The sequence below is a fragment of the Carassius auratus genome, chromosome 2 (genome assembly GCF_003368295.1).
Source record: "Carassius auratus strain Wakin chromosome 2, ASM336829v1, whole genome shotgun sequence".
In the NCBI taxonomy this organism is placed as follows: Eukaryota; Metazoa; Chordata; class Actinopteri; order Cypriniformes; family Cyprinidae; genus Carassius; species Carassius auratus.
In genome coordinates this window covers 5,441,412-5,501,400 of record NC_039244.1, presented here as the reverse complement: position 1 = coordinate 5,501,400, position 59,989 = coordinate 5,441,412, and the positions used below count along the sequence as shown (strand labels likewise).

Sequence of the window (59,989 nt, the reverse complement as noted above, 5' to 3'; positions counted from 1 at the left end):
GCAAACTCATAACTTTCAAGTAAAAACCCCAAAGCTGCACAGCACAGAGGTATTTATTGTATGCATGTGGACAGTAGAGTCTCTCTGCAGAATGAAAGGAGCAGCTTGCGGGGGTCTCAGCAGGGAATGACGCCGAGACTGCCGTAAAAGCTGTCTGTGGAGACGAATACAATTGTGAAGAAGCGTTATTTATAACGCAGAGACATTCAGTATAGTCATCCATCCCACTCATTCTCTTGCATTACTCCGCATTTCTCTCTCACACACACACTCTCTCTCCATCTCACATTCAGATGCTCCTCCTCTGTTCCCCGCAGTCACTGAAGTTCCTTTTCTTCGCAGGAGCTCATTGAGAAACTCACGTCAGTCAAACGGCCCCCGTTCATTCAGAGAGAACCCTGATCAATCAAACAGAAAAACTATCACACTTTCAACTGTTCTACAAGAAGAACCCACTCTGAACATATAAAATGAGTTCAAATTCATTTTAAAATCCTTCAAATCTGTTGCTAAAACAGACTAGAAACTGACATGCCCTGTCCGTCTGATTTCCAGCAGGTTAATCTGTCAAATACGCTGGCTGTCATTTTAGAGCTATCAATTCAGAGACGTCGACAGTTCAATAGGGGGTAAAATGGCCCTCTCCTCTGGGATGTGCATGGGCATTATCGCATTGCTGTGTGCGTGTTTCGCGGCAGCGACGAATAAGCGCGTGTTATTGCCGTCCGCCGTCCCAAGTGCTCCATAAACGGATTAGCGCAGGGGCGTGGAGAGCGGAGCCCGCGCGCCACAGGCCAGGCGGCCCTCAGAACAGAGAAGCGCCACAGCCGCCCATCCTGACTTTAATTGACATCTGACCGCTTCTGCCGGATTGGCCTGGGGGACAAAACATCAAAAGTGATATGATTGCAATTATTAGAAATTTCCCACGTGAGATTCATGCCAGATCGATCTATCTATCTATCTATCTATCTATCTATCTATCTATCTATCTATCTATCTATCTATCTATCTATCTAAAACCACATAAACATCTATAATAAACATTCTTAACTCCATATTCCTATGAAAATCTTTTTTTTTTTTTTTTGGATTTTTGGATTATATTTTTTATTATGTATTTTATTTATTATTTAAACGTTACAACAACATGATAGCGTTGATTTAGACATTGAGTTAACAGTATGCATTCATTTGTACAATAAACAATAAATTGAAAAACACCATCAAATGATTCCAATCTTTGTTGTTTTTTACATTTTCTAAAACAAATTGAGCCTCGGCAGCAGCAGCAGCAATAACAATTATTATAAATCAAAGAACACTTACTTTTTCCTCAGTAGACCACTAATTCAAAGCAAAATTGTATATTTCTCTAATTCTACAACTAAGTTTAAGGGTGAACACATCTTAAAAGCGAAAACGTCACATCTGTTATTTAATATGCATTGAATACACGCACAAATCTAGAAGTGATAACGTGAAGGTGCTACCTAATAAAGAATTTCAAAAACTGAAATAATTTCTAAGTGACTGGAAACCATCAAACTATTTCACTGATGTAGCCTAAAGAAGTTTTAAATCATAATCATGATTTGAATAAAAAAACAGCTCCTTTAAAATTTACCATATACTCTTAAAAATAAAGGTGCTTCACGATGCCATAGAAGAACCTTTTTGTCTAAATGGTTACGGAAAGAATTATTTGACATCTGAAGAATCTTTCTGTTTCACATAATGTTATTTGTGGCGAAAGAAGGTTCTTCAAGTTACATAAAGGTAAGACAGTGATGGTTCTTTAATTTAAGAACTTTTGACTGAATGTTTTTTTTTTTTTTTTTTGTGGAACCAAATGTGCTTCTTAATTCTTTGACATCGCTTGAAGAACCTTTTGAACCACATTTATTTTTAAGAGTGTAAAGCATATTGTCGGATTCCTGAAAAAACAGTGTTGCCTGTTTGTATTAATAATACAACCTGCTTTGCGTAATGATCCCAGCGTGTGCTGAAAAAAAGAAGTATTTGTGGCTGTTTTAAGAGAGGGGGGTGATGCATCTTATAGCACTGGCACAATAAACTTTAATTAATTCATTGCATTACATATCTCAGAAACCCCTGCTATATGAACAAATGTTTCGGGCGAACATGAGCTCTTTTCCCTCGCTTACAGTGCAATAAACACTATAATAATGTTTTCAGATTGAAGAATGTCTATTACTCACAACAGGCTCGTGGTAACTCGATATGGTCATAAAGTGAGTGGGGATATATGCGGAATGAGGGGAGACTCAGTTTGATTAACTTTAAAGGGATACTGGATATCCGTGTCAAATCAATTTCGGAGTGAAAGATCCAAGTCAGAAATTTTCTACATCGGTGGAAGAAAAGACATCATAAATAAAGAGGCAAACGCCACACTGGAGAAATGTAAGCGCCCCTGGTTTAGTTTAGACTCTAAAACCAAATAACCCTGGGATGTGTTCCAGAACTCTGGGGAAAAAATGCCATTATGATTAAACTCAAGAACAATGTTTTAGCTCTGAGGAAAGACTGCGAAACAGATTTAAACAGAAGCGAAGTGACTGAAGATATGGTTTGATGGTCACTCTCAGCAGTAGGTCGTTTTTACTCATAATTTACAATTTTATAATTTATAAACCCTTTTCTCATTTTCAAACTTCACATGTAAAGGGCCTCTTTGCTCCAACCTGGATAGGGGTCACACTCGAATATATTTGTAAAATTGAAGCCTACACTGATGCATTATATTTAAAAAAATCTGCCCACTAAAACTAAAGTTATATTAAACAAAGGTGGTGCAAATTAAAAGTTAGTTGTACTCTTTTCATTGCAACTTTTTGAAAAACATCATAATTATATTAAACGGATAAAAGATAAGAGGTGTACAGTCACAATGATACAGCAGGCGGGTGAACATGACACAGTGCGACACTAATCCAAAACTTTCTTACATTTTTATTTAATTATTATTGAGAGACAGGGAAAATTCGATCTTTTATTTAAATGCAATTTATATATATATATATATATATATATATATATATATATATATATATATATATATATATATATATACATCGCTAGGTAACATTTTAATATAAAATATAATATTAGTTAAATATTAACTACATCTAAATCTTCAAAAGTCAGCTTGTAGGGGTTCCTAACAAATCTTTTTTGCGTGTGTGTGTGACATGAAATAACAAACAGTTTATGGAAACAGCGCGAACTATGTATTTAACTCATGTAAAACCTCCCACCTCAATGTCTAATGCTTAAGTAAATATTTACAGCTCGAGCTGCTGTGGGAAACACATCGTTCTTACAGTAAAGTGACAAACTACTCAATAATACTTCTCTTCACAATGGAGTCTTGCTGTTGTGATGACTTTATTTACTTCCCAGGCTCATTAGAATAACTATAAAGGGATGGCTGTTAGCAGTTTCCTTCTCATGTTAAACGCGTTTAGAGTTCAGCTCACAGCAATACTTACAAGTACAGCCAACCATTTTGAGATGAGATACCGGTAGGTTGGTTTGTTTGTCTGTTTGTATGACTTATTATTCATTTATTCAGGCATTTATTTATTAATGTTATTTTAGAGAGGGAAAATTATCACTGAAGAATTTGTTTTAAAAGAAAACCAGAAAAAGTCATTAATTAAAATAATAATAGTAATAATAATAATAGCTAATAATAATAATAGTGTTAATGTTTAATTAAAGTGTATTATTATTATTATTATTATTACTCTTTGTGGGCCTATTAACTTACTTCTGACAGATGAAAATGCCAACTATCCCACCTTTAACCCTCATCAGTATTTGCTAATGAGTTTAACAGTCTCGACTAATGTCACACTGAGCCACTGTAAACCGTGAAGTGTTTGATGGTACTAATTAAATGGTGGCAATGAATGTAGTTAACTCAAGGCAATACAGTAGTGCTGGGATTCAAAGAAAATTAAGAGTTTTGCATGACACAGGGTAAATAAAGTGACCCAGTAAGAGGCAGAGTGCCTTTGGAAATGAAGCGTTTGTAGTGAGGTAATGTCTTCACATGATGGCAGGGGGACAGGGAGTTTATTGCCCCCGCGGTGAACCTTGGCCCTGGGGCCAGTGCTCCGGTATTATCTCTCTCAGGTGATCACGGCAACCAGTAGCGCTTCTCTCAGCAGGTGGTAAGCCTGAGAGATATGAAGATTCAAGCGCTATTAAAGACTCTTAAAGTTTAATATACTTTTGTCCACCAGAGGGCGCATGAAACAAATAAGAATCAGTGGCCAAAAAAATAAAAATAAAGCATTCCTCTGTATAGATGTCAGTGTAGTCAGTCAGTGACAAAATATCAAGAGGAATTATGCTCACTAAGGCTGCATTCATTTGTGTATTTTCATTGTGTTGAACTCTGGTTCTAATGCAATGACATCTCTGGCTATATAATGTAATTATATGCCATAGCAGGCTTATACTTTCTTTTCTTTAGTTCTTCATAATATTCTCTCGACAAACAAATTCGTCACCAACAAAGAATGAAAAGTTGAACCACCCAACACTTACCTAAGATGAACAGAACAGAACTGACGACTCATGCTGTCACCTTAATACACACACAAATGCAAGTTTTTAAGAAGAAAAAGAAGAGCACTGAAACTAGCTCGTTATAATTATTTATTTATTGCATGCATGCAGCAGCTATGTTAAGGTTAGCTGTAGTGTTTTGGGATCTGTGAGTGGGAATAATTAGTGACCTGTGTGTGATTTCAGCACTTCTGCTTTTCGGACAGCTCCTGCGCGCTCAACACGGGAGATTCACACCTCTGCACGTGACCGCGAGATACTTCTCTGCCTGTCCTTTCATTTAATCAGAATACAGGATAGTCTTAAAAGTTCAAAAGATGTAATATAATCACGGTACATTTATACGGAATTATATAACAGTAACAATTTAATGAACTACTACATCATAACGGCTGTCATACTCGCAAGCGGTTTTTTCTACAACTGTCCTCGTTAACAGCACATACAAAGTCAACATCGCCACCTTGAGGTGTAAAATTTTTTAGCAATGTTCATGCTTCACAAATTGTCAAGTAGGACCAAGACCTTAATAATAAAAGTAAAATGAAATCAAATATTAAATAAAACTATAAAATGAAATGTAATAAATGTTATTTACTTCTGTCATACAAAGCTGAATTTTCAGCATCATTAGTGCAGTCTTCAGTGTCACAAGATCCTTCAGACATTATACAGTATAATATGACGCTCATGAAACATTTCTTATTATTATCAATATTGAAAACAGTAATGCTGCTTAATATTTTTGTGTGAACAGTGATGCATTCTTTCCCCAAAATGTGTTTGATGAATAGAGAGATATAAAGAACTTCTCTTTTTGTAACAATGTAAATGTCTTGATTGTCACTTTATTTTCCTCAGTTTAATACGTTGTTCCTGATTTAAACTTTGATGTATTGATTGACTAAAAATATCTACTAAAATTAAGCGGAATCTAAATCTTGATAAGAGCCATATACATTTTTTCAATAAAATAATAATATATATATATATATATATATCAGCTTTTCCCCTACTTGTATAACCTATTGTTTGTGTGTGAAAGTGTGTTATCTGTTCATTTCAGTGTAACTGGCCAATAAAACTTCATGCTAAGTCTTAATTTAATTTCCAAATGACACCACAAAGAAAAAAAAAAAAGGTCTTTTCCAGACCAAAATATTCCACTCAACATTCCACTCAATTGCACAAAGGACCAAACACATCCGTTTAGTACCTTAATGTCTGTATCATATTAGATTGTGAATCTCAGTGTCCTGTGTTTTACCTCTGCAACGCTCCTTCATGAGGGCAAAGAAAGGCGTTGTTGGAGACTATCTGTGTTTTATTGAGAGCCTCGGACTGGGATGATCTCTCACTGCAAACACACATCCAGCTAAACAATGCTTGTCTTTCCACATCTAGATATATTGCGGAAATACAATTAATTGTAAACTGAACTGAGGTTACTGTGCCATACATCTCCATATGCCAGAGGTTAACATACGATTTTCATCCTGAAACTGCAGCTTAAACATTATACAGAATAAAATGCATGACCAGTTTGTGTTCTTCTGCCAGTAATCATCAAATTTGATATACATATTACAAAATAAAGGAGTTAATCTATGCGGTCTTTATTGCACATTCTGTCAGATGGTGGTTTTCTTACACACACACACAGAGAGAGAGAGAGAGAGAGAGAGAGAGTCCATTAAGAAGCTACTGAGGTCCTCACAAGATCAATGACAGGATAGAAGTTCCTGTCATTATCACAAGTTGTGGTGTGTTTTTCAAATGTCGAATGGATTATATTGATTTAAGCTCAAGTTTTGCATGGGGATTTACAGCACTTAGTTTTTAGTGATAATGCATGCACATTATTTCTGTATCAGCCATCATAAAGGGATAGTTCACCCAAAAATGTAAATTACTCAGTCTTGTGTCTTTCCAAACCTGTATGACTTTCTTTTTTCCGCAGAACACAAAAGAAGATATTTTGTAAAATGTTGGAAAACACATAGTTTTGGTTCCCATTTTGAAGAAAGTTGGTAACCAAACAGTTTTGGGTCCCATTGAATTCCAATGTACAGACAAAAAATTGGAAAGTCAATGGAAAATTTAACTATTTTATGTTCATCCAAGAAAAAAAAAATATGACTGGAATGATATAAGGGTGAGTAATGACAGAATTTTACTTTTGTGTGAACTCTTTAAGAACAGCATGTGCTTGATAGGGAAATACACAAGATGACAAAAAGAGGTTTCCTTTGTACTGTACACCTCAAAAAGTACAAAAATGTTAAAGCAAGTAGTCACTTATCAGAAGCTTTTCTTCAAAGCAGATCAGTAATATATAGACACAATCCCCATGGAGCAAACTGAGGTTAATTGCCTTGCTCAAAGGCACAGTGTTGATGGCCCGTGACCAGCAACCATTCTGCTACAAGACCTGAGTGTCATCTGCAATGCCACAACATCTGTTTCATAATGGCATATTCTGAAAATGGTTGTTTTTATCACATGGCAAACAAAAACTGATAACAGCTTATGTGTGTTTCTATCACGTCAGGCAAAATACAGTGCATTAGAAGTCTGGACATAGTGTGAAATTCCACACCATCAGCTTTAACATGCAAAGACACAAAACTTCAGGTGAAGGATTTGATGAGAAAAATGTGCTTCAAACTAAAACTAATTTCTAAAGGGAGAAAGACATGAATAAAAGAGGTTTTTACTTTGTTATTAGCAAATTAGTAATTCATTCAACTGGACTGTTTTATTTTAACAGATGACAATTAATATGCATACTTAAAAGTTATTACATACTTTAAACGTTTAGGGTCAGTAAGTTTGTGTGTGTGTGTGTGTGTGTGTGTGTGTTTAAGCAATTCTAAATTGTATTTACTAAGGTTATTTTAACTTGAAGTCTCAAAAGCCACAGCAAAGGCTTTTATAATGTTAATAAAAATGTTTCTTGAGCAGCAAATCACCATATCAGAATGATTTCTGAAGGATCATGTGACACTGAAGACTGGAGCAATGATGCTGAAAATACAGCTTTGTATCACAGGAATACATTTTAAAATATATATATATTAAAAAAAAACTTTTTTTAATTGTAATAATATTTCACAACATTACTGTTTTTTGTTGAAATTAATGTAGCCTTAGTGAGCATTTAAGAAACAGTAATGTATTAATCAAAAAGCATCTTTATGTATATTCCCTGGGAATCAAACCTATAAGCCTGGTGTTGGTACTAGTTGATCTGTACTGTAAGCTACATTGTTAGTGTCCTTTTAAATACATAAGCAAATGTCTATACATGTATAAACAGAAAGCAGAAAGAGCATAAAAGAGAAGCTGTTTGGTCCAGCACAGATCACTGAATCAATAAAAAAATATGCTATTCTCACGTATGTGCTAAACTAAACAAAACCATAAAACTCTTAGTAATGCCTCTGAATCTTTCACAAAATCTAATGATCAACGTGTCATTAAACAGGAGTTTAATCAAACAAAGTGTGCTCCTTATGTGTAGACTTATGTGTAGAAGGTCATCACAAACGCCAACACAAGCCATATCAGTTTTGAGATCATGTTGGTTGACCACAGTGGACGCTCTCTCCTGGACGGCCCTCTTTTTGTGTTAATAGCCTGCCCGCCGCAGCCCTGAAAGAGATGCCAGAACAAAGCAGGTATTTGTTTCAAGGCAGTGTTGTTTTAGGAAGAGACTTAGAGGTCTCTAGTTAAAGTCACCCCCTTTTTAGATCACGCAGAATCCTCCTCTCTCCTCGGCTCGGCCTGGCCATGAATACAGCCACTTCAGTGCCCTCGGAACAAAAGGGCAGGAAGAATGCTGGCGACTGGGAGAGCGGCGAACCCACTGGGAGGGATGGACACCATGCTGGCTCAGACTGGGAGGAGGGAGTCTGTTTCAGCCAGTCTGCCAGGGTTAGAGTTAAAGATTACCTTTGAAATCTGCACCCCTCCTCTCTCCCTATAACTCTGCTCCTCTCTCGCGCCTTCGCTCACACCTGCGGGCAGGCATGGAGAGCGCTTAGATGAGTCCCGGAGAAGATCCTCTTTGATGACAGAGAAGGATCTTTTTGTTCTCTAATCCTTCTCTGCTCTTAAACATTTTAAGCCCAACTGGGCCTCAAAGAGAGGCTGTGCTGAAGCTCGGGGTCTCAATGGAGGCATTCTTCCCCACCCGCGCTTGTCCCGAACACAGAGGAATCTGCCCTTGTGCGTCTCAAACCGCTTGTTCAATTACAAAGTTCAGAGTTCCTCACAAGTTGGAAGTCAGTACGCTTGACTTTCACTGCAGGCTTCTCCAACAATAAAGAATGTTTTATTAAGGCAAAACACCACAGGTGAACAGACTGAAATTTGAATAGATATCACCTCACCCCCCTTATTGATTAATCATATTACATTAAGAAAATTGTTCTGTTTCACGAGTTTTCTCAAATGTTTAATACGCAAATGAAGCGTTGTCTTATTAAATATGCACACATTTGCATACAGAAATGTACACCCTAGCATCATGATGGCAGGCTTTACATATATCACAGCTCATACTGTATCTCTTCAAAAATTTCAAAAAATCTAGCCATTTGCATGATCACCTGAATAAAGCTTGTAGATGAATTTCTAAGTGTTAGGATTAGAATGGGATTCTGCCGTGGACAAGCTTACACAATCTTACCAGTGTGAACCAACCTCCAGGCTGCTGGTGGAGAACAGAAGGTTTGTTCCCTTGTGTCGTCCAGCCAGTAATAAGCAAATCTGACACACATGACATGACAAAAAAGATGAAAGAGTTTTCAAAAAGATTTCATCTGCCCTCTAGCATCACACACACTGACCGTCTCACACGATGACCTCAAAGAGAACTCAGAGAAAGATGATGAACTAAATGTGTTGCACTCATATACACTGACTTTTGAAAGTTTGGGGCCACAAAGACTTTGTACGCTTTTTTAAAAGAAGTATCTTCAGAGAATTTGATCAAAAATATAGTAAAACAGTAATATTGAGAAATATTATTACAATTTAAAATAACTGTTTTTTATTGTAATATATTTTAAAATGTAATGTGTTGCTGTGATGCAAAGCTGAATTTTCAGCATCATTATTCCAGTCTTCAATGTCACATGATCCTTCAGATACTTCATTTTGATTTACTTCTCAAGAAACATTTCTGATTATCAATGTTGAGAACAGTTGTACATTTAACATTTTAAATGTACAATACTAATATTTAATGTACTTAATTGAACTTTTTTTTCACACACACAAAACTGACCCAAACTATTAAACTGTAGAATCACATATGACATTTAAAATTACTGTACTGAAGTTTTTTTTTTTTTTTTACTTTTTACAGCCTCATAAATATCCTGAGGCATCCTAGTGGGCATCATTTACAATCATACTAAGCTGACAATCATATGGAGCCACAGGCAGACACAAAAATGTACAAATCTGAAAGGTCACCTACATGTGTTCAAGTTTGAGTGTGTGTAAACAGACACCACTGAACATACGGAAAGAGCACTGAAGGTTAAGTGGCCATGAGAGGTGAAGTGGCTCAGAACAAACACACACACACACACACACACACACCTAGTAGTATGTCCTCCCATAGTCGTCTGTTGTTCTTAAATGAAACAAATCATCTATAACACCTACCTCTCTCTCTATAGTCTTGAGTTTGTGCTTTCACTACTCATACTGTTGCTAAATTGTTTAAATATTTAATTGAATCCAATAGTAAAGCTGGACACTAGTGCATATAAGGATATAAATATCAACAGCATAAAAAGCCACATCACATCTCACACAACATACGTTTTCTGCTCCTCTTATTCACAAAGCAAATACTTTTTCTGATCTTATGTGGATTCTGATAATTAAATAATCTAACTACACTGTGTGTTTGTTTTTTCGCATCTAACTCGCAAGGACAAATGAACAGAAAGACATGTTTTCCCGCCATCATTTTGCTTTTTTTATCTCCTCATATTGAATTCAGACTGCAAACGCACTTGCAGGAGTAAAATATACACGTTTTATGGCCTTTCCACAGAAAGTGACATAGTGTCACCGGTGAAGTAAACATATGTCTTTATAATGGCATATAGCTCCCAGTTGTATTACAATATGCAGTATTTATAAATAAATCTAAACATACCTTTGGTTCGGGGATCATGTGCAGCAGGTGCATTTCCTAATTACATGACCATAAAGAGAGCGACCTCTGCTGGCCTCAATCCTTACATCCTACAGCAGCGAGGCCTTGCATCTAAAGACATGTCCAAATGATGGTGCTGTGTGCCACCTAATATGAAGACAAGACATCATATTACTTCTGTATACGTTACCAAAAATAAAAACAAATATATAAAAAAAACTATTTCACATTTTACAGTCAGCGGTGATCCTTGGCATAATTATAAGAGTGTGGGGAATATATATATATATATATATATATTGTGGGGACCAAACGTAAAAAGTTGTGATTTAAAATCCTTTTTAAACCTAGAATAAAAACAAAATATGTTTTATAATTTTAAGACTGAAAAAGAAATAGAAAAAAACTTCGGGACCCCATTGTACAAGTGTTTACTGTGCATTGTGTCAATATTTTTATTTGTAATTAATTTATATTTTTTATTTTACATTTCTTTTTTAATTCAGTGTATGTTGCATGGTTTTGGTTTGTTTGTTTCTGACAGCCAGAGCACCTTATAATTCCACACACCATTTAATAAGTGTATAAATTATATGCATGTCAACTGTCAACAGTATTGTCGTTTGTTTGTTTTTGCATATTTAAAAAAAAAAAAGTTGAACTTTGACTATAATTCTGATTCTGCATGAACATTTAGTAACTGATGTGAAATATTCTTTATTGACATGACATATTTTTTGGTGTAATGTACTAGAGGCTACTCCCATCTAAAACCAACTAAAATTAAAAAATTAAAATTATTATGAAGGTTTTATGACTTTCAGGTAATCAAGACATGGTATCATGGGGGTTGTATTATAAATTAATTTAATTAATTTCATGCATCACAGCCGGTTTGCGTTAATGCAATCCACATATAAACTACTGAGCAGAATTGTTTTTTAATTTTTTGTTATATAATTTCCTATGTAATTTGTCAATTGCTCTATTTTAAAAAGCAGTGCGCCGCCCGGGAATCGAACCCGGGTCGCAAGAATGGGAATCTTGCATTATACCACTACACCAGCGGCGCCTGTATAACAAACTGGGAGAAATCACATCCTTCCCAAGTTACCTGAAATCACATCCTTCCATTCAAATTTTAACACCTTTGTAATATTATTTAGACTACATTTTCAGTTTACATGAGGGAATATTTGAACCTCATATTCACAGAACCGAAGAATAGGAATCGGCTTTAGCGACATCGCTTTTATGAATGACTCATTCTTCTAAACCAGATATTTTCAATCGTGGATCGAACCGATACACAAATCCAGTCTGGAAAATGTGTCAGCCCCTAGTGAACAACTCACTGATTCATTAAACTTTCGGCCACGTCCGGTGAGAAGAAAACGATATATTATGCACCCATGAAATATAAATACATTTTAGTAGTAAAACGTTTTTAGAGCACGCCACGCTAGGGTGTCAGTTATCGTGGTGATGTAACGAATATCTGAATCGCTTTTTTGAACCAGTTCTTTGAAATGAACTGTTCGAAAGAATAAACTCGCGAAATGACTCGAACTTCTCCTGCCAGCTGTTCGGGGCGCTGCAGCGCTGCTCTCATCGAGTCAACAAAAGAACCAATGACGCTGTCCATTCTTACACATCACCATTTCCCTCTACCGCTACAATTTGCTTCACAGGGTCTCAGTGGTCCGAAAAATATAAATACATAAAACAAATATCAGTGTAATTTTATAAAAATCTAATAAATCAGCCAAATCGATATTGACCGATGGTAACCCAGGTGTGATGTCACGCCAGCATTCAACACGCGCCACCCGGCGTCAGCCAATGGGAGCGCGGAGAAACCGGTCCCTGCCATGACAACGCTTCCATCACTTCCGGGCTGAGAGCGACGGCCGGCGCGAGTCAGTAACCGCAGTATACACCGACCCAGAAAAAATAACAATCAACGCTCTGTATTACCTCATCAAGCTGTTCTATAATACATTTTACCATTTACAAAGGATGTTGTGGGTCTAACTGAATCAGTGGCGTCATCTTGGAAGAATAAGGTGAGTGTTTATTGTCTGTTCGGTCTCGTGTGGTGCAGATGCGCGCGGAAAGCGTTGATTTACATGTGAAAGAGACAAACGCGCATAGCAAAGCATCGTGCTTGTTATTAACTTACTCCGGTGTGAAGACGGTTTGCATGCTCTGACACCTCACAAACGGAGGAATGTAGGATATGTATGACATGGCATTAATCTCTTGATACTTATCATCTCTCAGGCCTCTTCTGCTCCCAGCCTGCAATGACACGCGCATTCATATACAAAATATCTTGCGCTTTTTAGCTATGATCATACACCTCTCTCTTTCTCCATACACCTGCATGCACACTAAACACACAGTCTCACATAAACAAACATGACGTTCACATTTCACACCCCATCAGCTAAGATTCTTTGTGCGATGGAAAGGCAGATGCGCATATTTTGCCATGAAGAAGATGTTTTGCTTGAATGAGGACGCAAATGAGTGTGCTGGTGGCATGGGAGTGCAGTTTGTTCTGGGTGATATGGAAGATAGTGGGTTGACAAGCTTTGAGATAATCCTGGGGATGATTATGTGCTATCAGTTGATGGCCAGCACTAAGAATAAGTGTCTGCGAATGGTGACCATGCAGGTTAGGCAGTAGATGACTGGAATTTAACTTAAAAGTGAATGATGATGAGAAGGTTTTCTATGTTAAGGCTTTAGCAGGCTAGATTTATGCATGTATGTTAAAGGAACACTGCATTAAAAAATACATTTACTGACATTTTTCATCCACATGCATAGCATATTTATGTCAAACACACCAATCATTGTAATTTCTTTAAGAGTAGCCTCTATGTATTCTTTTAGGCACATCAAATCTTTATTTCACTTAGTGTAAACATGTTTAACCGTGTTCTTCTGTGTCTGGACATTCTAATGAAGTCCAAAACGCACTGGTGCTTAATAATGGAGGCTTCTTTCCCTCAGTGGAAAGCAAGATATTAAGCAAGATGCATATTTAATGGCATTTATTTCAGAAACACATTGCAAGCAGGAAAAGATGCATCAAGCATGAAAACAGTAGAGATGTCAGTGTGATCGTCAGGTTTGTAGAGTGCACAGTGATGGTTTATACTGTACCGCCACTGGAAACATGATTTACACACTTAAGATGCATCATAGATTGTGAGTGTTCGAGCATTTAGCAGTTCTTAAGTGTTAATTGATTTGCTTTCTTCATGAATGTCCCAGTACAGAAGTGCATGACTAATGACTTCCATTCTCACACCATGAGCACGAGGTGATGGACCAGCCGAACAGGTACGATCACACCCTTGTTCCTCAAGTGGTGTATAAAGGGGATTATGGGTAATGAATGGTGGGGCTCTGATTAGAAATCCTGGTAGGTGTGTCCTGAAGATATTCCTGTTCCTTCACTTCTGCAACCGTTGTCTGCGTTTATGTGCGGGGGAGTTTGATCACAAGAGGAAAAGGGAAGAGAACACTTTCCAAGAACCCATTGCTTTCAGTTGAAGCCTCTGTTGTTAGTAATTACTCAACCAAGCCCCCTTTACCGGTTCCTCCTCTCCGTGTTAAAGCGGACACATTTGTCACTAGCCTTTAGTGTGCTCAGTTATTCACACACAAACATGTTGGTTCTTGCCCGTGCAAAACTCAACATCACAATGCTAGGTTGTTGTTGAGTGATCACCAGGGTGATGCTGTTTGGTAGCGAAGGTGTCCTGAATGGTTATTTGGACTATGCTATGCAGTCTCTAACATGTCCTGGCTGGTTGATTATTTCTCTGTGTAAGTCAGTGGGCTTTTTTCACTCATAAAGTTGAATAAAGCAAGCATGATTCATTTTAGATTTTAAAGCATTACATTTACAGGTATTACATTAATGCAGGTGATCTGTTTGCAGTGTGCCCTTGAGCAACACACACTCTTTCTTTCAGTTCTGTGTTGTGGCAGACAATGCAGGTGAGTATGGATCCGGTTTGCTCAGGAGAGATGATATTTAATACCTGAGTTTGACTGACCGCTTCTCACATGAGCATCTAATAACTACCTACTGTGCCTCATTCAAGATTTCACAGTATTACCGGTTGTTACAGTATTTTTGATTAAATAAATGCAACCTTGGTGAACAGCTTCTTTCAGAAACATTAAAAAATATCTTATTGATAAGATAACTTTTGAACAGTAGTGTATCTTAAAATAATTTTTAAACCAATGTATTCCTGTTGGAAATAAGATGGATACTTTTTATGATTGACAAACCTCATAATGTATATTTCATACTGTTGTCCATCAGAATATTTGTTGATAAGTGATTAGGCCTTTACATAGGGGTAAAAGCCCTCATATGTTAATGTGCTAATGGTTATGACATAACTGATTTCTGAACGACCTAGTTTTTGCAGCTTAGTTTCTATAAATGGTCCGTGTGGAAAAGGGAGAGAGTTGTGAACGTTAGAGTCATGTCTTCGTAATACACGTCTCTTTAGTCTGTGACATTCCTCTGGCCGGAAATGGTTTTCACGTCCATATGCAACTGGTCTCCAGGCGAATATGTCTGGGATTTCTTGGGAGTCAGGGAATGTGGTATCCGTTATTGCTGCTCCATACTCAGCCCTTTCAAACAGCTTGAGGCCAATGGCTTTACCATATGATGTTTATCACAGCAACATTCTGTAGTTTAAAAAGTCTATTTCCTCCTGTTGCAATATTGGAATTTCAGTCAGATTAGTAAGAAAAATCATTTACTCACCCTCATGTTGTTGGAAACCTTTGACTTTTCTAGTGGTCGACCGATATGTGTTTTTTGACAGCTGATGCCGATATCTTGGAAAGCAGAGGGGCCGATATAAAGCCGATATGATTTAAAAAATATATATATTATTATTAATATTCAGGAAATTTGAAATCATTTGACAATTAATTTAAAAATAAATGTGTAAAAGAAACATGCTAATACTTTAGAGGACAGTATTTTTCACACAATCATGCTGGATACACTTCACAGGATCTCACAGCTGGATTCGACTAAGTTTGCAAGGTTTGTGAAATGAAATGTCCATTAGTCATTCAAAGATTTGTTTAAATTATATAAATGCATATTTGCTTAATGCTTACGGCAAATGAGAAAGTATTATAGTGTTTGCCTTTCTTTTAGTAATATGCCTATTGCCTAATATAAAAGCAATCATTATAATACTTTCTGTATACCTTAATTCCTTTGTGATTACTGATGCACTGCCGCTCTCAGCGCCATCAATGTAGAAGTCCCGCCTCTAACTCATCGGCCAAGCAGAAAGACTTATCGGCCAATGCCGATTTGTGAAAAATGTCAAATATTGGCCAATATATCAGCCTTGGCAATATATCGGTTGACCATTAGACTTTTCTTCTGTGTAACATAAAAGATGATGATTTGAGAAATGTGAACAATTACAATACAATAGAAGTCAATGGGCTCAAATCTTGATTGGTTCCCAACAGTTTTCACAATAACTTCTTTTGAACTCTTTTTTTTTCAAAACCCCATAGTTGACTCTTGATGAAATGTTCTTTAAAATATTAATGTTATCATTTCAGGGTCTCATTTGCTATCATTAAGTTGTATTCTATATCATATGTTGGCATTTTATGGGCCACCCTGATTTTTAGAAGTTAGGGTTACTGCCTCTGAACCTCTGTTGTGATGGAGTCTACAACTGCAGCTTCAAGGAGAGCAGGTTTCTGCAGAGTAGATGATGATATTTGAGAACGTCTATATCCTGGATTTTCATTTTGATCTTCCTCCAAAGAAATAAAAAGTCTGCAGCTTGTATTTTTCCCAGCAAGAAAATAGGAAAGAGCTTGTTTGTTTCCTTTGCTTTTTCTTGTACAAGAGTGCTGTGTTTGTCTGTAAAGCGTGCATCTTCCCAGAGAGGTTTAAGGGGGTTGCACTTGAGAATTATTGACCCATTTCGAACATAATTTTTAAGTTCAACACTGCTTATTCTGTCATATTGGCTACTAGTATATCAGATCAGTCTTTATTTGGGGATTTCAGAAATTGGGCAAATATCTCTGTTTGTATTTCATGTTCTGGATCTGCTGGTCCGCCCCCCATCTCTCCCCTCAACACACACATGCATTCATAAGCACATCCTCCTCTCAAACAGAACACTGTTTAAGTGTGAGATTCATCCTTCCAGAGTGACAAAGCCTGTCTTGTTTGTCTTCTGAGCTCACGCGTTCACTGTCTGCCAGCCATGCCCAGTTAAATCACATTGACCCTGTCAGAGCCGTGACATAGTGGTTAACACACATGCTTATATGGGTAGCATAAGTTTGAGTCTAGATAACATAATTTCCTAAATTGGCCTAAACTAAATTACTGTTAAAAACTACATTACCCATGATTCTGCAAAAATGTTCCACCGATGAGGGAACTGAAATTCGCAAATCGCACCAAAGAACTCTTAGCGCCCACTCACTCCCATGAAGCACTGTGAATGGCGTGAACACTCTTTGCTGCTTGTATTCCCCCACAGGGAAAGCTCATCCTTATTCCCAAGAGGCTTTGCACACCATCAGAGCAGGAAGCAAGAGTGGAAAAAGAAATGGAACAGGAAGTTGGCCTCTTAGCCAGCACGTTTGACAAAAGGCAGTAGTACAGCCTACAAGTACCATCTCTAAACACTTCAAGAACGCAGAAGAACTCAGTACGAAGAGGAATACTATCACATACTTGGAGGAACGTAAAGAACAGCACAAAGTGAGTGGAGGACAATAATCCAAGCTAAAGCTAGTGTGGTTCTGAGGCCGGTAAATCACAGTCTTCTCTTATTTTCTCATCCTCCGATCTCTCGTTCCTCTTTTAGGATGAAGTTGAAGGAGGATATGTCTCCTCTCCTGCTGCAGCTCTTTCGATCGGTGGTCTGGGTTTATTCCGTCATCACGTTCCTGCCCTGGTACCTGCTCACCGGAGCCAGTGAGAGGCAGGCCCGTGCTAAACGGGTCAAAGCACGCTCGGTGAGTACAACAGTAGGAGTAATAGATTGATAAGAATAAATATTGTGAAATATTACAATTTTAAAAAACTGTTTTCTATTGTAATAGGTTTTAAAATGTATTTTCTTTCTGTGATGCAAAGCTAAATTTTCAGCATCATTACTCCAGTCTTCAATGTCACATTTTACAAGAATTACAGCAAAAACCAGTTTGAACCAAGAATATTTATTTTTATGAATATTTGAGAAATTGTACTTGAACATTACCAGTGTGAACTCCATTGACTTCAGTGGATTGAATGAAATCCCTTTGAACACAACTGCTCAAAATGGTCTAAATTTATGAACCGTACTCATTCAAAACCTCATTACTCTGAAATTTGTATTGTAAATGTTAAGTGTAAGTGAAAGTACTGTTAGAGGTCTTTCATGACGCTACAAATGATGGAGTGTGAATCTGAGAGGTGCTTGAAATAAAATAAATGGTGCTTTAAAAAGTCCTTGACCCTGGTGTTCATGAAAGAGTGGGAAACCTGATTAATATTTCAATTGTAAAAATGTTTTAACTGACCCCTCACTTTGAACAGTAGCGTACCTCAACACATAATACATACAAAGACGATAATTCAACTGAGATTATCATGGATTTGAGTCACTTTCATTAGTGATCAACATCACTCAATAAAATTGCTGGTTAAAAAAATGATTGAGAGAAACAAATGTGATAAATCAGGTCACAAACATGTTTGGATTTGGACTTTTTCCCCCTCTTGCAATTGTGAATAGTGTCACACATGTCCAGATCTTTCCCCATGACCTCATTTTGATCTTCTGTCCCGTCAGATAAGCGGGAATCCGGCAGGTTCGTACCGGGCTGTGAACAGCCAGCAGAAGTTGGTGTCCCTGCTGCATGAGGGTGTGGATACTTTAGATAAAGTATTTGAATACGCTGTAGTACACTTCCCTCAAAGAGACTGCCTCGGCACTAGAGAGGTGCTGAGTGAGGAGGATGAGATGCAGCCTAACGGCAAGGTCTTTAAAAAGGTGAGAGAGACACACACGGACTCGTATCGTCACATACTCTCAAGGGCTTTGGTGATTCTGATTTATTGAATCCAGTCCGCAAATCTAAAAGCTTATTCAAATTGCAGTATATCCACATTAGTTGCTATTTTATGATGTAACCATCAGCACAATGTCAAGATGCTTTCTTCTTAAATTACATAAAAGAGCAAGCTGTCAGGGGCATGTGACATGCACAATTTTTGATTTGATTTTGTTCCGATTGATGAATCTGAACGCTACATGAACGCTAAATAAAGTGTTTTAGTTGAAGTGCGTGTCACAAGTTTCAGATCGGAATAGATTTTTTTGTGCACACTGCACATATATATAATTTACCACTGTTTGCACATAACAACCATTCTCCTTCACAGTTTCTTTATTTGTTTTAAACAGCAGAATTAATATTTGTAATTTGATGACAGTGAGCATGTAAACTGCTGTGCTGCTTATATATATATCATGCAGTAAGAACACCCTCCCTGCACCTAAACCATGTGTCTGGATGAGAATCTGAATCGAGGACTGGTGGGATGTTGTCCTGCTCACACTGAGTGAAAGGAGCTTTATTTTTTTTTCAGGGTTCTGAATTCTGGTCCAGATCCAGAAAGAACTCGCTCAAACTCTCTTGAACTTTCTTGGAAGTTCAGTGGCCGTCTCTCTCTAAAAACTGTTTTTATCTCTGGCCTGTTGTTGTCCAGAGCTGTTTACGTGAATCTAAAAAGAAGTCACATGCTGCTGTGAAAGCTGCTAGGAATTTTAATACAATGCAGCTCTGCCTCTGTCTCTCTCTCTCTCTCTAGGTGATTCTGGGCGATTATAACTGGCTGTCGTATGAAGACACTTTCCATCTGTCTCAAAGGTTTGGTAGCGGGTTGGCTGCACTGGGCCAGAAGCCTCTTTGTAACATCGCCATTTTCTGCGAGACTCGTGCAGAGTGGATCATAGCGGCGCAGGCTTGCTTCATGTACAACTTCCCCTGTGAGCAATTAAATCACAAACACAGAGTATTGTTTGCTGCATTATGCTGACTAGGAGAAAATGCCAGGCCAAAAATAGCAGCACTACTAGCAACTGTAGTACTAGATGAAAGACCACAACACTGTTTTTCACCATTCAAGCACACACACATGCATACTGCAGGAAACCTGATTCACACGGGCTCTGGTTTCATCACAGTTCACGTTGAATTAGTGCATCTCAAATCATAGATGCACTATGATGTTTATCTATAATTTAAAAGATGAATATAGTACATCAAAGCTATCAGGATTGTTTTTTTTTGTTTGTTTTTTTTTACTGTCCGTCTGGCATGCTTTTTTAGTCTGATATTACCCTGTTGGGAATTAGAGAAGAGAAGATTAATAACAGTCATTTTACTGTTAAGGAAATTAAAGTGTTTATTATAGTTATAATCAAAAACTTGGCTTTTTATTTTGCAATACAATTTGACTGAATTTGTAATTTATTTTATATGAATTTTAACATTTAAAAACTTATTTACTATTACTGAATTATGATTGAATTATTTTACAGTACTATTTAAAGAAATAGCATATTTTATTGATATGTTTTATATTGCTATAATAATAATGTATTATTATTATCATTATTAAAAGAATTTGGGGTTTCTTGATGTTATTTTGAAATACTCCGCTTTTTATTTTACAGTTACATTTTATTGAAAGAGTAATTGTTTATTGATTTGTTTAGGTTTTAACATTCAAACGAAATAATATATTAATATTATAAATTATTGTATTTATTATTCTATCCCCTACTTTATTTTACAGTACAATTTAATTGAAATAGTACTATTTTTATTGATTTGTTTTCGTTTAAATTACAAGTATTTTTGTACTGTTATTCATTATATGAATACTGTCTTATGTAGAAATATGAACATTTGTGTGTGGCCTCTTTCTCTCTCTGTCACTCTTTTATATTTAACGGCAGAGTTCTAAATCAAAATCGAACTGATTTTCTTTCTCTTGGTCTCAGTGGTGACTCTATACTCTACACTGGGAGGAGCAGCTATAGCTCATGGTCTAAATGAGACTGAGGTTACACACATTATCACCAGCAAAGACCTGCTGCAGAGCCGCCTCAAGGTGAAACTCCACACACGCTATATATAAGACTCACGAGACGCCAGAGGGCCATCCACGATCAAGAGCTGCTGTCACACATGCTCTGAATCATTTGCTCTCTCTCTGTCTCTCTCTCTCTCAGGCCATTCTGATGGATGTGCCCAGACTCAAGCACATTATAGTGGTTGATAAGAAGCCAAAGATTTTGCCTGATCTACCCAGAGGCATCCTGGTACACAACATGGCTGCTGTGCAAGAACTGGGAGCCAAACCTGAAAATAGTAAGTCTAAAGTGGCATACTGCTTTGTTTGAAATTGTTACATGCATACTGTCATATTTGCATATGATTTCACATACTACTTTTAGTTTTTAGCATTTACCAGACATTCCAAACATAGTCTCAGGTTCCCAAAAACAGACAGGCTCTGGCTTGTTGGCGATAAAAACAGCATCTTTTGTTATGTTTTGAAGGGTACTAACACAATAAGGACCGAAAGAGATGTAAACACAGTTTGTTGGGAAAGAACGACAGCGGGATCTTCCTGTCAGATGAAAAGAAGAGTTTTGAGGGCATGTTGAGAGCCTACACGCACAGCCTTTGTGTCAGATTAGAGCAAGTGTTTAGAAAAGCCCTCTGGAGATACGAGAGGGAGATGCTATCACTATTAGAGCAGGTTTTCTCTGTTCAAAAAGACGTTAGACATTTCTCCGGAGAATTAGACCTTTTATGTGTTGCCCGTCTAGCGCTCACACATTTGAGACAGCGGGATGAATGAAAAAAAAAAAGATAAATGGTGTTCTTTTGAACTTAATATTCATCAGAAAATCCAGAAAGAAAATTAGCACAGTTTCCTCAAAAATATTAAGTAGCACAACTGTTTTCAACATTGGTAATAATAAGAAAAGTTTCATATTGGAATGATTTCTGAAAGATAATGTGACATGACAAAAAATTGCTTAAATTTATATTACATTTTAAAATATAAACATAATAATCGGTTACTTCAAATTCTAATAACATTTCACAGTAATGCAGTTTTTAACTGTTTAGATTGATTTTTTTTATTTTTGACTGAATAAACGTAGCCTTGGTGAACATATATTTATATAAATAAATAAAAATACAAATGTATAGTTGACTTAAATATTAATTGTTAATATTAATATTAGGTTAAATATGAATTCATATTAAGTGATTTTAAACAAAGTTTTTTAATGTTTAATTTTTTTTTCTGTTTATTAGACTAGAGCACATTCACATTAGCCTGGGCAGATGTCTGACATTTATTTAGGACTGAAAGGATAATGCAATGCAAAAAATCTTGGCAGCTAAGTTTTCTATAAAAAAAAAAGTTAGTTTATCAAAGTACTGTATTTTTCGGACTATAAGTCGCACCTGAGTATAAGTCGCATCAGTCCAAAAATACGTCATGATGAGGAAAAAAACATATATAAGCCGCACTGGACTATAAGTCGCATTTATTTAGAACCAAGAACCAAGAGAAAACATTACCGTCTACAGCCGCGAGAGGGCGCTCTATGGCTCTATTGGTTCATGTCAAATTAATTTTGATAAGTCGTACCTGACTATAAGTCGCAGGACCAGCCAAACTATGAAAAAAAGTGTGAAATAGTCCGGAAAATACGATAGTTATTTTAGAGCACTTCTGTCTGGAACGACACAAAAGCATGGCTGCCTGCCCCTGACGAAGGGCTGTAAACGTGTGATTCTCTGTGTACAGTAATGGTGTCCCGCAGACAGCCTGTCCCAACTGACATCGCAGTGATCATGTACACCAGCGGCTCTACAGGCATTCCTAAAGGAGTCATGATCTCCCATAGCAACATCATCGCTGGCATCACCGGCATGGCTGAACGCATTCCTAACCTGAAGTGAGTTTCTCTTGACACACGCTCCTGTCTCACTGTCTCTCCGTCACTCGATCTGTCTCTCTTTTTCATATTTTCCAGCATGATTCTGTATAGCCACGGATTTTAATTGTTAAATACCTAATTTCCATTCATCATTTTTTTTATTGGCAGTACTGAATAATAAATTAGCATGTCCTACTAATTAAGGTTTTAAAGCAGAACGCTGGTCATGGCAATATGTGACCCTGGAGCACAAAACTGGGATATATTAAGTCGCTGGGATATATTTGTAGCAATAGCCAAAAATAAATTTTAAGGGTCAGAATTATAGATTTTTCTTTTTATGCCAAAATCATTGGGTTATTAAGTAAAGACCATATTCCATAAAGATATTTTGTACATTTCCTACCATAAATATATCAAATCTTAATTTTTTGATTAGTAAAATGCATTGCTAAGGACTTCATCTGGACAATTTCAAAGGCAAATTTCTCAATATTTTGAATTTTTTTGCACCCTCCGATTCTAGATTTTCAAATAGTTATATCTCGGCCAAATGTTTTCTGATCCCAACAAACCATACATAAATGGAAAGGTTAATCATATATGGAAGCCAGTTTCTGCTTTTTAAAAAAGGTAATTGCAACTTTATCAATTTTGACTTTTTATCTTGCAATTCTGAATTATAAACTTATAAACTCTGATGTATAAACTCACAATTGCAAGTTGTAGTCAACATTATTAGATATAAATTCGCAACTATGAGGGAAAAAAAGTCACAATTGCAAGATAAAAAAGTGCAATTCTGAGGAAAAAAAAGAATTGTCTGTTTATATAATTTTGACCTTCTCAGAATTGCCCATTTAAATCTTGAATCGATTTTATATCATGCTATACTGACTTTATAACTCAAAACTGAATTTATATCATGCAATTCTGAAAAAAAAAAAAGGTCATAACTGCGAGTTTATATCTCACAATTCTGAGAAAAACTCAGGATTGTCAGATTAAAATTCGCAATTACTTTTACCTTTATTCAGTGGCGGAAATGTGCTTCTATAAAATAAGTTACCTAGGAAGCAAACCTGTTTGAGGTTGTTTGTTTGTTGAAAGAAATAACAAAATTATTAAACAGCACAATTGTTTTCAACATTGATAATAAGAAGAAATCAGCATATTAGAATGATTTCTGAAGGATCATGTGACACTAAAGACTTGAGAAATGATGCTGAAAATTCAGCTTTGCATCACAGGAACAAATTCTATTTTAAAATATAACAAAATAGAAAAAATTTTTTAACATTTGTAATAATATTTCATAATATCATTATTTTTACTGTATTTTTGATCAAATAATTGGAGCCTTGGTAACATAAACATTTCTAAACAAAATGAACATCGCCAAACGTTTGACTCCTTCTGTTCATTTAAATTTTTAAATTCTCATGAAACGTTGAACCACTTTTGATCATACTGAAATCAAAGTTCATGTAAGTTTTGTTAATGACTTATTAAAGTAAGTTATAATGACAAACATTTTGATGTTTTCTGCGTGACAGAATACTGGCCTGTCAAATCGTCCGAAATGTTTGTTTAGATGCTGATAAAGGATTTTCTGTTAGTACTCTTTCTGTTTATCGTGGCAGTGAGAATGACACCTACATTGGGTACCTGCCTCTTGCTCATGTCCTGGAGCTCAGCGCTGAGCTGGTGTGTGTGTCACATGGCTGCCGGATTGGATATTCGTCACCTCAGACTCTTGCTGACCAGGTACAAACACACACACATGAGTCATGCTATTGTGGCGTCATTACCCTGTCAAGCCCTTTACAATCTCTCAGTACTTCAGATTGCCAAAGCATTTTTATCATGACTGCAGACAATGATAACACAGCTCTGTATCTTGAAGAGAAAAAGATCTCCCAATATTTTGTCCTTTCTCCCACAGTCATCTAAAATTAAAAAGGGCAGCAAAGGAGACACCAGTATGCTCAGACCAACACTGATGGCAGCCGTACCTGTAAGAAACCTCACGTTCACACAAACACACAGTTACATATACAGTTGCATCACAATAAATTAGAATGTCGTGGAAAAGTTGTCAGTAATTCAGCTCAAATTGTGAAACTCGTGTATTAAATAAATTCAATGCACACAGACTGAAGTAATTTAAGTCTTTAGTTCTTTTAATTCTGATGATTTTTATTTTTATTTTTTTAGATGCACCTATAGATCGATGTGAAGTATTTCTCTCTCATTATGTCCATGTTTAGGAGATTATGGACCGTATCTATAAGAATGTGATGACTAAAGTTGAAGAGATGAGCAGTGTGCAGAAAACTCTCTTTGTTCTGGCATACAACTACAAGATGGAGCAGATCTCCAAAGGATACAACACGCCGCTCTGTGACCGGTATACTGAATGCTGCTTATTAGCACATTAGCAAAATGATTTCATCTAAAACTCACTGGGGTTGTCCGGGAGCCGTTCTGTTTTCTCTGTTATAATTCGAATGTAAAATCTCATCTTGTTCTGCAGGCTTGTGTTTAGGAAGGTTCGCTCGTTGCTGGGTGGTAACATGCGTGTGCTGTTGTCTGGCGGAGCTCCTTTATCTGCAGCTACTCAGCGTTTTATGAATATCTGCTTCTGCTGTCCTGTGGGACAGGGCTACGGCCTCACCGAGACCTGCGGAGCCGGGACCATCAGCGATTGTAAGCCTGAGATTCATTGAGTTTAACTAGGTCCAGCGTTTTTATTATAAAGTAAAACTAAAGTAAAATGATTCAGTCTATTCTTGGATTTTTTTTTTTGTTTTATTAGCAGTGCTTCATTTTATGACTGAATAATAAATGAACATTTGACTTTATGGTAATGTACACCTGTCTTTTAAAGGTGCTTTTGTTTAGTTTAAGAAATAAAAAACATTAAAAGCAGAACAACTATTTTCCACAAGAATGAATTCTGAGGATCATATGACACTGAAGACTGGAGTTATGGCTGTTGAAAATTAAGCTTTGGGTCACAGGAAACTACATTTGAAAATATATTGAAACAGAAAATTGTTATTTTAAATTGTAAGTATTTCACAGTGTCCATTATTTTATTGTAAAATAAAATTAAAACTATTTTTTCAGTAATTGAAATAACACTGGAAATATAACATATAAAATATTTTAAATGTATAAATATTTTAATATAAATCAATTAGTAATAATAGTACTAAAACTAAAAAGCCAAACAGAAATATTGATTCAACAAGAACATTTAAAGAACAGAAAAAATTAAATGCAATTCAAGCTATTAATAAAAACCTATAGTAGTATATAAATAATGGAATAATGTGACTAAAAGTGCAGTATGTTACAGGAAAGTAGTTAAGTCAGTACTTCAACTTGAAGGTGTTTATTCTAATTTAATTAGTTTAAAATAATTTATTACATTTAATATTTTTTTTTTACATATGTCATAATGTTCTGCTCTGAAATATTTCCTTGGCTAGAAATTTGCTTTCTTTTTTTTTTAAATCTAGCAATCATTAACGACTAGGCAAAAGTTATGGGAATATATGAGTCAACAGGTATGGGGACCTTGTGATTATTATATGAAATCAGTGCTGATACTGTGTGTGTTTGTCTAGTGGCTGATTACAGCACTGGACGTGTTGGAGCTCCTCTGGTGTGTTCAGAGTTCATGCTGAAGGACTGGGAGGAAGGCGAGTTTGGCTTTTCTACCATCAACACTTATGTTGATGTTCATTGGCTGCTGTTGGTTTTTTTCTTTTTCAGAATTAAAGTATCATGATAATTGAATTATTATTAAATAATGTTCTTTATTTTTTTTTGGCCATAGGTAGCTATTTCAGCAAAGATAAACCAAACCCACGAGGAGAGATTCTGATTGGTGGTCCCAACGTCACTATGGGTTACTATAAAAATGAGCAGAAGAACCGAGAGGATTTCTTTGTGGATGTGAACGGTCAGCGCTGGTTCTGCACCGGAGACATCGGAGAATTTCACCCTGATGGCTGCCTCAAGATTATCGGTGTGGAGAGACAAAATATCAGAGCTATTTAAAATGATAGCTCCCCCCAAAAATGAAAATTCTGTCGTCATTTAAGCACCCTCCATTTGTTCCAAACCGGTATGAGTTTGTTTCTTCTGTTGAACAAAGAAGAAGAAATTTTGAACCAAAAAGTTGACCATAATGTGGAAGTCAATGGCTGCCGTCAGTTGTCACGTACAGGTGTGGGACTACTTGATGGTGTTTAAATGATGACACGATTGTCAGTTTTGGGTGAACTATTCCTTTAAGAGTTATCATAGTCATTTCTACCTATGTTTCTCTAACTGGTTGTGGCATGTGTGTGTAGATCGTAAGAAGGACCTGGTGAAGTTGCAAGCTGGTGAATATGTGTCTTTGGGCAAAGTGGAGGCTGTGCTCAAAAACTGCTCGCTCATTGACAACATCTGTGCTTATGCCAACAGGTGAGTGAAAATACACACGGGCACACAAGAAACATGCACTCATAAATGATGTATTGTGCTGTAGATGAGATGTATAAATCTTTCCTTCTCTTTACACAGTGAGGAGTCTTACGTAATTGGGTTTGTGGTGCCCAATCAGAAACAGTTAACTGCCCTTGCTGAGCGTAAGGGCATCAGAGGATCATGGGAAGAGATCTGCAACCATGCAGAGATGGAGAAAGAGGTTCTACGTATCATCACCGAGGCGGCTATAACAGGTCTGTCAACAGAATAACAGTTGTCTCTGTTTTGGTTTTTATATTTGGCCACAGCTTTTTGATGGATGCTGAAATGGATTGATGGGAAGATTTCTGAATTGCAATGCCAACGTCAAACTTGTTCACTGTATCACCAGTTTTACATATTTTATGTAGATTTTTACAATATATCTTGCCATATAAATCTAAGAATAACTATAATTTTGGAAAAAATTACTTTTATTCAGCAAGAATGCATTAAATTGATCAAGGGTGATAGCAGCATATTTCGATTTCAAATAAATCCTGTAATTTTGAAATTACAGGATTCATGTTTTCCACAAAACATACTATATAAAACAACTGTTTTCAACACTGATAATAATCAGAAATGTTTCTTGAGCAGCAAATCAACATCTTAGAATTACTCCTGAAGGATCATGTGATGCTGAAGACTGGAGTAATGATGCTGAAAATTCAGCTTTGCATCGCAGGAACAATTTACACTTTAAAATATATTACAATAGAAAATTGTCATTTTAAATTGTAATAATATTTCACTTTTACAGTTTTTACTGTATTTTACTGTATTCCTCTCTTTCTCCAGTATTGTTGGGAAGTCTAATTTATTTTCGATGAATTGGCTTGTTTAGGCAGTTCAATTCACAGATATGGGACCAGTAAAAATTAATTAACTTAATGCGTGCGTGCGTGCGTGCGTGCGTGCGTGCGTGCGTGTGTGTGTGTGTACATGTAGCTTAGCGAGCTAAAGTTCCCAAAACCATAAGGCTCTGAATGTTAAATCAAATTTCCGTTCTGATTCACAGGTAAACTGGAGCGCTTTGAGATCCCAAAGAAAATCCGTCTGAGTGCCGAACCCTGGACGCCTGAGACAGGCCTGGTTACTGATGCCTTCAAACTCAAACGCAAGGAACTAAAAACACACTATCAGGACGATATCGAGAGGATGTACGGCGGCAAGTGAATGAAGCCAGGTGGTGTTGTGTGGTGGTGGTGGTGGGGGAGGGAGGGGGGTTTAGGACACACCATATACCACAATGCCTATATATGAAAAAAACGCCCCACAATCCTCTGCCTTCCTGCTCCCTGTGATGCTTTGCAATCCAAATAGGGACACACTTGAATCTTCATTCAGTTATGGATTGATGAGAGGGAACAGAGCGACCTGCTATGGTAGGCACTAAATAACGCACTTTTTTCTCTCATACGATTCATGAGTGAGTACTAAAAGACAGACGACACAACCTACAGACTGTGACACTTTTGGACCCCACCCACTTGCTTCTCTCTGATTGGCTCTCTTGGAATAGACACGCCCCCTCACCCCACCCCCACATTGTTCAGCAGGCGGATGCGCTTGATCTGATCTGAAATCTCATCAAGAGTCTATGCAGGGAAACGTTTTGTAATTTGGCTGTATTTTTTGTTGCTCTTTTTTTGTTAGTTTTGTTGTTCTTCTTTTTTTTTTTTCAAAGACTTGTTTTGGTTTGAAACCGCTTCAAGATTTGGATCTAAATTGAAAGCTTCTCTTAACTGTATCTGTTACAATGTTACTTTTTCTGGAACTTTGGTACTTGACATTTTGTTACTTTGAACTTCTGTTGTTTACCTGTTGTTTATCCAAAGGCTGTTACTGTTTCCCTGAGTGAAATGAACAATGTATTTTAGGCACTAGTGCACACTGAGGACCGTGTACCTTGAAAGAAACCTAACAATCCAGACCAGCAGAGACCAGTATTACACCGGATATCGGTTCTGATGTAACAAAAGCTGTTTTGGATAGCAGTCTTAAGTCAGAGACATGCTCTAATACTACAGAAAGCTTATACTGAGGTTGCAGAAAGTGTTTTTTTTTTTTTTTTTTTTTTTTTTTTGTCAGGGTGACTTTAACAATAATCCAGACATGCTCCAAATTGTGCATTTCTATGTCAGGGAGTTGGCGTCAGGTCTGCATCTGAAAGATTCACTCCTCGTTCCTCTCTGCTTTCCCACATTCCTTTACTCACAGCTACAGGGTTTGCCGAAGAATCACATGGGATGTATTGCTCCATATTTACAGCGTATATTTCTTTGAACTCTGTTTTTGTCTGAATTTGTAAAGCCTTTAAACATATTCCTTTGTGTTACGTGGATGTTTTGCAAGGGAGAAAGTGTTGCCGTGGAGTAGTTTGGGTACCTATTTGTTTCTTTTTAATTATATTGTGATATTGTCATTGTATGAAATTATTAGTGACTTTAACAAAGAGGAAGATTATGAATTTGAATGTGCAATAGACTTGTGTATTCTGAGATCCAACAAATGAAATGCACAGTCCAGTTTCAAGAGCATGAATGTCTCCAGCCTCTTCAATGTAACGGAAGAGACACATTTATTCTGCTTTCGACTGTGCAGATCACTTCCATCATTCGACAACTGATGCATTATGATTCACATTTGACTTTGCATGATTCAGGAGATGTAAACCAAACAAATAAGCTTCGGATAAGAACATGTTGTATCGCTGACATTGATAAATGTGGCATTTGCAAAAACGGGGCAAAGGTTTCTAAATCCGTACATTATTTATATGGAAAAATGTAGGGTTTTTAGCACAACATTTTCTAGATGAAAAGGTCAGAAGATTTGTTTTATGTTTTCTCGATTGCTTTAGATTAATCTTTGGTTCTAAAAACACTCCAGCTTTGCCGTCACAACGTGATGCTCTTTGCTGAAAGTACTTTGTTTGTGTTTTATTATAGTTTTTGTTTGTCCTAAAAGGAACTGAAGGCAAATGGTGTTCCTAAATTAGACAAGTCTGCCTTTCTTGTGCTCAATGGAGAATATCGATTGCCTTTTTTTACACAGTGGAAATTAAAAGTGGTTTATAGGAAATTGTACTTCTGTTCATTTATTTCTGTCTTCGAATTCAGGGAGTGACACATCCCCTCTCAGAGCTGCTGAACTGCTCACCTTGATTGTGCTTCATTTACATGCTGCCATGTCATTTGTTCCAGCTTCAAGCATCTGGCCAATCAGCTGTTAGTCTAGAGAGAGCTCCACCTTCTTTTCGATTTTCTGAGCCTAACTGTAATCTGATTGAGGTATTCACCTGTCAGTCATGTCCTTGGCAACAGTTAACTGAATTTAATCACAGGGTTCGGCTGTGGAACGCTTATGCCGTCAACAAGTCTGTGTTTAACCGTATCCTTCTTTACGTTCTTGATGTCCTTGATGTTTAATGGCTACAACACAAGCCTACTGAGCTTTCTAGACACACAAAGAGGATGTTTGGTGGATGAATTCTCTCTCCTTCTGTCACCCGCTCTGTAAATATGACTTTTATGTCAGAAATTCATAAAGGTAGTTGCTTTTAGTAGATGTACATTTGTAATATCTCCATTAAATATGTTTTATCTTTCTTACTGACGAGGTTTGGGGTATTTTCTCCTATTGTGTGAGTGGTTACTGTCTTACGAAAAGCCGGTAAAAGCAAACAACTCCTTTATTTATTTGTAATCTGGCCTTGGAACCATGTTATAAGGAATAAAGTTTTGTGAATTACAAGGCGTACATTTTTGAGTATTTATTTGTGCCTTTATTTTCAGAAAAAGTTCTGTAATCTTCTGCTTTGGATAAAATAAGGGAATTTCTAAGGGTTTTCAATTTCATAATAGTGATCAAAGGTCATATTTATGATTTAAAATAATTGTATGTATCTGAAGTTGTGTATAATTAATTGAGAGAATAACTAAGTATTTCAATGTAATATTTAGTTTAATATTTAAGGTGGATCTCATAACTGTTATTCACCAGTAGATGTCAGCATCCGATAATTTACCCTTGAGAGAATCACACAAGTCTGCTGTACCTTTAGCATTGTAATGTCAAATAATATTAAGTATTATTTTTGTATAATAATGCGCGTGAATGTTCCTTTTTACATCTTGGAAGACTAGCCCTTGATGACGTCAATTTGTATTTTTTTTTTTTTTTTTAAGTAAACATTTTTTAAGTAATATTACCGAAGATTAGCCATATACTAGAGTTAAATTTAACATAAAAAATCTAGATTGATCCAATTTACTTTGTTATGTCAAATAATTACTATTATTATTTTAATATAATAATATGCTTGAATGTTCCTTATTACAACTAGGAAGACTAGCCCTTAAAAAAAAAAGATATAAAAATATATGTATAAGCTGTATTTACTGAGATTTGCCATATTCTAATGTTAAAGTTAACATAAAAATCAAAATTGATTCCATTTACTTTATTTTCCCAAATGAACGTTGAATATCTTGTTCGGTTTAATTACAAATAAATGTAACGTTCCTTTTTTAAAAACAAATCTCCATTTTTTTTATCAGAATTATGCAAATACGAGAGTTCAGGCACATTTTGAATACATTTTCCTAAATAAAGCATGTCTCACTGACCTTACTCAACTGACGTCAGAGTTTTTATTTAGGTGTGGTATATGATGTGTGTGCCGTTTCAAAGCACGTCTGTACAAGACTAGAGTCAACGAAACAAGTCAGTCCTTAAGACAAGTATCGGTGGCCATGGAAACCAAGGCCATAAGCCGGCAGCGACTGTCTTTCAGAGATCATCAGGAGGTAGAGATGGAAGGAGACAAAGACATTCTGAGAAACTTGGTTATAAGTCAGTAGGCTACAGCTTTGTCAAAGAAAAGACTGTCTGTGAATGGCATTTTTAGAAGATGTAATGGAAACATTAAATCAAACATTGTTCTTTTAATTAAAAATAATTAAGTCAAGCGCTGCACACAGCTGTGGATCAGGAACAGATTCCTTCAAAATGACTCAGCCGTGCATCCTTCATACCACATCAGACCTCACATATGGCTTTCAAGAAACACTGTGAAAGACAGATGGATGGAGGACAGACAGACCGAATCACTGGCTGCAAATCAGCCGACAAGCAAGAGAAGGAATTTCCATCAGAGGATCCGCTGGGAGCTTGTGGGAAACATGGATCACTTCCAAACGCATCATGATTCTCCCAGTTTCAATTTACAACTAATTCTCAGAAGCCTCTTTCACTCTCCCTCCCTCGAACTGCATGGATTATTTTGTAGTTATGACGTGCACATTTTGTTCAAATCGGCCCTTAATGAATATTGTGGCATCCACATATCAACTTTTGTTCAATAAAAACAGTCAATATTGTGGTTCCCTGTCAATTACTGGCCCTAAAAACCCATATATACCTAAAGTGAGGTCCACAAGAACATTTTTAATATACTTCATTTTTTTATGAAATCATATTTGTAGTAATAAATTTGAGAAACCAGTTAATTTAGAGTAAAACTGATATATGACTGTCTTAGTATTTGGTTTGTCCTCTTTTGCTAGAATGACAGCATAATATAAAATATTTCCTATTTCTAGTTTATGTTAGATATTTATTCATTTTGTTTACAAAAATCTAAAACATTTAGAACATCTGTTCATTTACAAACTTAAATCTGAATCCCAGATGTTGGACTCCACTGTACGTTACAAAACATGTTATTGACAATTATATCACCAGTTTACAGAACGTGGTTTGTTTGTACAGACTCTGCAGTGATGTGAAGGTGTGTGTGTGTGTGTGTGTGTGTGAGACTGACTGGCTGGCTGTCAGGATGTGTTTGCTGTTCTCCATCTGTGGCGCTGGCAGTGCGCGATGAAGAATGACACATCAGAAGAAAAGCAATAAACAAAATAATCATCAGGAGAAGATGAGGAAAACCTTGACTGACACCTACACACAGACCAACATAAATGCATTCATTTATACACACATTTAACACACACCCATGGACACATCTACACATGAGTCACTGCTGCTTATCCTCTCTCGCTCTCTGTGTCAGTTAAATTTAGTATGTTTTATTGGCATGACAAACAACTGTACACTTGATGTACAATCACGCTTTGATGTGAATAAAAAATTATAATAAAAAAAAACCCATTATAATACAGAATAGCAAAGGATCTCTGTCTGAGCGGATGTAGAGCTGGATGATTTTAATGAATAGAGAGACTCCATCTGAGCCGGCTATGCTAGCAAAGGTCATTTTCCTGTGTTTTCTCCTCAGTGCTCAGTGTATTTCTCACAACTCTGATTCATTAAAGGTGTGAAAACTTTCGGGGCTCCTTTTCATGTATTCTATCAATTCTAGCCATATCTGTGATGTTCTGTATGAGGAATCTAATTCGCACAATCTGCCACAATAATAACAGTGTGTGTGTGTGTGTGCTGGTTTGGTGTGGGCTGGTGGGAGTCACAGTCCTTCTCTGATAGAGATTCACAAAAACCTCAAGCATACAGGATATCCAATTCTCTTACCAGTGTCTAATGCTTCTAATCAACTCAGTGTTACAAGAATTCTGAGAAAAGACTGAACTGCAAGATATACTAAATTCAGAACTTTGATTTTCTTTATCGCAATTCCGAGAAAGATTCTGATTTTATCTCTGAATTCTGAGTTTACATCTCACAATATTCCCACAATTCTAAGAAAATAAGATATTAACTCAGAGTTGCAAAAATTACAAGAAATAATTGCGAGATATATGTTGCAACAGTCAGGTTTCGTGTAGGTGGTATATTATTTTATCAAATGCGATAGAGCATTAACCATTAAGCGCCAATCACCAGACATTTCATTTTCAAACTGCCACAAAAGGTACAGCAACCAAAATAATAAAACGTTGCCAGATTCACATTCCTCTATTTTGAATGAAACTGAACATGCTTTTTGTACCACTTACTGAACATTTTACTTTAAAAATTACGCAAAACATGCAAGAAACATAATTCGCAATGTAATTTGTAGAAGCTTCACCACAGGCATGTTTTTCCAATGAGCCTTGGTAAAAAAAAAAAAAAAATGGAATATTGTACTATTGAATGTTTTAGACAGAGGTGGGTAGAGTACCCAAAAACTTTACTCAAGTAAAAGTAAAAGTAATTCTAGAAATATTTACTCAAGTAAAAGTAAAAGTACTAGTCTTGAATAGTTACTTGAGTAAGAGTAAAAGAGTATCGGATAAAAAATCTACTCAAGTAGTTAGTTACTAGTTACTTTGGGTCATATATGCGGAGCCTTTTTTTATATAGATATATAGACAAAAAATGTATGTAATGTATGTATGTGTGTATAAATGTATATATTTCATCAGCCTTTAATCCAATTTATGTAATTTATTATAAAACCCTGTCTGTTTATTTAAGTAACAAATATAGGTGTCATGCCATAACATATTTTTAATACGACTGACTTTATTTTAAATGTGAATTTAACATTGAAAGTTAATGTGATATAAATATTGCTACTAATCTTTCATTGTTCAGAAAGAGAGCAAATAACATTTACATTATTAAACATAATTTTCACTGACAGTCTAGATTTCATTCACTCTCAGAAACTCCCATTAAAATCACTGAAACTGTTAACACTGTGAAATCAATATCTTAATTATAGATTCGTACACACATCTGCACTTTGTTGTTTCTGACGAGAGAATTCGGCAGAAAGAGGTATTCAGTAAGTGAGCGAGTGAAGGAAGCACCGGCATTTCAGCGATGACTCATCGGAACACCTCTGATTGGCCATTGCATTCAAAAGCTCAACAGAACCGTGTGTGATTGGTTAATGCGCAGCGCTGTAAAAACGCGTCTGTCTCTGGCTCAGCGCCAGCAAGCTATCACAGATCTGAATTTAGCAGCTGATGATATGACTTGCTGAACGTACTCGCACTGGTGTGATTGTATTAAAATTAATAGAATCTTAATCGGCTATTTTTTTGTCTTTTGGAAGCTGCATTCAACCTGTTATAAGCCACACACGTACAACAAACTAATGTCACAGTGTCGTGTACTGTAATCGAATGTAGCCCAAGTTATTACCTGTTAAACAGTAGACAGCACACGCGATCTCCATCGCAAGCAAATAATAGCCTTTGCAGATTAGCTTTCAATTCAGTGAAGTTCCATAGCCCCGTTTTCAACGCTGCTAATATTCTTAAACGTTACAACTCTGAGTGAACCGCTTCAGAGCTCAGCGCGTGCGGCAGGGAACTGAACGACTCATTCAAACTGATTCATGAACCAATTCACTCGTTTGCCAATTGGTTTGATCAAGCCTTTGAACAGAGTTGACTCAAAAGAATGAATCATTCGCGAATGGGCATCGCTCATTGTCTAGAGAAAAGCATTTTGCATTAAGATAAAGTAACGAGAGGGGCGTCGCCCACAGTAACGAAGTAAAAGTACAGATTTTTCCCAAAAAATGTACTCAAGTAAGAGTATAAAGTACCCATCTTTAAATATACTCCGAAAAGTATTCGTTACCCCGAAAAATTACTCAAGTAAATGTAACGAAGTAAATGTAACTCGTTACTACCCACCTCTGGTTTTAGATTTGGTCTCAAAGTTTTTAGACATGACCTTGATTGCATTCCATATTGCATGAATGCCAATGAATTCAGTGGTATAAATTAGCCCCTAAAGTGACACTTTGTCATTTAATTAATACTAATGATGTTCATACTGATGTTCACTTCAATCTGCATTTAAGCCATTTCTGTGATTAATTTAATTCGTCCCAAAATCTTTTTGAACTCAAATCCAGTTTAGCCTTCTTGATTAAGCTGGTTGAACAAAGTTATGCTTCCAAAGCCTGGTGTAAAAAAACGGGATCTAAAAGACTACATCCATATATGCTGGTGATCAGCAACATTAGTCTTTTCATCAAGGTAACATCAATAATATCAATGAGGCTTAAAAACTGCACCATCTAAATATAATTTAAAAGACTGTATCATCTCCTAGAAAGCCTTGAAGGTTCTTGAATGCTTTAAAAAGAGAGAGACAAGGAGAAACTTATTAGGGATGATGTATTAGAGATAGAAAAATGCGAAAAGCCTCCGCTCCACGCACGTAAGAGAACACGTCATTCAGACTCATGAGTCAGAGGAAGGTGAAGGAGGAGGGAGAGAGAGAATGAATGAAGGCGAAAGGGCTAATAATAAGACTAAAGATGATCTGGAGAGAAATAAGAAAAGAAAATGTAAATAACATGGTTTTGGATCTTGAGATATATTTATTAATTAATTAAATTATAAACATTATTATTAAATAATTATTAAAGTACAAAAAATAAAAACATAAATAATAATAAAATAAAATCATACATTTGTATTATTATTATTATTATTATTAAATAAAAAATATAAAAGTATTACTATACAAAATAAATAATTTTTATTTCATTTATAATATATATATATATATATATATATATATATATATTTTTTTTTTTTTGTAATGCTAGAATTGTACTTAGAAAGACTGTTATGGCACCTCTGTGGAGATAGGTATCACCTAGTCACTCTGTTTTCCTGTGGTGTGGCAAAAACAAAAACAAATATTTTAACAAAATATGTCCTTTTATGATCAGTTAGAAGAAAATGTCTGAAGAAATGGGTTTGGAACAACATGAGGGTGAGTGCATGATTTCAAAGCAGTTAGAATATGGCAGTAACAATGGGTTTGATTCTTAGGGAATGTAAAAACTGACAACAAAATTGAATCCAAATAAGTATCTGCTGAATACATTTATGTAATGCAACTTTCCCTTTAATTAAGCTGCTTTCTTGAATGGTATATATAAATATATATACCTTGGTATATATATGGTACTCGCTCGGTTAATAAGGCAGATTTAGTGAGTTATATCTGTGAAAGAAGTGAAAGAAGGAGACAGATAAAGAGGAACAGAAAGAAATGACAGCTAAACAATAGTCTTATCCTTATTACAACCCAGCTGCCACACACAGCCTCTCACTTCAGCACTTACAGAACAAGTGAACAAGAGAGATAAGTGAATGACATAAAGCAGAAGATCACCATGGAGACAAGAAGTCAAGCCAGGTAGAAAAAAGCCTTTAGATAAGCATAGAGACATTATAGTGCCTACCAAAGACCAATCACAATTAGATCTCCTTAAAGTCAACATGAATACTGACCTTATTTACATCCTGGTCTTATGTAATAATGTGCTCCACCTCTGAAATGATTTTCCATTTCAGCTGATGCCACTGATCTTTCTTATCTTGTCTATTTTCACATGGAATTGCATCATGTTATGGAAATTACATTTCCCACTTTCTAGTATATAAAAGTATCCTTTTAAGTATACTTTAAGTATAACAGCAAACTTTGAGTACACTAATAGTTAACCTCTGTGAAATTATACTAAAAGTTAACTTTTAGGTACACTGATAGTTTACTAATTAAATGCTTTGTACACTTTGAAGTATAGTCTCAGTAAACTTCTAGTTTAGTAGTTTTATACTGCAAGTATACTCATAAGTTTTCTGTAAGTGAATTTTGCATCATACTTTAAGTATACTACTATGTCCCTATTTAAGTATTCATTTGTATATATTTTGTTATGAATATCTGAACATACAAAACATCCAAAGAAAGAACAGAGTATCTGCTTGTAAACAAAAACATTTTATTCTAGTTTCATGCATTCTTTTTTTTAAAACACTTTAATGTGGGTAAGTTTCATAAAAAAATTATATAAAAAAATAAAAATAACATTTTGAACAAAATCTGAAAAAGATATGAATTGGATTCAGAATGATAATCAAAATGATCAACACCCCAAAGCTTGACTGTAATTATTACCTCTTCATTGGTCTACATTTTATTCCATAACGTTACAGTTTTGATGATCGTGATCTGTTGTTTCTTCTTCTTCTTCAATTGTGTTTTTTTGGGAAATTCTGTACAGAAGATGTGTACTGGCGCCCTCTACCATATAACAATGAAAACACGGATTCTAGGAGCACAAGTATAGCTCAAATATATATAGAAATGTATCCAAGTATAAGTCAAGTATACTTGACTGGTATACATAGGGGAGCTGGATCCTAACCCAGTGTCCAGAGCCACAGGTAAGGAAACTCTCTGCATGGATGGCCAACATCACAACGCTCACACATAGATTTTAAGAAGCCATTTTCATGAAATGTCTCTCCTTTTGATATAGCATGAGGTGAAAATGTTCAATTACGTCAACATAATCCATGGTACAGTTTAACTCTATGTAGCTCATCTTAACCTCTCAATTTACCCTTCACTTTTTTGGAAAGCCATATTTTGAAAGCAATTTATTTTAGATCCAAAATGATTATTCTCAAGGATGCATCACATCCTGGAATGTATGTACCTATTTAAATAGGATGCATTTTGTCTGCTCGCTTTAAACACATTGTGAGTAAAAACTGGCTCAACTCACCCAGCTCTCCCCTATGTCTTCTGAGTTATAAAAGAGCAAACTATATTAGCCATTCTGCTGCAAGTGTGGTTATACTAATGCATAAAAACAAACATCTCTGATCTATGAGTCATTCCCACACACTTTACTACCTGTTATATTCTCTCCATGACACACACACACACACTGCTAGGTATCGAGGGCCATAGCCTGTTGGTTTCTGTTGACTCTGGTATTTCAACCCTTGATTAAGATTCCAGGAACCACACAACACCGCTGTCAGTCTCCCCAGCAACCAGAGGGTAGGAGAGATGGAAAAAGACAGAGAGAAATAGAAAGAGGCAGAGATAAGGAGATGAGGATCAGCATTAGGGATGCTGAAAGTAAAAAAGAATTAATTGACAGATAGATTTCATTGCTTGAATTTATTAGAATGACAGCAGAGAGACTATGCAGCCCTCCCTTTCTATTCTCATTGACATTCATCCTCTCCTCCCTCCCTCTCTCCCTCCCTCCATCCGCCGTGCCGTCAGCCCATCCCAGCACACTGAACACAGCTCTGATGCTTTCATTGAGCCGAATCAAATCAACAGCCTTCAGAACAGGCCAAGCATATAATCTTAACCCAAACTGTCAGTTTACAGAACCCACAAAAATCTTCTGTATTCCAAACGGTTTTTCTGCTGATTAAAGAATAATTCAACTTACAAACGTTTGTCAAAAGCAAAAATGCTACAAAATGCACATCAAATTATATATATATATATATATATATATATATATATATATATATATATATATATATATATATATATATATATATATATGATGCAGGGCAGTGTAATACATGGTTTACTCTTAACAAGTGTTAAGCATTCATGCTGATGCTTTAAAATGTATGATGTTTAGCAGACCTTATTTTAGCCACTGGTGACAGGCAAAGAACTACACTTTAAAAAAGCTCAGTTTCATTTGAAAACATAAAATCATTCATTCTTGCTTTGCTCATTAGACCAAATTAATGTGCAGAATCCTGCTTACACCAAGAGAATCCCTCGTCAAGCCTCCTACACATCTCTCAGCCTATCAAATCATCCGTCACAGTCCACGCACACATGACTGTAACCTCCTGCTGACACCTCCACAAAGCCTATTTATAGCCAACTCCAGCAAGACGTGTTTCAGAGTCATCTCTTCAGCATTGTTTTCCCCCATCCACTAGCTAGTCTCTGCTAGAACAATCACCACAGCAACAGAGGGGATGCTCTAATATCATTAAAGGGAGAAAAACTAGAAATTCAGTGGGGTGTGGATTGATTTCCTTTTAATCTTATTGAGAAAGCTTTTCAGAAGAACTGCTGTGCTGAAACCCAGTGCTCCTCCTGTTTGCTAATGGAAGTCAGTATATATGTATTTTCATGAATCAAGAAACAAAAAATAGAAATGATGGTTTGGTTTCACAGCCATGGAAACATCCCATAATGCACACACACAGGCTTATGACTCATCTGACCATGTGACTGCTCCACTAACGTCAGGAGGACCTCTCTCCCCAGAGTGCAGTCAGCTGACTGTGGGTTATGAGTCCAGAATCAGTATGTGCTAAAAACAATATGCAGACAAACCGCAGAGTGCATTAAATAAAGAAATAAATGCGCTGCTCTGATTCTGGGCTGTAGGGACTAACATGTCCTTTTTGCTGCAAATGGCTCTCCAAAGTTTAATAAAAGTTCTTGATGTTAATTTACAGCTTATTCAGACCAGCTTATCGTTTTCTTTTTCACAAAAATGCCAGTTAAATGTACACATTGGACTAAAACTTTGAGTTTGCTCACACAGGGTTTACCAAAATTGGGACCCACCACCTTATTATTCTTGTGTTCCCTGTCAAAAATGACCAGCCCACAAAACAATTATGGTAAATTATTAGCAAATATTGGATTCAGTTTTTTTATCAACTTGTTTTCTTTCAATTAGCACAGGTACCGTATTTATTTTTGGAACTGATTGATCCTAGGCCTCATTGATCGGCTTATGTGCCTTTGCTTTGGTGCTAATGCACCTCAGTTTTTGGCTGAACACATCAACAAATAATGGTGTGTTTTTTATTAACAAAAAACTGAGGTGCATATGATCATATCAATGAGGCTTATGATCAGTCAGTTACAGAAAGAAATATAAAGCCTGTGGTCAAAGATTTGGTGATAATTTAGAATATTTCTTAAAATGTGTAAATTTTTAATAGGCCAGTCATTTGAACACAGTCACAGTAACATGAAATTAGGCACAGCACAGTACAAGGGTTAAAACAATGGTTCCAATTAGTGTATTTATTTTCAAGACAGAATAATGCAGGGCTGTCTGAGTAGCATGTCAAAAATAGCTTAAATAGGTCCAAGTGAGGTGGTTTTTGATAACAGATTTTTTTATTTCCTTTTTGTACTAGGAAACTACAGCTAAAAATACTACAAATAATGTGTCTGTTTAAAAAAAAAAAAAAAAAAAAAAAAAAAATTTTCAAAAGATGAGGCTTTCTCTGCAGAGACTTTTTGTCTGTGTTCCAGGAAAAGTGATCAAGTACAAATGAGTGTAATCTTGGCACAAATGTCACTAGGGCACTAGCTGCTGACAGGCCCCACCGCAGGATCTAATAGATGATCTGGACTGAAGGTGTCTAGGGACAGTGGAAGAGATCTTTACCATAGGCCTTGTTCTCCTCACAGTCCTGCAGTGCATTTGAGCGTGTGTGTGACTCATCTCCTGACGATTTAACTAGTCCGTGATGCTTGTGTGTACAGAAATAAATAATAAATAAATAAATAAATATTGGTTTGTACAACGAACATCATGATAGTAAATGAATATGTTATTTCCTCAAAACTCTTTAAGGGGCTTCAGAATCATTCTGCATTTTTTTTATACCTTTTTTATAACATCGGCAGGCAGTACCAATTTAACAGTTCAATTGCATTATATATTAGACAATACATTAACTGTAATGCAAAATAGTTTCTGTATTTAGGCAGAAACTATGGTAAAAATTGTTGTTCACAAAACGCACTGTTCTTTATGAATAAAACACACCTAAAACAGAGACCATGAGGAAAATGCCTTGCAAGAGGTTCAGTTTCTCAGAGAAAAACGTTGTGAATGGTTACGAATGCATGCACATCCTCGCTATTGCGTGAGCATCGTGACGCACTGGTTAGGTGCCGCCTCATATAGCGCGGGGAGCTGTCCGGTGCTGAAACACAACCGAAGCGCATTGAGGCAACACGGAGGACATGCTGTTCACGCTCATTCACATTCTCTGAGCTCTACACAAAAGGTACGGGGGCTCATTTTCATTTTTTTTTTTTTTTAATTCACAAAATGATGCTCCGTGAAAATAATTAACATATTCGCTAGTCTGCTTTGTGATAAAGAGCTTTTGTTCTTCTACTTTCTGGCTTTGCTTGCTTAGATACCATCACTCATCAGCAGCACATCTCATCTCTGGTTTATCTGCTCGAATCGTCGCGAAAAGATCAGTGAAATGTATTCCAGCTAGGTTGATTTTATATTTATTTTTTAATCTTGATTTGTTCTATACAAACATACGTGAAAATATCAATAGATCTGTTCTTAGAGATCCATAGCCACAAGTGAAAGGTTACCTTGACAACAGGCGGTGACTCATCCGGTGCTGTTGTCGTTTAAAAACATGTTGTGTTCTGACTAATCTCATTGCTGCTTGAGCGCTCGAAGTGTCTCTTCTGCTTGGTCTGGGAAACAATTTTGGATTGTAAAGCAACACCAAGAACTGATTTCATTGTTAGTCTAAACTCGAGCAGAATTTTAGGTACATTGCATGCAATTTGTTTTTAAACACCAAAGATGCAACATAAATAAAAAGACTCCTTGGGTTAACCATTTTTTGTGCTTGTTTATCTCTAGGCAGTATGATGTTGTCACAACCGAATCTGTCCGCCGGAGGGGTGGCAGTCCTGCTCGTTACCCTCCTCCAAACACTAACTGTGCAGGGCGCCTCTGTGCGCCACCATCGCCTGAGAGGCGGAGACCAGGGTGGCTTCCTTGCTCCCAGCCCCGATATGATCAAAGCTCTGGAGTACATTGAAAGCTTGAAGCAGAGAGCCGATGGATCAGAGAATCCAACAGGGGATTACGACGAGGTGGACAAATTCCGTTTTCTAGTGCAGCTCGCCTCCTTACAGGATGAGAATGCACCCACGCGTGAGGACGCCACCCGTTGGCCTGATAACAAGGTGCCACTGTGGGTTCGTTCTCTGCTGCGGGTGCTTGAACAAGCTGGAGAAACTCCAGAAAGCCAGCCAGCCCCCGGAAACGAGCAGCGTTCTCACAAGAGCAGACGCCCGATGGCAGATGCAGAGAGCCCTGCTGGAGACTACGGAGGCTTCGTGAAGCCACACAAGAAGTATCCGCTGATGTTTGAGGATGAGGAGAACAGCAGGGACACCAAGCGGGCGACTGAGGATTTGGATGAGCAGTACACCCCTCAGAGCCTCGCCAACATGCGCTCTATATTCGAAGAGCTTGGCAAACTGACTGCTGCACAGAACAGGAAGCGAGAGAACCAGGATGATGAAGACACCGAAGATGATGAGGACCTCTACAAGGTTAGGAGCCTTGCATACGAAGACGTGACCGGAGGGGAGGAATGGGTGCCGTTAGAGGAGCAGCTGGAGACGGAGGAAGTAGTTAAAGGAAGCCGTGAAGAATACGAACGAGGGTTAGGAGACAACAGAGAGCAGGGCGAGGTCATTGAAAGACGAGCTATACCTACAGAAGACGATGATGAGAACCCAGACGATGACACAAAACTTGTGGATTACTACCTGTTGAAGGTCTTGGAGATGACAAACCAAGCTCAAAAACGGGACCTGATGGAAGGAAGGAGGCGGCTACTATCCCAACCTTCTCTAATTGACCCCAGGGCAATCAAACAACTGCTGTCAGCGATTTCAATGAAGCTCCAGATACCACCAGAGGACCTGGTTGGAATGCTCTTCATGGAGGAAACCAGAAAACAACAACGCCTTCCCGAGAACCAGCTGGTTAGGAAGCCCAGCCAACCTCGGCACAAGAGCCGGGTCATCAAGTATTACAATGGTCGACAGCCAGAGGTCACAGTGAGTGAAATCCCTCCAGATGTCAAGACTGAGGACATACTGAAAGTCCTTGGGTTAGGGAATCTGGCCAACAAAAATGCTAAATTTTCGTTGTTAAGGCAAAGGCCCTACAAAACAGCCATGCCAAAGTACTTCAACCCCAGCGGAAGACGGGGAAGCTTGTTCCTGTCCGAGTTAAACAGAGCTCCAAGCAAAAGAAAAGATGATTACGATGATGATGCTGTGGATGAGGATGAAGAGTCGACCTTCCTCGCAGCCAAACTCCTGACTGAATACCCCGACACCAGCTCGAGTGATCGCAAGAGAGCGATTGATTCCACCATGAACGGGCTGTTGCCTTATGAGTTGTATGAGGAGGCCATGAAAGATTTCTTTGATCAGGTTGATAATGGGAAAAAAAGCACGCCCACCAAAAGAGACACCCAAGGGAAAGAGGAGCCTGAGGCGCCCCAAAAGCCACCCACTCAAGATTCAGCACAGGAAACCATAGATCAAACCCCACCTGTGCCTGGAACAGAAGAGGGTAAAGAGTATCATGGGAAAATGGTTGCAGGAATGTGAAGAGCCTGAGCATGTATTTATTTTTCCTGCTCGTATTCTGACAAGTCCCGCCCCTTGACCTTTTATCTCTTTGATATAGTTGCTATGGCTACATGAACGACTTCTGAACTGTCCAAATTGCAAACTGGTTGTAAGAAGCTCCTACTAGCCAATCCTGTCACATAAAGGACTTGTCGGAGTACGACGGGTGAAAAAAAATAATGCTTACTCATGGGACATGCCTATATCTCCTCAAAAATTATATATATATATATAAAAAATAAACAGTTTAAAGTGCTTTAGTTTTCATGGAATTCTATATGTAAATATATATGGTATATCAATGTGCGGGAGTTCCAGTGCATTTTATTTAGTTTATGAATTGGTGGTCCTCGAAATGTTTTCTTGTTCCTTTTGTTGGTATCAAGAGAATGTTGCTGTAGTCGTAGGACTCCGCTTGCTGCAATCTTTACAAGCTATTTCATTATCAACCCAATAAAGATGGATGTGATTCTCATTTATAAATCATTTTGTACGTGTTCTAAAGTGTAAGAAGAGATACATGAATAAAGCATTACCGTATTATTTTTCCTCTCGCTGTATTGTGCTGCCTTATTACACGCATGATTCAACACAAAAACAACCATCACTTAAAGAGGAAACATTTATCAGTGCTGGGCTGGATCTTGAAAAAGAATAAATATCAATCATATATTAATATTTACATCTGATATCATAGAAAACCTAAGGATACCTGATTGATGATACAGGACCTTATACAGTGGCAAGCATAGTCCATAATAAGAGATATTAATAGAAAACAAATCCATTACAGCACACAAAAATAAACTGCTGGAAGGATTTTTAGAAAGCACCAGATGCATTTCATCAGAGAAAATAGCAAACATTTGACAGAGAGTAAATCATATTAAAAAAAAAACAATTTTAATAACACAATATCAATATGTGCTCATAAAGCAGCATTAACATTCCTTCAAAGTGTTCTTGTTTTTCTTTCTTTGAGCTAAATGTCTCCTGAGACATGCAACATGTTTACAAAATATGAAAAGGCACTTCAAATAAGCCAAAGTTTAAAGTTTAACTGCAATATATGATTATTATATAAAATGATTTTGGTATAAAGAGTTGAAAATTATCAGTTAAATCTATGGTTGCATGTGTATATGCATACTGGGGCCATCATAAAAATTCTGCATTACATTTATTTTTATAAGTTGACAAGACATACCTATTCAAAAACACAACATGAACCCTGATTCAGTTGCATTAAAATTTGAGGTGAACTGATCAAGATGTTCATACAAATACAGAGAAGAAGAAAAAAATAATAATTATGAAGCCCTCATGAATAAAGTCTATAACTTCTTGCAATGAAACTGCAGAGACAGGTTTCTTTTCATTTTGTCACACTGTATCATGTCAGTTGCTGTCAGAAGGCTGGTTTGCTCATGTATTCTTCCATTGTCTGAAGAGAGAGAAAAACAGGTACATGACTGATTACCCTTTTGTAATATGTTAAGTGCTATTTCAGTTCCCCGTGCCGTGTAGAGGTGAACTCTCCTTCAGATGTATGGACCCTGCTTATTAGAATGATATACAGACAACAAATGATTGGATGCCATATAGGTTTTAAGGGAACAATGGACTCAAAAATGAAAATTCTTTCATCATTTATTCACCCTCATGTCATTTATACACCTTATGCTATAGTCCTATGACTGCTCAATATGGCAGCTTTGAAGGGGAGTATTAACTATTCTTTTAATGTGGTCTCATTTTTTTTAGGCATACTTGGAAAAACGGCATTTAGTGGTACTGAAGGCTGCTCTGTAAAAACACACTCTCAGACTGACCACACATTTTCTCTCTCTCTCTCGGTCAAATCATAATAATGTTTAATGAAGCAGCTGCAGGTTCTTTCAATCTGAAATGTCTGGCTCAGAAACACTGACTGAGGCTGCCACATGTCCTGAACTCAATTTTATTTTTTTTTCATTTTTAATATTTGAAAATTGTCAAAACTTGCACAGATGGAATTTACACAGAGGGAAAAAAAAGTTATATTTTTAATATATATTTTTTATTCTGTTTCAATACCACTGAACTAATAAAATGTAATTGTCAATTGTAATAACCTGAATGCAGATCAAATTTAGTATCTCACCTCTTGTAGCATATCAGAGGCCTCTATAGACCTCGCAACAGACTGTTTGGACGTCTCCTGAATCTCTCCACCCATCAGAAACTCATCCAGGATGAAATAAGCTTTCTCAAAGTTAAAGATGATGTCCAGCTCACACACCTGTAATATTACAAAAACAGAAATAGGTCAATGAAATGGAGTAAAAAAATAAATACTGTGTTCAGTGAGACAACTATGCACAAATAAATCAATTAAAATGAATTAATAACAAAAATGTGATGTATTTAATAAAAGAGACTTGAAATTTTTCAATGGAGACTTCCATTTTTTAATAAATGGAAATGGATATTAAAAAATACTGTATAGTATTTTTTATCAGATACATCAAGTATTTGCTCTAGAGCTGAGAAACAATGTATTTACATTTCCAAAGTATTTGTCAAGTAGCTCCACATAACGGTGCAGAGTCTCTAAAGCCATAAGTTCATTATCCTGGTCCTCCAAAGCGCAGCAGAAATAAAGACTTGCGTACCTAGTGGAAAAACATATAGAAGTTTATTTTTATTTATAAAAAATCTGAAAATAGTACACATTATCCTCACAACTGCCATCTACAGTCTCTATAATGCAACTGCTGAGATGGCAAATCTCTGTACTTACTAAAGTCAGACTGGACAAACAACAGGTTAAGAGAGGTTTGAAATACAGATCTGAACCAGACGAGTGCAAGTAACAGGATCTCAGTAACACAAGTGTGAATACTCACTCTCAGGTTTCAGTGCCTCACAGAAGGATTTGATGCAACATAAAGAGCTGAACTGTGACCAAGAATATAGCTAGGCTCTGAAGCATTAAAGTATGGAAGCACAATTCTCTCAAAATATTTCCATTCACACCATCAAAAACAGTGGACTTTATATTCAGATTATTTGATATTCAAGTCATGTTTACTTCCATTCAGTAATGTAACACTTTATCAAATCAAATCAACTCAGAATAAAATAAAAAAAAATAAAAAAATCAAGCAAAGTCGTGTTTTACTTGGAATATCACATGCTGATAGTTCCCATTGTGAGCATCTGGGTCCATTTTCAGAAACCATTGGGTAATAGGGGGCCATTGTGTAGGAAGCTGCCACTAGGTTTCACCAGAAAACAAGGGGGACTCAGAAAGTGGCATGTCGTCAGCTAATGACATCAGCAATGGCAGGAGAACTGGAGTGAAGGACAGGACAGGACAACACACTCTATATGGACCCAGAAACCTTTGCATGTTGTATTTTAATTAGGCCACATATGATCTTGACTGCTGACTAGGTGTCCGCTTTGCAAGATTTTAGAGTCTTCTGCTCATACCTTGTGATGATTAATCACCAAACACGAGAGCCAAGCAGCTGGGTCTTTAATTAATGCTGAATCTAACACCATCCATTCTGTTTGAAATCAGCATGCTCTTTAACAATACAGATGTGAGGAGCACATACTGAATATACCCCAAAATATACTCCTTCAGAGATTCTCCTTTGGTCTGGGTGGAATGCTCACCTCTTATAGACAACCTTTAGATCCTTCCAGTGCAGGAAGTTGCATGTGCGTGGTTTCCGTGCCAACACCATAGTGGTCATGTCCTTCACAATCTTCTTCCTCTCTCTTTCCGGGAGGGGCAGGAACCATTTCTGCAGCCGTAACTTCCCCTGACGACTGAACAGCAACAGGAAATGCATCTGTCGGAAAAGAGAACAGGCATTTTAATTGGACGGCTCATTCTTTCATCTTTTGGAGCGGGTGTGGTCTAGTGTTTAATGATTCAGGTTGGTTATCCAAAGGTTGCAGTAATGAGTTACCAAGATTGTTCCTTTGAGCACACCCATGAGAAAGGTGCTAACAGCGAAAATACAAAGTCACTCTGTAGAAGTGTGAATAATCCTTTACTATTCATTTTAAAATGAATGCTGCTTTTTGTATTGGTCTGTATGAAATATAAAACCAATAATTCATAGAAACCTATAACTGTATGCATTCAAAAGGGAAAATGTCATAAATCTATGCATAAAATAATCTTTATGCAGGGTTTCTTCTGTAGGTGCTGCTGGAACTTTGGTGGATAAAATGCATGTTATTTCCAACTATTTCTTCCTCAAAAGCTAAAATTTTAGGCAACAGGAAATACAAAGAAAGAGACAAACTGCACTTCAGGCAGGCTAACCTTTTCACTGTCACAGAAACCCAGTCAATATGAGATTCAATATCCGTGAGTCAACGATTCGCTGTCAGCTACAGGATGGACCTCTGCATGAATCTTTTCCACACAAGATCTATCAGCTCAGTGCATTGATACAGAGAGCAAAACTTCTGAGAACTCTTCCTAATTTCTCCTCCCCCTCCTCTCAGTTTACACAGAAATCTGGCAATGCTTGAAAAAGCTTTGTCTTCTCATAGACATACGTCACAGCTGGGCAGAGAATATGTGATGCTCTCTTTGTGAGTCACACAAACTTGCAAGAAGCTGCTTTTTTCACTGACTTATCAGGTCACAGGCCACACCGAAAACTATTAACAGAAACCTGAGTCATCTCTGAAAAAATGGATTAAATACATACACACACAAAAAATGGAACTGGATTGTTCACTTTTATTGGTGGAAAAGGGGTTTTCATAAGAAAAACTTCTAAAAACTTCAGAGTAATATTGAGCAATAAAAATAATTCAGTAAAGACACATTCATAACAATTAAATATATTTATTTTTTAAATGACAGATGTAAAGAAATATAAAAATGTGCAATATAAATCAGAATGCAATAAATTAAACTATTTGACCAATGGAAAGAAAACACTTAAATACAACTAAATCCTTAATTATGCTGTCGGATGTTACACATTTTCAACAAAAAAATTAGAATAAAAGTGCAAATGATATGTTTTTATTTCCAATATGTTGACTAGAAACCAACTGCAGAATTAAACATTGTAATGAGGTCATATGACAACAGTGGAGCATATTACTTTTTAAAATGTTCATTAATTGTTGCATTGGATATTGCTGCATATTGCAAACCCCATCTCACTTTAATTACAGGTACAATTCACCCAGAGATACACCCAGCCTGGGGTTAAAGGAACAATTCATTCAAAAATGAAATTGTACTCATCCTCCTGAAATGAAAAGCTGCTTACAATCCATTTTACCCTTTACATCGTCACTCATGGCCAAATCTGATCATATAATCCATAACAACGTTCCCTTTAAAAAAAAAAAACATCACATGTTGTCCCCTCACATTAAAATCCAACTACATATGTGTTTAGAACTGTTTCCACTGTGCTTAATCTGTGGATATTTTTCTCTCCTGATTCAGATGAGTCGACTTTTCACCAGAAAAAGCAATATTATGGATAGAGGACTAGCATTTTAGCTAAAGTGTTTGAAGTTAAATTAGATTTTTTTTAAATTATTATTACAAACAGCTTTTCTGCTTCACAAGACATTTATTGATGGACTAGAGTCGTGTTACTTGTGGATTATTGTGATGTTTTTATCAGCTGTTTGGACTCTCATTCTTGCGGCACCCATTCACTGTAGAGGATCTACAGGTGAGCAAGTGATGTAATGTTAAAATTCTCCAAATATGTTCCCATGAAGAAACAAAACATCTACATCTTGGATAGCCTGAAGAGGAGTACATCTTCACCAAATTTTCATTTTTGCATGAACTATTTCTTTAAGTACAATGATACAAGAACATGATAATGGTGATGCATCGGTCATTCTTCACAGAGCTCAAAACATCAAAAAAGCAACCAGTCCTAAGCTTTGTCCTTCTCTAAAGTCAATTGTTATATTTAACGATAGAATTAATGAATCTGCTGCAAGCAACTCATTTTGCTCGCAAACACATATGCACACCGATGCAGGAACAGCAGGTGGGAAAATGGAACCATCAGCTGCTTCATTGTTATGATCAAAACATGCTGATGAGGGATGAAAGATGAAAACACAAGGAAAAAACAAGGAAACAGAAGCATGCACTGCGTCAGGTCTACTATTGTGCTCCAGAGGAAAATTATTCTCTGAAGTATTTTTTCAGCATGGAACACCTATCACATGACTACAGGATAAAAAAAGAGAAAGGAAACAGAGTGCTGCAGATATTAAGTTACATACATCTTTACCTTCACATTCCACACTTTCCACACTCCTCTCTGTCCACACACAAAGTTTCACTATAGGGGAGGGTAGAAATGAAGCTCTGAGTTTCCTCTTCAGCCTGTTCCTGCCTAGATTCAGTTCTGTGATGTATTTTCAAATGCATTTTTTATTCAGCGTTTAATTCTATTATTTTTAAAATCTATTAACAGCTAAAAAGTGGTCAATAGTATTAATAATAATAATAATAATAATAATAATAATAATAATAATAATAATAAATTAATACAAATATATTTTATAAATTTTACTCATTATTAAAAATATTTATTTTTTAAATGTATTCATTTAATTGTGTTATTTTAAGGTGTTTGATATTTTAAATGCATATTATAAATGCAAATATTGATATTATTATTCTTATTAATAATATAGATTACTGACTGATATTTTAACAGTACCTTTATCAATGTTATATTTTTACAACTTATTTTCCATGTAGTTTGAGTATTAATGTAAAATTTAAATACTTTAACATTCAATATTATTAATAAATAATACATTACTATAATATTATTAAGGAATATTTTACACTATTAAAAAATATTTAGTAATAGAAAATGCTTTCATTTGTAATGTGACTGGTTTGTAGAGAACTCTTTATTCTTCTTCATTCTTGCACACACTAACCAGAAGAACAGCAGTCAAACACACAGTGTTTAACTCCTATTTGAACAAGATAAAGGAGTCACCTGGCCGCCAAATCCAGTCAGCTAAACTAAGACTTTACACACAACTTCCACAGTCAAGTTATATATACACATAATAAATATTCTTCTTTTGAATGTTCTATTTATTAAAGAATTCTGAAAATAATTCAAAAGGTTCTTAACAACGAACACACAAAGTGTCAAAACCAGACAATCCGATATCAAGGGAAACGAACCAACCAACCGGTTTATCCAGACAGATGAGATGACTTCACTAAAACGACACCTTTAACTCCCTGAGCATTTAAACGACATCCGATTCATTTGCTCAGACTTTGAATAAAACAATTTTGGTGAAATATATCAACTCTAAATGACACTGTTTTCTTTAGTCGGCGATAAACAAGCAGCTAATGAAGGACGGAAGTTTTAAAGCTCGCAGGTGCGCTCGCATACACGTCCTGACAGGTGCACGAACACAACCTGTGGAAGAAACTACCTGTCACCCAACACAAAACCTATATGATCTAAATGTGTGCTTTTATGCGAGTCAAAAGAATATACTGTGTAACTTACCATCTTGAAGTAAGAAATACGGAAGGAATATTGATATCCAAAAAATTTGTATTCACTTCCCGGCTGGTCAAGGCCGGAGTCATCGCTGCCCTTCCCAACTGTGTGGAGAGAAAAGCTGCGCATGCGCAGATGCGTAGCTGAGCGTTCGGCCTTGTTTTCGCCTCCACTATCTGACCTCTGATAGGTTGAAACACTGCACCTGGCTTGAAAAGGGGCGGGGCAACACTCACTCAATTTTATTTTCCTTTACGTTACCTTTAAATAACACTTTGTGAAATATCAGCCTTGATTTATGAATATAGATATGTCATGAATGAATATGTTGTTAAGCAACCCACTTAAGAGCACAATTAACAATAAATTAAAACGATATAAATTAAAACTTTACTTTTTAATCAAAATAATAATATAATAACAACAATTAAATTAAAGTTTGCTATTATGAATATTAATTTATTGTTATCCATCAGAAAAATAACTTGCATTATTAATAAATAATTGTAGTGTTGGGTCCGAGGCCGCATTGTCGAGTCCTAGTCCTGAACCACTGGGAGACGATTTGTAATGTATTTTTATCTTAATTTTATGTTGTTTCATTTTTTGTCTGTTATGATTTTTTTAACCTTTTATTACACATGACGTGGATTCGTCTGTACTCAGTCCAAGATGTCTGTGTCAAGCTTGAGTCCAAGTCCAAGTCCCCCAACTCTAAATAAGTTTATTCATTATTCTTCATTTTATATTTAATTCTTCCATTAAAGTGTTTTTTAGAAAAAAATGTAGGTTGACACTTGATATTTCTTGCTGAAGTAATTATTTTGCAATTACTTAATATGTTGGGAATATATATATATATATATATATATATATATATATATATATATATATATATATATATATATATATATATATATATATATTATATAGGTCAAATAGTTGGAAATTTACTATATTTGTTCCAAAACATTGCAAGCTATATTGAATCTTGGAGGGCTGTGGTTATTTGGAAGGTCACCTTTGTGCATTAAAAGGCTAAATAATTTAAAACACAATCTGTAGGCCTAAAGTTTTGTAACATGAGCACCTGACTACATTAATTTGCATGACCCTGTTTGTGTGTAATTTATTATCTATCATCTGACACTAGAGGGAGCCCTCTGGAACTACAGTAGTCACATGCATCCGTCAGCTGTCATAATCTCTGCAGTCCAGTTGAGAAGGAACAACAGTGCTACAAATGTGTCTCTACAGGAACATAGTATGGTTTATTAAGGGAATGAGGGAGTATACAAGGTAAAGGTATTTTTTTTGTATTTCTTACGGAATTCTTCAGTTTATTGTGTTGTTGTGGTCATTGGGCCGCTTTGTTCTTCATAACTTTATAGAGTCTTTAGAAAAAGTGTGTTGCACTGTCTTTTGTAATTAGTTTTTTATTGATTCTAATCGCTATGAGACTGTTTTCATTGCCATGATCATTTAAAAAAAATTCTCAAATGTTTCTGGCTTGAGCATATATTTAGAGGCTTTTCAGAACGGCTACAAAAACACAGTCTTTAATTGTGTTCTCGCTAGCCAAATGTTGTTAGATATAGTGGTTTCTTGCACAAATGTTGTTTTTGTAGTTCCCCGAGTCATCTCTTCTGACATGCATTCATCTAAGCCCTCAGTTTAAGGTCAGTCATCATTGCATCACAATGGGCCCTATTGAGACCCCTGCCGCTCTCTCAAGTGCCTTGTCATCCTAAACAGAAGCTCCTTTGGCCCCTGATCAGGGCTCTTGTCTTAGGAGCTCTGTCTCAGATGCGCAGTGGTCGCATAACAATTCAAGAACTGTGATAAATACACACTTTTATGGATAACAGCGAAGCTCATGCTGGATGTGTTTCTGATTTGATTCATATGCTGGATGTTGTCACCAGGTCTGGATTTGAGAATGCCTCTAAGACTTTTGTAGCCAAGGACCTGGATGTGTCCTTGGTGGGCCGTTCCTTCATGATCACCGGAGCCAACAGTGGAATAGGGAAGGCGACAGCCATGGCCATAGCCAAAAAAGGTGTTTTTCAGACACACAAAGCCATTTTTGAGCTCACAATGTTATTTTTTTTAACCATAAATATATTGTGGTGTTACTATAGTACATTGATGGCAGCAGATGGTACCATGGTACTATGGTAATATACCCAATACTGTATATCATAATGAACTGAGCGATTAGCATTTTCATATAACATGGTTCATATAGTGTACATGTTACGCTAAGTTACTTTTTGTAAGAGTTAACCCTATTATTTATTATTCTCATGTAAGGTAAAGTAAGTCAAGTTATTAGCATTTCAAATGACTTAAAACTTGGCATGTTCTTACACAAAGTCTTAAAAGGCAAAGCCTTGGTAGGCATATGGTATCAGTATCTGAAGTAGCAATAACGAGTTTGTTTATTTAGAGAAATTTAGCTTTACATCACTTGCTCAGCAAAGGATCCTCTACGGTGAATGGGTGCCGTCAGAATGAGAGTACAAACAGTGGATAAAAACATCACAATAACCCACAAGTAATCTATACGATTCCAGTCTATCAATTCAAATCATGTAAAATGAAAAACCGCATGTTTGTAAGGAACAAATCCATCATTAAAGCTGCAGTCGGTAACTTTTGACGCTCTAGCGGTTAATAAAGTGAAAGTGAAAGTGAAAGTGAAGTGACATTCAGCCAAGTATGGTGACCCATACTCAGAATTTGTGCTCTGCATTTAACCCATCCGAAATGCACACACACAGAGCAGTGAACACACACACACTAACACACACTGTGAGCACACACCCGGAGCAGTGGGCAGCCATTTATGCTGCGGCACCCGGGGAGCAGTTGGGGGTTCGATGCCTTGCTCAAGGGCACCTAAGTCGTGGTATTGAAGGTGGAGAGAGAACTGTACATGCACTCCCCCCACCCACAATTCCGTCCGGCCCGAGACTCGAACCCACAACCCTTCGATTGGGAGTCCAACCCTCTAACCATTAGGCCACGACTCCCCTCTAATAAACAGAACTGCTTGCATCTTGCGGAAGAACATCGTAGCCGGAACTACTTCTCTCTGTTTATGTCTATGAAGAATCACAAAGGTACTGGGTTACTCCGCCGCGGTATCCCAGAAGCAATCGAAAATAGTCCGAATATAAACACTTATTATAGGTGCACCCTAGTGATTCAGGACAAGCTAAAAACAAGGTTTGGAAAATGGATTCATGGTGTACTCGCTTATTATGTTCATTTTTCTACATTTTGAACACAAACAAAGTTACGGACCACAGCTCTGATTGGTTGTTTTCTTACAGGGAGCGGTCAGTAACTGCAAATGGCAATAGGACCACTGGGAGGAGCCAGAGGAGCTTGAATTTTCATAGATTATCTGTCTCATATTCTACTGTCAGGACATAATGACAGGTTTACTAAATATGTAAAAAAAAAATATTTTTACAAAAGTTACCAACTGCAGCTTTAAGATGTCGTAACCTTAAACTGTCACTTCTGGCCAAAATACAAGTCCATAATCCATAATAAAGCCCATGCAGAACTGTTAATACTAGGGTGTTGTACGGTTGCTTAAGTTTTCTACATTATTCATTTGCATTTGTTCGGAGTGTGTTGCACTGCAAAAATTGCTAATTGCACAGAAGAATTCTGTAAAATCAGACTTCTTAACAAACCATTTTACACTGAAGAATGTGATACCTATATTTTTTTCCCTCTCGTCCAAGGTGGCACGGTTCATATCGTCTGCCGAAACAAAGAGCGAGCCGAGAGAGCCAGAGAAGAAATCATCTCAGCGAGTGGAAATAATGTAAGTGCCTCATTTATTGCTTATGATACTTCAATGTTTAATTCTCAATGAAAAGGAAACACCAAATAAAATGATCATGGTTTAAAAGGTTTCTGAATGATTTTCTTCCATTCACTTCGTGATCTTAGGAGGTTTACGTCCACGTGTTGGACCTCTCCGAGACGAGAAAGGTGTGGGAGTTCGCAGAGGCCTTTAAGAAGGAGCACTCATCGCTCAATGTTTTGGTATGAGTGTCAGAGATTCCCATCATGCCTCACTATATTAAAGAAAATCCCAGCATTCAGCTGAAGCTTACAGGTGCAGGACAGATGAAGAAATATCCTTTCCTTAAGTCTCGTCTTTCACACTTATCCCTCTCAGATCAATAATGCTGGATGTATGGTGAACCAGAGGGAAATTAACTCTGACCGACTGGAGAAAAATTTTGCGACCAATACTCTTGGTAAGACACAACAGTCAGAAATAGTGTAAAAACTGCATTATTGTTAAATATTAGTATGATTTAAGATGTTTAAATATGTTTTAAAAGGTAATTTATTCCTTTAATACAAAGCTGAATATTCAGCTTTCTCCATTTCTTTCCTGTCACTTTTGATCAAGTGAATGCATCTTTTTTTTCCCTCTTAATTCCCTTAAAATTTTAAATGGTAGTGTATAATATTCTTTTATAGAATAAATATTATGTTATCAAATATTTCATCAAATCTGGTTCTCTGCAGGTGTTTATGTTCTGACTAAATGTCTGATGCCATTGCTGGAGAAGAGCAGGGACCCCCGAGTTGTGAGTGAAAAACAACATTGATCTCAATGTCTTGATTTATTAAACACAATTCTACCTGCGATTGCATTCTTTCACAATGCATATGTGAAGACATAAACAGTTATTGTGTTTTTGACAACCTATGACAGATGTGTTTATATTTTATTAACAGCGATGTGTGTATATCCACAGAGTTACCTGTTTCTCTCTCATATTGTGCCATATTTGGTAGTTTAATGTATTGTGATGATAATAATGTCTCTGGTAGATCACAGTGTCATCAGGAGGGATGCTGGTAGAGAAACTTAACACGGACGACCTGCAGACAGAGAGAGCTCCATTTGATGGTACCATGGTATACGCACAAAACAAGGTGTTTAGAGACAATATTTTGAATTTTTTGAATTAAGAGTATTTTACCTTGTAATATAATATTTGTGTTTTCTTAGTGAATCATTGCTATTTTTATTGCTCATACATTTCATTTACTATCATGTATTCCTTTATGAGAATTTAGGGTTAGCAGCACTGACAAAACACCACATACATTTTCTATTTCAAAATAAAAAAAATAAAAAAAGTCAATTTGAAACTTTTAAAATGTGAAAATGCAAAATGTAAATGTATAAATTGTTTAAGTTTAATTAATATTGTCTCCAAACATTTGGTGCCTTTCAACTGTAAAAGAGCAACTCCTTTTCATTTAGATGAAAAATGGCCTCACTTTTTTTTTTACGTCAATATAAAATGTTTAAATGTAAAATTAAGATTTAGAAAATTATTTGTAAAATTATAAATAACTAAGAAATAATAAAATTAAAATTAAATTAAATTAAATTAAATTTTTGTACGTTCTGTGGTAGTCAAAATATTCCAAATTACAGTAATACCACATTTTGTTTTGTTTACTACCAAGGTTGTAATACTATATTTAATACTAATACCTTACAGTTCTGTGGTAATACATTACAGTACTCTGGAATGTAAATATGATCATCAAACAGTACAATGAAATATATCAAAGTACTGAAAAGTGTTAGCAGACATTTTCTTATCAAATTAATTTACAAGGATAATATGAAAAAGATTAAATAATTGATTAAAAGATTAAATAATTGTATTCATGAAAAGAGACTAAAAGTCCTGAATATTTTGTATTAAATTGAGATGAGCAGGGTTACCTTTCTCTCAGCTGTTGCCAAGCAACAGGTGACACAGATTGCCAGCAGTGGTTTCAGCATTAAACAATATCTGATGCAGTAATGATTGTGACCTTTTACTAAACACTCGTTATGTTTCTCTCTCTCTCTCTGTGTGTGTGTGTGTGTGTGTGTGTGTGTCCCCAGAGGCAGCAGGTAGTGATGACAGAGGTCTGGGCGAAAGCAAATTCTAAAATTCATTTCTCTGTGATGCACCCCGGGTGGGCCGACACACCAGGTATTACTCATTTTTAGAAGTCAACAAACTAAATAATGTGCTAATAATTCATTGAGAGCATGTTTATGCCAGTTTGGCATAATGATTCTGTTTACTTACAGTATTAAGTTTAATTCAGTTGTCCATGAGTATTGTTTTGAAGCCTTTCAGCTGTAAAAGAGCAACTCTAGATTTGTTTGCAGTTTAATTTGGGTTTCATTTAGATACTATTACTGTATATACTTAACTTATACATGTAGATTTCATTAATAGTTTTTTATTTAATTTATTATATTTTTAACCTAAAGTTTGTTTTTATTATTATTATTTTAAATATGTCTACATTGTTTTTTAAGAGGGATTTTTATTTCAGTTTTAGTTTTAGTCATTGTTGTACATCAACTTAAACTTAATGAAAATGATACATTTTATCTCGGCAACTATATAAAATATATGTTTTATGTATATATTTATATTTTATAAAAAAAATGTAACAACCCTGTATGTATAAATATATAATTAATGTTATGTTTTTTTTTTTTAATTCTATACTAAAAATAACTTTAAAAATAACAAAATGAAATGAAAATACAGATTTATTAGATAACATGTATTTTGCAAGCTTCTCTGTCAAACTCATCACTTGTAATCTCTGGGTCTGGTGCTCAGCGGTTGCCAAGGCGATGCCTCAGTTCCATCAGATGATGCGTGATCGTCTGCGTACAGCGGAGCAGGGAGCCGATACTGTCGTATGGCTCGCCGTGTCACGCGCCACCACTGCATTTCCCAGCGGCCTTTTCTTCCAAGGTGTGCATGTTGGTTAGAAATGGTGACATTTGATGTCATGTTTCTAGATTTTTCCATTAGGACTCTTACAGGTTGTTTGTTTCAGATCGACAGCCCGTTTCAGCCCACTTGCCCCTGGCGTGGACACACAGCTCTCGACGGGAAGTCAAAGTGTTCATGGGCCGCTTGGAGGCTTTGGCGATGGCTGTCAAACCCTCAGAGTGAGATATTTAGGTATTACCTGTCAGAAAGCTGAGAGCTTTTACAGTATGTAGTACTAAAATAACACTCATGTTATATGTAACAAAGATGATATGAATAAAGCTTTTTCTCTGTAACAACTACTGTAATTGCAAAATAATCATAAACAAGTATTTCTGAGTGAAATAGGATATTTAACAAGAAACTAAAGTAGGCCGAGGTGTGATTTTATCCATTGCCAATGGATTGGACTGTAACAAATTGTTTTCATGCAGTTGATTTTGTAGACAATTGTGAAAACTGCCATCTCCCTGAATCAGAGTAGCTTTGATTGTCATTAACCATAAAGGAAAGTCATTTAGAAGTAGTTTTAACATTTTTAGCAAAGATTCTGAAAACAAACCTTTTTTTCATTGTAGAATAACAAGCATTAATGAATTATGCACAATAAAAACAAGAACCATTTAAAACATGAAAGGGGGTCTGTTTTGATGTTAAGATGTTATGTCTGGCCACAACATGCCAATTAACCCTGTAAAGTCTCACATATGAAGTCACAGTCAGAATTATTTTTTTCTTTAATGGAACAATTTATTGAACCTTATATTGAACCTTTATTTCAAAAAATAAAAAAAAAGAGAAAAAATTTAGCATTTTGTTTTTGTCGAGTATCATATTTGATCAGATTTTGCTCATATAATATTCTCATAATTCCATTCCTGCTCCTCTCTCAAAAGGCTCATACTGTAAATAATAAAACAATTCGGCGTTTAGCTTTGTCAAGCAAAAAACTTCCTGCATGGTGATGGAAATATGTGATATAACTTCCAGATG

General features: G+C 36.3%; 4 protein-coding genes and 1 non-coding gene across 6 annotated transcripts; 3 read left to right on the top strand and 2 right to left on the bottom strand.

The window, feature by feature from the left end:
- Positions 1–11,784: 11,784 nt before the first annotated feature.
- trnag-ccc (transfer RNA glycine (anticodon CCC)) lies at positions 11,785–11,855 on the bottom strand. Its single transcript has one exon. It is a non-coding gene; the product is annotated as a tRNA-Gly (tRNA).
- Positions 11,856–12,660: 805 nt separating this feature from the next.
- LOC113113757 (long-chain-fatty-acid--CoA ligase 3-like) lies at positions 12,661–31,137 on the top strand. The gene is made up of 17 exons (XM_026280230.1): positions 12,661–12,849; positions 17,362–17,585; positions 17,692–17,842; positions 18,664–18,864; positions 19,686–19,863; positions 20,884–20,993; positions 21,115–21,253; positions 22,716–22,866; positions 24,492–24,615; positions 24,794–24,865; positions 25,119–25,258; positions 25,385–25,557; positions 26,484–26,558; positions 26,696–26,887; positions 27,216–27,330; positions 27,430–27,587; positions 28,394–31,137. Exons 3-17 carry the CDS (start codon positions 17,693–17,695, stop codon positions 28,549–28,551), a joined length of 2,136 nt encoding a protein of 711 aa, XP_026136015.1. The 5' UTR covers positions 12,661–12,849; positions 17,362–17,585; position 17,692; the 3' UTR covers positions 28,552–31,137.
- Positions 31,138–42,053: 10,916 nt separating this feature from the next.
- LOC113113773 (secretogranin-2-like) lies at positions 42,054–45,149 on the top strand. Of its 2 annotated transcripts, none has more exons than XM_026280254.1 (2): positions 42,054–42,197; positions 42,806–45,149. In XM_026280254.1, exon 2 carries the CDS (start codon positions 42,811–42,813, stop codon positions 44,578–44,580), a length of 1,770 nt encoding a protein of 589 aa, XP_026136039.1. In that variant the 5' UTR covers positions 42,054–42,197; positions 42,806–42,810; the 3' UTR covers positions 44,581–45,149. The 2 variants fall into 2 exon arrangements, with proteins under 2 accessions (XP_026136039.1, XP_026136045.1); XM_026280260.1 differs by lacking the exon at positions 42,054–42,197 and adding an exon at positions 42,553–42,710.
- Positions 45,150–45,485: 336 nt separating this feature from the next.
- LOC113114036 (AP-1 complex subunit sigma-3-like) lies at positions 45,486–52,305 on the bottom strand. The gene is made up of 5 exons (XM_026280736.1): positions 52,155–52,305; positions 48,268–48,446; positions 47,147–47,255; positions 46,745–46,882; positions 45,486–46,045 (listed from the first exon to the last, which is right to left on the bottom strand). The coding sequence occupies exons 1-5, from the start codon at positions 52,275–52,277 to the stop codon at positions 46,010–46,012; spliced, it is 585 nt and encodes a 194-aa protein (XP_026136521.1). The 5' UTR covers positions 52,278–52,305; the 3' UTR covers positions 45,486–46,009.
- Positions 52,306–53,316: 1,011 nt separating this feature from the next.
- Positions 53,317–59,627, top strand: LOC113114003 (dehydrogenase/reductase SDR family member 12-like). The gene is made up of 10 exons (XM_026280677.1): positions 53,317–53,447; positions 54,074–54,207; positions 55,910–55,992; positions 56,121–56,216; positions 56,353–56,434; positions 56,712–56,773; positions 57,021–57,125; positions 58,099–58,189; positions 58,838–58,975; positions 59,061–59,627. Exons 1-10 carry the CDS (start codon positions 53,392–53,394, stop codon positions 59,177–59,179), a joined length of 966 nt encoding a protein of 321 aa, XP_026136462.1. The 5' UTR covers positions 53,317–53,391; the 3' UTR covers positions 59,180–59,627.
- Positions 59,628–59,989: the final 362 nt, after the last annotated feature.

Excerpts from the sequence above, each read along its gene's own strand:
- LOC113113757 (XM_026280230.1), top strand. The coding sequence starts at position 17,693 with ATGAAGTTGAAGGAGGATATGTCTCCTCTCCTGCTGCAGCTCTTTCGA. Across the intron at positions 24,616-24,793 it reads CTCAGACTCTTGCTGACCAG|TCATCTAAAATTAAAAAGGG; the intron begins GTACAAACACAC and ends TTTCTCCCACAG. Across the intron at positions 27,588-28,393 it reads CACCGAGGCGGCTATAACAG|GTAAACTGGAGCGCTTTGAG; the intron begins GTCTGTCAACAG and ends TCTGATTCACAG.
- LOC113113773 (XM_026280254.1), top strand. The coding sequence starts at position 42,811 with ATGATGTTGTCACAACCGAATCTGTCCGCCGGAGGGGTGGCAGTCCTG.
- LOC113114036 (XM_026280736.1), bottom strand. The coding sequence starts at position 52,277 with ATGCGCAGCTTTTCTCTCCACACAGTTGGGAAGGGCAGCGATGACTCC. Across the intron at positions 47,256-48,267 it reads CTAAAGGTTGTCTATAAGAG|GTACGCAAGTCTTTATTTCT; the intron begins GTGAGCATTCCA and ends TTTTTCCACTAG. Across the intron at positions 46,046-46,744 it reads CCTCTGATATGCTACAAGAG|ACAATGGAAGAATACATGAG; the intron begins GTGAGATACTAA and ends CTCTCTCTTCAG.
- LOC113114003 (XM_026280677.1), top strand. The coding sequence starts at position 53,392 with ATGTGTCTCTACAGGAACATAGTATGGTTTATTAAGGGAATGAGGGAG. Across the intron at positions 56,774-57,020 it reads AGAGCAGGGACCCCCGAGTT|ATCACAGTGTCATCAGGAGG; the intron begins GTGAGTGAAAAA and ends TGTCTCTGGTAG. Across the intron at positions 58,190-58,837 it reads CGGGTGGGCCGACACACCAG|CGGTTGCCAAGGCGATGCCT; the intron begins GTATTACTCATT and ends TCTGGTGCTCAG.